Source organism: Atractosteus spatula, chromosome 10 (genome assembly GCF_055471065.1).
Source record: "Atractosteus spatula isolate fAtrSpa1 chromosome 10, fAtrSpa1.hap1, whole genome shotgun sequence".
Classification (NCBI taxonomy): Eukaryota; Metazoa; Chordata; class Actinopteri; order Semionotiformes; family Lepisosteidae; genus Atractosteus; species Atractosteus spatula.
The window spans coordinates 7,025,269-7,097,357 of record NC_142715.1 but is presented as its reverse complement, the minus strand read 5'-3'; the positions used below and the strand labels follow the sequence as shown (position 1 = coordinate 7,097,357).

The window sequence follows — 72,089 nt, the reverse complement described above, 5'->3', positions numbered from 1 at the left end:
TCCTAGTCTTCCTTTGTGACTACCTATAATTTGCACAAATCATGATGGCCCACTAACACTGTTAATTTTTAGCCCTACTGCAGTGCCCTATTAAAGTTTCAAGGATTTAGAATAAACTATTTTATATAATGGTTCCGAAGGTGGCTTCTCAAAGCACCTGACAGAATTACAATTAGAATACACAGGATAAAACAATTCCAATAGATTGAGGAGAAAAGTAGAAGCAGAGGGGTAAAGAATAGAACCAGTTCAGTAAAGGCTCTTCTACAGAACAAGGTGTTGAGTCTGAATTTGAAGGAGTTGAGGGAAGGTGACTCTGGTATCCTTGGGGAGAGAGTTCCAGAGCTTGGGGGCATAACAGCAGAAGGCCCTGTCACCCATACAGTGTAGACAGGCTTGGGGGACAGTTAGGAGACTAGAATTAGAAGAGCGAAGGTTATGATGTGGGGAGTAGGGTGATAATAGATCAAACTGCTACTGAGAAGCAACTGAAATGTGACGGCATGTTCTACAATTTATGCAAGACAAGTAATGTTAGGATTTTATGGAACAGTGGTAATGGCAGCACTTTTGAGGATCGTTGGTACAACGGCGATGCTCAAGGATTCATTTCTAATATTGAGGACAATGGGTTATATACCCATCGTTCTTACCAAAGGATCAGAGACCTTTTGCTATATAAAAAAACTCCTTTCCACCACTAATTTATACAGGTTTGGTTCATTTGGGTTTTATCAGTTAAACATTTAATATTGTATTTGTCAGTTTGCTGATGCCTATATATCACAGTGATCTGCACACACATCTTTGACTGAATATGGGCTGCCAAACCTCTCCACCAAACTTATGTATCATGGTAGGTACACAAGAAGTTTCTTTGTAATAACAGGGTCGGTGCCAGTAGTCAGATTGGGTCAATTGCAAGGTAAGAACAGCATCGCATTAACTGGAGATGATCCAGAGATTAGCATGCAGCTCTGTACGCCAGATTACTACCGATTTGCAACGCGCTCGTCTGCTGACTTTAGTCCCCTGCTCAGTAATCACAATGTTCCCAATTGCAATGAGCCCAAGGAAACAGCTGCTGTCCTCTAGAGGACAATACAGGACAGGACTAAGTATAATTCCTGCAATAGACTAAGCAGTTTAGTGCCAAACTAATGGAACACTGAATCCCATGGGACAGTTCCGAATGTAGTAACAGCTTAATACTGAAATAATATAAACACCTCGTGATCTTAAGAATCTGTCGCTGTTAAAAAGTATTGTAATAATAAGCTAAAACTGTACTGCAGCCACAACACAGTATACCTGCAGCTCCTGTCCTGATCATACAGAAAGATGTCATCACTATGTAGTGTGCTCTCTGAAGGCACCAGTTCTGTAGGGTTTGGGCATTTACTGGGACAATTATTAATTGTAGCAGTAAATCACAAAATGATTCTTTTAATGGCTTTAGAATCCAACCATGCGATATAACTCAAACAATGCACACACACAGGTACTAATACACAAGGATACATTTCTTAATATATAGAATATGCATATAAACCTAACAGATCTTATCGAGAGGGTTATCAGAATACAAAGGGTATATATTCAATCAGTTACCAAGAGTTACACATATCAAGAGGACATACGTTCAGTATATCATTCATTTAGACCATTTCGTAATTGAACTTGGTTACAACTTCTGCATTAGATACTGAAAACAAGTACATAACTCTTAGGAATTAAATTGATATCAACTGGTTGGGATAACAATTGAATTCTCGAGCTGCAATGCATTGAGGTTGAATACTCATCCAATCTCTAGGGATTCAGATCTCCTGCGGGCACAAAGAAACAGTTGCAGGCTGTTGCTGTCCAATCCGCGCTCTCTGGCTCGGTGCCAGGCTGTGCTGTGCGGCTTGCGACGGTGCGCTGCTGATGCTCACTGACCGGCTAGTTAGTGTTGGCTTTAACTAGCAAAGTTTGCACACAGGAGAAAAGATGACTGTGAGTCCCAGCAAGTCAGGAAGAGGACCGGTTCGTTCCTGATGAAGAGCTAGTTCTGAATAGTGATTCAGCTGTCCACAGTTCCGACCTGTTCACGAGGCCTGCTGCTGATGCTAACCTCAGGTGGATCCTCTGGTTACTCTCTGGCAACCTCCACTCTAGACTCTTAGAACAAAGGAAAGTTCTGGCACTCGGACACACTGGCCGTTCCGTGGTTGTCCGGGCTGAGCCTCAGGATGGTCAGGAGGCGCGCTGCGAGAATGTCCTGCCCTTGGGAGCCTTTTGCTCCTGGGCCGTCCTGCCCTGGAATTCTCCTTTGAATTCCCTTTAGAAAAATCCACAGAATTCTACACTACAGGCTCTCTGTGTTGCCTGTTTTTACCTGGAGGAACTTCAGCTCGTTGATTGGCTGAAAGTTCCATGGGCATCAGAGTCCCACGTGGGTTACTCGGCCCTACCAGTCCCTGATTGGTTGATCAAGGTGAGATATGAGTCACTTACTCCTGACACTTAGAAATGCAGTCCAGATGTCCATCTGGCACTCCCTAGACAGATAGGCACCAATGGATGACCATTGATCATGATAGCCAGGCTTAGCAAAGTGCATACCCCTTTGGGAGCTGTCCCTTATCAAAAGAAAACATCTTTAAATCAGCCTGCATGAATAGTTTCTCTGTGGCTGCACCACAGAGATGAACAGAGAGATGAGGCCTCATTTGGGAAAGCACTGAAACACTTAATTCTGTCTTATTAACAAGCATTGCCGCTACACTGGGATAGGACATTCCACACTGGAGTATTATTATTGAGAGACAGGATCACTGTCTGTTCCCCAGGCTGGGGCAGGAGATCCCACACTGTATCATTATTATTGAGAGACAGGCTCACTGTCTCTTCCTAAGGCTGGGAAAGGAGGTCACACGCTGTATTATTATTATTATTGAGAGACAGGTTCACTGTCTGTTCCTCAGGCTGGGACAGGAGATCATACACTGTATTATTATTACTGAGAGACAGGCTCACTGTCTGTTCTTCAGGCTGGGGCAGGAGATCACACTGTATTATTATTTTTGAGAGACAAGCTCAATGTTCCTCAGGCTGGAACAGGAGATGACACACTGTATTATTATTATTGAGATACAGCCTCAGTGCTCCCCAGGCTGGGTCAGGATATCACACACTGATCTATTATTATTGAGAGACAAGCACACTTTTTGTTCCTCAGACTGGGACAGGACATCCCACACTGTATTATTATTACTGAGATACAGGCTCACTGTCTGTTCCTCAGACTGGGACACGAGATCACACACTGTATTTTTATTATTGAGAGACAGGCTCACTGTTCCTGAGGCTGGGACAGTAGATCACACTGTATTATTATTGAGAGACAAGCTCACTTTTCCTCAGGCTGGGACTGGAGATCACACACTGTTCTATTATTATTGAGAGACATGCTCACTGTTTGTTCCCCAGACTGGGACAGGACATTCCACACTGGATTATTATTATTGAGAGATAGGTTTACTGTCTCTTCCTCAGGCTGGGACATGAGGTCACACACTGTATTATTATTATTATTGAGAGACAGGTTCACTGTCTGTTCCTCAGGCTGGGACAGGAGATCACACACTGTATTATTATTATTGAGAGACAAGCTCACTGTTCCTCAGGCTGGGACAGGAGATCACATTGTATTATTATTATTGACAGATAAACTCACTGTTCCTCAGGCTGGGACAGTAGATCACACCGTATTATTATTATTGAGAGTCTGGCTCCCTGTTCCCCAAGCTGGGACAGGAGGTCACACACTGTATTATTATTATTGAGAGACAGGCTCGCTGTCTGTTCCTCAGGCTGGGACAGGAGATCACACACTGAACTATTATTATTGAGAGACAGGCTCAGTGTTCCCCAGGCTGGGACAGGAGATCACACACTTAATTATTATTATTGAGAGACAGGCTCACTGTTTGTTCCTCAGGCTGGGACTGGAGATCACACACTGTTCTATTATTATTGAGAAACAGGCTCACTGTTTGTTCCTCAGACTGCGACAGGAGATCCCACAGTTGATTATTATTACTGAGAGACAGGCTCGCTGTCTGCTCCTCAGGCTGGGACAGGAGATCACACACTGTATTATTATTATTGAGAGACAGGGTCACTGTCTGTTCTTCAGGCTGGGATAGGAGATCACGCACTGTATTATTATTATTGAGAGACAGGCTCACTGTCTGTTCCTCAGGCTGAGACCGGAGATCACGCACTGTATTATTATAATTGAGAGACAGGCTCACTGTCTGTTCCTCATGCTGGGACAGGAGATCACACACTGTATTATTATTATTGAGAGACAGGCTCGGTGTCTGCTCCTCAGGCTGGGACAGGAGATCACACACTGTTGTAGTGTGCTCTCACGAGGCACCAGTTCTGTAGGGGTTTGGGCATTTACTGGGACAATTATTAATTGTGGCAGTTAATCACAAAATTGATTATTTTAATGGTCTCAGAATCCAACCATGCGATATAACTCAAACAACGCACACACAGGTACTAATACACGAGGATACATTAATTAATATATATAATATGCATGTAAACCTAACAGATCTTATCGTAAGGGTTATCAGAATACAAAAGATATATATTCATTCAGTTACAAAGAGTTACACATATCAAGAGGACATACGTTCGGTATATCATTCATTTAGACCGTTTCGTAATTGAACTTGTTTACAACTTCTATATTAGATACTCAAAACAAGTACATAACTCTTAGGAATTAAATTGATATCAACTGGTTGGGATAACAATTGAATTCTCAAGCAGTAATGCAGTGAAGTTGAATACTCATCCAATCTCTGGGGATTCAGATCTCCTGCGGGCACAAGCAGTTGCAGGCTTGTTGCTGTCCAATCCGCACTCTCTGGCTTCGTGCCAGGCTGTGCTGTGCGGCTTACGACGGTGCGCTGCTGATGCTCTCTGAATACTGGCTAGTTAGTTTTGGCTGAAACTAGCGAAGTTTGTGCACAGGAGAAAAGATGACTGTGGGTCCCAGCAGGTCAGGAAGAAGACCAGTTCGTTCCTGATGAAGCGCTAGTTCTGAATAGTGATTCAGCTGTCCACAGTTCTGACGTTTTCACGAGGCTTGCTGCTGATGCTAACCTCGGGTGGGTCCTTTGGTTACTCTCTGGCAACCTCCGCTCTCGACTCTTAGAACAAAGCAAAGTTCTGGCACTTGGACACACTGGCCGTTCCGTGGTGGTCCAGGCTGAGTCTCAGGATGGTCAGGAGGCGTGCTGCGAGAATGTCCTGCCCTTGGGAGCCTTTCTGCTCCTGGGCCGTCCCGCCCTGGAATTGTCTCACACTCCTGGAATTCTCCTTTGAATTCCCTTTAGAATAGTCTTGGAGCTCTGTGTTGCCTGTTTTTACCTGGAGGAACTTCAGCTCGTTCATTGGATGAAAGTTTCATGGGCATCAGAGACCCACGTGGGTTACTCGGCCCTACCAGTCCCTGATTGGTTGATCAAGGTGAGATATGAGTCACTTACTCCTGACACTTAGGAATGCAGTCCAGATGTCCATCTGGCACTCCCTAGACAGATAGGCGCCAATGGATGCCCATTGATCATTATAGCTAGGCTTAGCTAAATGCATCCCCATTTGGGAGCTGTCCCTTATCAAAAGAAAACATCTTTAAATCAGCCTGCTTGAATAGCTTGAAGGGAGAAATGGGGCCTCATTTGGAAAAACACAGCAACACTTAATTCTGTCTTATTAACAAGCATTGCCGCTACAATTAGTAGGAAGAAAGATACAATGTTTTGAAAATGTGATATGTTTTAAAGGATTAAAGGGAAAATAAATACTTTATATAAACTAATTCAACTGAGCTCCTCTAAACAATATAGCCTGAAGAATTGCCAAAGCACAATGTATCAATTTGGGTGACACTGGGGGAAAAGGATCACAACATTGAAAACCACAAGGCTTATTTTCAACAGCAAAATTTGTGCTTGATAATATTTGACAAAAAAATGAATAATACACGCACGGAAACCAATATTTACCACTAGGGTAGAATGCAGCATAGAACAGTTGGATAGAAGGTTAGTGTAACTCTATAGTGCATCACAGAGGTCAGTCTCTTCCCCCTCATTATGCAGGCTGACTTGTTCACAGTGAACTGTCCTCCAGCGATAGTCAGCTGTAATCACTGACGCAGACATGATGTTAATACTCTAACAGCATCTTGGCTGATTTGGTTAAAGTGTTTTCCTATTAAACAGGAGATTCTGCGTTCAAATCCCAGCAGTGTCTTTCTTCCTGTCTTGTCTTACAAAATGTATCACTATGGATGATTACATGCAGCTTGATTTTGTTTAATGCAAGTTTTCATTCCCTTTCTGATGGCTCTCTCTACAGTAATTTTTAAAACTACTAATCGGGATGGATTACTGTACATATCCTCAGTAAAGGGGAATATATAAGTAGTGACTATCCAAATTGCATTTTTGTGTGAAACACATTTCAGAAAATCAAAAACCAATTTTCAAAACTCACAATAACAAGACAAAGGCAAAACATAAGTTCACTTGCACTTTATGCATATTTACCACAACCTTGCCTTCTGATCATAAAAAGTCTTTTTTTTTCTAATATAGCAGTTTTAAATGGGACATTCAGAACATGGCATATGAGAATATATGGTTAACCGAGGATGAGCAAAGGATGATCGCACTTTCTGCTTATTGCTATGAACCTACCCCTGGTTATAAAAATGTCTCAAAATTCTGACACTGAGGTGTGAGACACAATGTAACAGGCTCTCATAATCCCGAAATACAAGAAATTTTACTGTAGCGTTTTATAAATTTGACCCTGTGAACATTGCATGTCCCTCCTTCCTCATTACCAAAACATCTCAATGTCCCGACACTATGTACATTTGTAATTACAACACTTCACTGTTTCATTTCTGAGTTGTGACATTGTGAACATGGCATGTTAAAGTATATAGAAAATCTAGATCAGAACAGGCTAAATGCAATTCCTAGTGATTTATCATTTTCTGACTTTCTAAATGAAAAAAATATTTTTTCAGTGATTATGACACTTCAGTATGACATAAAATATGCTTCAGTGACAGAATAAATAATAATAATAATAATAATACTCTTCCAGTTTCTCACTTCAGAGAAGGATAAAAAACTCAAAATCCTCTACAGAGAAAAACGATCAACACCCTTATCACCTCCACCAATCCTAACCTTGGTGTTACTACACTCTCTGACCTTTCCCTTTCACCCCTTTGCATCCTCAGCTAACATATTTTAATAGTACAACAAAATTACAATAGATTGTACAGTATTTATGTTTAAAATTGCTGCAGGAGTTGTGTGCGCTGCAGCGGTGCCGAGAGAACAGCACAGAAGGCAGCAGGCTGTGGAGAGCGGGTAAGAGAGGGAGCCTTGTGGGCAGGCGAGCAGGCCCGTTTTTTGGAAATTGCTGAAAAGGCTCCGGTGTTTGTTCGGTGTGTGGCAGGCGCACGACGCGAGCTTGCGTAGCGATCTGCCGGTCTGGTGTTATGCAAATGAGGCCGAATTGCGTCCCGGGACATGCTGCGAATGCGCATTGGCGACTGCAGATGTGTAGGAAACGGCGCGCTCGTTTTCTCGTTTTGCCCACCCTTTTGAGTGTTAGTGTGGCGTGTGAGTGTGCGAAAGAGTGGGCCCAGCAGGAGGCGGTGGTGTGCGGGGCGAGGAGCTGGCCTAGGCTGCGCGCTTTGTGCTGTGGGTGCGGGCCGCTTGCAGGGGCTTGTACAGCTCATACTTACCTGGCAGGGGTAGAATACCTTGATCAGCTTGTAGGTGGAGTAGTTGGATTGTTTTCTTGTTTTGTGGAAGCAGTGTTTGTTTTGCAGTTCACGAAATGGCAACTTTTAGATCCAGCAAGAATGCTGTGCGTTTTGAGCTTTTGGAGGACCTCTTCATGGATCGCATGCAGTTCAGCAGAAAAGTGTTGCAGAAGGAACTTGGCTTTGAACCTCGGCACTTGGATTTCATCTTCGCTCTCCCAGATCAGAAAGCATTTGAGGTTGTATTTGCTACCTATCCTCTGTTTGAACAATGTGTGGATGTGTTTGAGGCAAAAAGAGGGAAAGTTCCTGCTCTTGAGAAGATCAACGTGCAGCCTCTGACACAGAGAGAGAGGAAAACGGTGCATGTTGTTATGTTCTCGGAACTGGCAAAGACAGAGGACATTCATACATGGCTTAACCAGTACTGCACCGTCCACCATGGAACTGAGGTTAGAGATGTTGATGGTATAAAAACAGGAGCAAGGAAATTCGAGGTTTGCTTGCTACCGGACAGCGTAAATGGAGGCTTAAGGCACCTGCCCTCTACAATCCGGCTGGGCGCCTGCAATGGCTATGTGTTTTATGTGGGACAACCAAAGGTGTGTCGGCGCTGTGGTGCTGTGGGACACCTGGCATCGTCCTGCACTGTGAAATGCTGCAAGACCTGTGGCAAACAGGGACATTTAGCCTCTGACTGTTCAATGCTGCCAAAGTGCAATTTATGTGGCTCGGAAGGACATGTTTTTAAGAACTGCCCTCACGCCTACGCCAATAAACTCAAAATGAGAAAGGATGAGGCAGTGCTTGTTTCAGCCAAACCGGCCCGAAAATCCAAAGCAAACAACAAGTCAAACAAAGAACCCTTGTTGGACAAAGAGTCTCAGCCTCCAGCCAGGATCAGTCCTGCTGTGGCTCCGGGGCCGGTGGAAGAGAAATCCACTACGCCCCCACAACCGCAGACTGCACCAGACAAGCACGAGGGTTTGAAAACCCCCGAGAACAGCGAGGACCCCTCCCCCACTCCTGCTCCTCAGAACGAGGGCCAGTGTGGGGCCCCCCGGTGGAGCGGGTCCAGCGAGGATACCCAGGATTCAGCGGAGCTGCTTTTTTCAGACTCTGCAAGTGCTACAGATGCCCTCCTCTCCTCCATCCAGTCCATCACGGAGGATCTGCAGCAGCTGGTGGGTGAGGGGGAAGAGGAGACTGGTGCATCGGCTGCACCCCTTTCCCCTCAGTGCTCCCAGGAGCTGAACTTGAGGAAAAGGAAAAATGACTCTGTTTTCTCCCCGAGCGAGGAGGAAGGAGAGCATGGCGATGGGGACAGCTGGAACCCTCCCTGTACCCCCTTCCTTGAAATGGACTCCGTGAACGCTTTTACTGCTGCCACCCTGATGAAGGCTCATTCGGAGGATGGCTGGCAGGAAATTGGTAAGAAGAAAAAGAAGAAGGTAACAGGTGAGACAGAAGAGAAATGTGTTTTGTAAAGACTGGTTCCACTTTCTTATGTAATATGGCTCTAAACATAATTTCTCTTAACACCAGAGGTATCAATGACAGAGTTAAATGCCAGTCTGTCTTTGATTACCTCCAGCAGAGAGAGGGAGATGTGTTGATGTTGCAGGAGTGTGCTTTAGCCTATCAAGAGAGGTATAAAAGCTTTGAAGATAGGTGGGATAAAGGGCCTTCTGTTTGGTCAGGGGACAATAACAACAGAGCCTCTGGTGTGACCATTCTTTTCAAAGGATGGGCATTCAAATTGAAAAGTATTCAGAGGGTCATAGATGGCAGGTTGCTGTGTGTGGATGTGGAATGGGGGACCGTTAACCTGCGGCTAATCAATGTGTATTGTCCTACTGACGTGGGAGGAAGGGTGGAGCTACTCAAGGCACTCTCCCCCCTATTGTTATGTAGCACAGACGTGATAGTGGGAGGGGATTTTAATTGTATCTTAGAGCACACAGACAGGCAGTCTAGCTCTCCGATAAAATTGGATTCCAGCTCACTGGCCCTGCAAAACTTAGTTCAAGACTTTAAACTCTCAGACACATATAGATGTATATATCCCACAACAGCAGGATACACATGGTCAGGGAGGAATAGCAGCTCCAGAATTGACTATTGCTTTGTCTCAGAGAGAGTGAAAGTTGTTGGGGTCACTCTTCAGCCTGTCTTCTTCTCAGATCATCAGGCTTTAGGGTGTAGAGTTGAACTCCAGGGCGGGACTGTCTTTGGCCCAGGCCTCTGGAAACTCAACACAAAGCTGCTAGAGAACGAGGGGGTAGTATCCCGCTACAAGGAGAAACTATCACAGTGGCTGTCCTTGCAGTGTCTGTATGGGTCAGTAGGAGAGTGGTGGGAGGAGGTGAAGGTGAGGACAAAGGCCTTTTTCATGGCTGAGGGAAGGAAGGCTGCTGCCAGACGGAGAGGAGTGCTAGCCAGGAAACAGAGGCAGCTGCAGCGTCTCTACACGATGCTGCACAGTGGCTTCGATGTGCTCGAGGATATCACCCTTTTAAAAAAGGACATCCGGAGCATAGCCGAAGAAAGTAGTCGAGGAGTGCTGTTAAGAAGCAGAGTGCAGTTCTTGGAAGAAAATGAGAAGTGTACTCGCTTCTTTTTCAGGAAAGTGGTAGGCTCCAAGTCTGTCATGGAAAGTGTAGTTGATGAGGAGGGACGAGAGAGAACAGAGCCGAGTGCTATCCTCTCCTGCACCGAGGCCTTCTACTCAAGACTGTACAGCTCTACAGAGGTAAAGGATGAAGAAATTCATTTTTTTACCTCAAAGCTAGAAAACGTTTTGAGTGAAGAAGATAGGGAAGTACTTGAGAGGGATTTGACAGTAGAAGAGCTGAGACAGGCTATGGAGAGCTTACAGAAGGGGAAAACTCCGGGTGCTGACGGGCTCCCTAAAGAATTTTATTGCACCTTTTGGGATCTGCTTCAGGATCCGCTACTGCTCCTATTCGAGGAAAGCTATAAGACAGAATTTCTGCCTGACTCCTTAAGAGAAGGCACTATCTCTCTCTTGTTTAAGAAAGGAGCAAAGAATGACATAAAGAACTGGAGACCCCTCAGCCTGTTAGGCGTGGACACTAAGATCCTGTCCAAAGCCCTTTTCCTGCGCCTACAAAATGTAGTGGCCTCACTGGTAGGGAAAGAACAGACTTGTGGGATAGCAGGACGCCTGATGAGCGACAACCTGGCCTTGTTGAGGGATGTCTGTCTGTACTCAGAGGATCGCTCCCTCCCTCTGTGCATTTTAGGTGTAGACCTAGAAAAGGCCTTTGACCGCCTAAACCGGCAGTACTTAACGGCGGTACTTGAGCACATGAAGTTTGGCCCCATCATGAGAAAGTGGATTAACCTGCTGTACACAGGTAGCAACAGCAGAGTAATGGTTAATGGCAATAGATCACGCCCCTTTGAAGTCTGTTCAGGGGTGAGGCAGGGCTGCCCATTATCCCCCTTGTTATTCGTTTTGGCTATGGAGCCCTTAGCCTGTGCCTTGCGCCAGGATCAGGCCATTAATGGGATACCAGCGCCTGGAAGTGGGATAGGAGAGGTAAAGACATCTCTATACATGGATGACGTCACCCTGCTCCTCTCTGACAATGCCTCAATTAGCAGAGCTCTGCAGTGCTGTGATCGTTTCTCTTTGGCTTCCTCTGCAAAAATTAACAAATCTAAGAGTGAGATTTTTTATCAGAACTGGAGGGAGCCAAAAGAAGGACATGATCTCAGGCTGCAAGAGAAGAGAATTAAGGTCCTGGGGGTGTATTTTGGAGAAGAGATGGGAACAGTAAATTGGCAGAACAAATTGCCAATCTTAAACAAAAAACTGATGCAATGGAAGGACCGAGACCTCACCATGACAGGGAAGGTGCTGGTCATCAAAGCTGAGCTCTTGCCTGTCTTGAATTTTCTGGCTTCTACCTTCCCAATCCCACACCGTGTTGCGGCGGTGCTGAGGAGATTGATGTTTCAATTTCTATGGGGTGGGAAGCAGGAAAGACTCAGAAGGGAAATAATATACAGGCCGCTACCCTCAGGGGGGAAGTCTGTCCCAGATATTGCTACGAAGCTGCTGTGCATTTTCCTGGCCTCTGTGCTGAGAGGCTTTGCAACGGCACCTGCAGCGCGTACCTGGACTTATTTTTCCAGGCTCTGGGTAGGTAGGGAGGTGTTCAGAGTGTGGGGTGTCAGACCCAAGCTGGATGTCCCACTCTCTGACACATGCCCTGCAATTTATGGGACAGTTAAAAGTTTTCTAAGATCTCACCCAATTGGCCATATTCCCCTCCGAGATGTCAGCGTCCAAAAACTGGAAGATTTCGTTGCACCCCAGAACAATAGGCAGACCCCTGTGGGCATTTTAACATCAGCCCAAACAAGGAAGGTGTGGAAACATACATCCTCTAAGTTTCTGTGCAACATTCACAGAGATTTAGCCTGGAGTGTCGTCCACCAGTGCTTACCGGTACGAACTTTCTTGTACCGTAGGGGCCTCACCCCCAGCCCTCGCTGCGTTAGGGTGGGCTGTGGCGAGGAGGAGACTGTGACCCATCTCCTGTGGTCCTGCTTTTTTGCTAAGGCCTTCTGGGCACAGTTTGAAGATTGGTTGCAAGCTCTCTCGCCCCAATTTACCCTGACCGCTGCTTTCGTCATATACGGCATCTCTCCTGTCAAACTTCCTCCTGACGTGTTTGACAGGATCTGGGCCGTGGTGAACAGTGGGAAAGACGCCCTGTGGAGAGTGAGGAACATGGGGCTGTTCAAAGGCATCGAGGTCCCAGTCAAGGCAGCAGGTAGCCTGGCCCTGTTCATCACCCGAGAGAACTATTACCTCAGAGATCTGTGGAGAGAAGGGAGGGAGGAAGCAGAAAATCTGTGGGAAATAGAGAGCATAGGTCAATATCTCAAGAAACTGTGAAAAACATTATCATGTTTAAGTAAAGAATGTGATTTGCACCAGAAAAAAAGAAATTGTTGCTATGTAACTGGTACCGTGTCAAAATGTAATGAGATGTGATCATATATACTGTTTTAAGTATGTATATTAATGTAAAGCTTTCTAATTTGTGATGTCCTGTATTTTTTTGTGAAAAGAAAAAAAAGTTCTTAAAAATCGGTTCACCCAGGGCGAGGCTCGACCATTACTCTCCGGCTGTGCTGACCCCTGCGAATTTGCAGATGTCGAGGCAGCTTCGATATTCGTTTTACAAACAGCTTTTTTTATATGTATGAGTCACACACATGCCATAGCAACAAAACATCTCTAGAGATGAGGTTATAGATCATTTTTCTTGGAAGTGTTAAATATCCATTGAAATGGAAATCTAATTTCCAAAGCATCCAAAGTATGGGAGCCTCCTGGGAATCCTTATGAAGAATCTAACTTTTAAACATTTTAAGAATAAAAAGGAGGGAATAGAACTGGAAATCTAATAAGTAAATTGATTCTTAAAATGTAGAGAGCTTTAGGAAAATATATAACAAGAATGTAACTGCTGTGCTACGTGCAGATTTTTAGAAGACAGTACGTCAACAAAGTACGCACTGTCTAGGTTACTTTTAGAAGACAGTGTATCAAAACAGTATGTACTGTCTGGGTCATTAGATTAGCCGAAGGTAACTGATAAGCTTTGCAAAAAATATATTGGTGCTTCTTTTTTTCGTTTTTATGATGTAATCTGTTTTTGTCCTAAGTAAAGGGGAAGTATTAGAAATGACAAAATGCTGAACTTTCCCTTACACTGCAACATCTTAAAAAAATCCCGTACTGCTTGTAATGAGCTGAGTCTCTGATGTGCAGAGTGGCAACAGGGCTCCCAATATTGCAAAATTGAAATAAAGACCTTACTCAGGTGAGAACTCTCTCTTGTGGCTTCCTTGATAGTTATATTTCCATGACAATTTGGGGGCTCATCCGGGATCACAAACCTGAGCGCGGACGGCTGCTGAAACGTCATCCGGACCCGGACAATTTTAGCAAATTGGACGAACCTCGGGGGATAAACTTTTTATCCTTCTACAGACACGTCTGGAGAATTCACAGCAGTCTGACATCAGTAAGTGATCTTTTTGTTGCAGAGAAATGGGAGGCTGGTGAGGGTGTTCTCACACGGGTTTGATGAGTCTGGGACTCATATAAAGAACTTATCTTAACACAGATGTGTGGTTTTTGCTCTGCGGAGTAGTTAATGTGATAAGGTTCTAAGTAAGGCACCGATCGGTAAAAATGGGGAATGAAAATTCAAAGATGAAAATGGGACCGAGCAGTCCAGCAAAAGTACATGTATGACAAATTCAGAGAAGCAGGAACAGGTATAAACGATTATAGTCTGGGTTAGAGTCCCGGCAGAATAAAAAAATGTTTATGTTCATGAACTGGTAATAGGTGTAAGGGAACTTGCACATAATTTATATATGATAATTAGGGGCCCATAACTATGAAGGATCTTTGTAAGTGGTCAGAATAGACAGGGGAAAGTGGAATTAGGAAAAGAAGTTTCCTGAAGATGAGATGACAGGGATAAAATAGAAATGTTAAAGGAAAACTTAGAAGAGAATGAGAAGAAAGGAAAGAAAGTGAATTGGAAAACTTATGTCAGGGAAAGAGGAATCACAGAAATGATGGGAAGCTTCAAATAAGACTAGTCTTGAAACTAAAGAACAGCAAGCTGCAGCTAAAGTCATGGCCATGCGTACTAAAAAGAAAAACTCTCCACCAAAATTAGAAAGCGGTCCGGAGCCAAAGCCTTTTTACTTGTTCGTGAAATGTGCACTTTTACAGGTCCAGAAGGAACATATGTTATGTACAATATGTACATTGACCTTGGTCTCCTAGTGAATTATTTGCATTAGTCAAGTCTTTTCCTAAATTGCCTGATGATCGTAAAGAATTTAAAAGAAAGGTAAGCCTTGTTCTTGATTGTCTTAAGCCTAATTACAGTGACATAACCTTGTTGCTAGATCATATTGTTCCTAAAGGTTTACAACGTCCTCTAAAAAGGAGGAGGCAGATTGGCGGATACATGACCCAAATGATGAAGAAGTATCCATTTAAATTAAACCACAAGGACATGGAGAGGAAAAGTTAGGCGGCCGCTTCTAAAAAGAGGTAAGGACTCCTCTTTTCTAAAAAGTCGCTTGTCCTCTCCATGTTGCTATGGTGGGTTCAGGGTTTTTCTGAAGCTGAAGCGAGTCCAACAGAAAAATGAGTTTATGGTGTATGTGTTTGTAGATGCCTGTTTTGTGAAGGTGGGGTAGAAAAAGAGAGATCGCTGTAGGAATAGCTTCTCACACTGCCCGTGCAAAAAAATCCAAGTGTTGCATCCTGGTACACGACTGCAGTACGGCTGAAGGTAGTAACTAGAACTGTACTCAAGAAGAGCCGAAAATGGTAACTCGATTCAACTGTGTGTTTAAAGCCAGGATTTGAAACCTGGTCCGTGTTCCCGTATTGTGATAGTTCGTCAGTTTGTCTCGACTGGGGGATTCTGCGGGGCGCGTGGGAGACGTGAAAATGTTTTGGTGTGAAGGAAAAAAAATTAGATTAATGCAAAGTGAAACTTAAAAAGAAATATGGACTGTCAGATGGAATTTAGGCTGAACAGGAATGTAAAAAAGTGTATGAACATTGGGATAAAAATAAACAGATAAGGGTTTTATTTTAGAGGAATATTTGAGAATTCAACAGAATATCATAGATGAGATGCAAAAATCCCTGACGGAAAAGCTAAAAGCAATGGCTGAATGAAACGAAGTTATATATGTAGAAGAAGAAAAAGCAAAAGAAGAAATAGAATGCCTTAAGAGAGAATCTGGGAGAAGGGTGGGAATTAGTGTGGAGATTTTTGAAAGAGCATTACCCACCGAAAACTGATTGGAAGAAAGTAACAGCATGTTAGCAAAGGAAAGTGAGGATGTTTCAGATTTTACAGAAAGGTTTATAACTTTATGGATAATATACTTGGGGTTAGCTGATGAAAAGGAAGTGAATGAAGATACTTTCACAGTAATAAAACAAATTTACTTGAGTGGGCAACCTGATGTTGCCAAGAATGTACAACTGTGCTTTCCTGATATTACGGAGAGTGGAGACAGATGTGATTTAATAACTCGCGAAGCATGCATGCAGAAGTGCGAGTGCTGCAAATGGGAGGTAAAAAGACTCCCAAGGAGGAGAGAAAGGAGCCGCCAGTTTGTCACAATTATTGTGCGACTTTAATATTATACCAAGATATAAGACCCCTTCAAGAAAATAATGAGGACTGGGATAAATCTCCTGATTGGGCATATCCAGATGGGGGGTGAGTTAACTAGCCCTGGGGGAAAGGGGGGCAAGACCCCAAAGACAAAACTACTAATAAGCTGGTGTGCAGTTACTAAAAAAAAAGGGTGTTTTTTAGAGAATTTAGAAATTGTATGAAAGAGGCTTGATTTCACAATTAAAGAACATGTCAGAAGCTGAAACGAGAGCCGTGCTAGAACTAAAAGATTTAATCTAGTAAGCCCCTTTGTAGCCTTCATAAGTTTATCTCAGGATTAAAATAAAAGTGAAATAATCTTACAGTGTGCAGTAACTGGGGGACACAGGAGCACAGCTGTCCTGTTTTTAGACTAAAACAGCATAAAGATGCGATATAAAGTTTTCTAACGGGTAACAGTAGGCTACAGGAGAAGGGGGGCAAGGGTTGTGTTTAAAACAAATAAAAGCTGTCACAGCATGCTTGGGAAAAGATGTACAGTTTCAACTACTGATGTGGGTGGGGGACACCCCAGACCTATTGGGCTGGGATGCCCTGCAGCATTTATAAGGAATTACTGTAAGAAATAGCATTTATGTGAACTATTTCAATAGAGTTATGTGATATTGTGATTGTTTTACCTAATGAGGGAATCCATACGGCCAGGCTACTCCAAGTATTGTCAGGTGAGCAGTACTTGTAGAACAGGAGTCTGAGACCCCTGTGAAACCTCTGTTGGTGAAAAGGGGACAGCTACAGGATATCCAGGCTGAGGCCTCTAAAGCAGAGAAATGGACATGGTTAGAAAAGAATGTGGGGCTGCATGATGATTGGGTGTGATGCTGCCAGCACACTGGACGCCCTGCATGCCCTCACAGCCTAATGCCCTTTATAGCCCGACAAATGCACTCTGTCGGACACCCAGGTGGGAGTCAAATGGTGTGCCGGTTACCCAAAACTGGGTTTGAAGCAGTAACCACTTATGTGGTATCTTGATGTAATGTTTATCAACGGAACTCAACTACAGTTCAGGTGCGGGTGCAACAGCTCAAAAGGCCTGCTCCTGAGGAACCTTTCAAACCTGGCAAATTGAAAATTGTAAAGGGAAACCTGGGCTCTTATAATCTGTTTTCCCAGTGGGTTGCTGCCACTGCCTCTGTGTCTACCAAACACTTGATGACAGAGATAAGCCCTCGGTGGGCACTGCCCTGCCCCTTGTATTATGATCAAGGGACACACTTCACAGGGAAGGTGTGTCAGGCTGTGGCTGCATTGTTCGGAGTGAGATGGACTGAGATCACCCTCAGTCTGCTGGAACAGTGGAATGAAGGAACAGAACTCTGAAAGATCGACTAGACATCAGACTGAAGGAACGCCATGGGATGCGGGCTGGATCAAACAGAACTGTGTAACAGCCTGTTTGATATCATCACGGGCCAATCAATGAAACTTCCTGGAGGGACGAATTTGGCTAATGGATTGTTGAATTTGCTAATTCTCTATTGTAGTATTGTAGGTTGCTAGGACTTAGCAAAGCACATCTATTATGAAGAAAAATATATATCATAATTATAATCCAGATGATTTGGGCATTGGTGCATGGCTACAGTCTGTGCTAGGAACATGGAGAGGGTCTCTGGTTCAATATATATTTGTGGGTCTGGTATTATTCGTTATGCTCATATTGCTAATATCCTGCTTGAAAAACATGTGGACTAAAGCTGCTGCTTCTGTGCTAATTGTACGCCCTGAAGGGATCATGAAGGTCAAAAAATGATTTCATGGGAAAGGTTCTCTTATCTAGTGGCAGAACCTGATGGGTAGAACAATATAGTTTTAAGGGTGGTTACCCTTGGGAGTGATTCCCCTAGATGCAAATGATTATTGTGGTTTGTTTGTTCATAATAAGATGTTTTGCAGGAACGGAACAAAGATAAATTTTACAACTTCAGCTAGAATTGTTCTGCAAAACGTCACAGCTGAGGCAGGGGAACAATGTGTAGATTTTTCTAAGAGTTATTACCCAGTTGTTGACCAATCTGTTGACCAATGTTGACCAAAAAAGCCTAAGATTATGCTGGGCTCCAGCCCACAGGGATTTACCTGTGCTGTAAGAACTAATGAGTGAATAAGGAGACTGGATTCTGGTGAAAGACTTCAGGAAAAAGAAATGGTGTTCACTCAGGTGGAGAGGGCTGTACCAGGTGCTGCTGACCACTGCCACTGGTGTGAAGGTCACAGAAATGGTGCCCTGGATTCATGCTTCCCACTGTAAAAAGGTCACAAACGAACTGAGCAAAGCGCAGGAGTGATGTCTCCACAAGGACAGATGGGGATAACCTGCTTGGGACTGATGTGCACAGCCTTTTTCCTTTTTATGTAGAAGCCTGTCACCTCCCCAAAAGAGGAAGAATCTAAACACAAAGCCTCTTTGTATACAAACTGGCTGAATGAAACTGATAATGAGGGGGATATGAGTAATTTGTGGTATAAATTTATAAATCATACTGTAAAGTTAAAGAAATGTAATGCATCTTGTTATGTATGTGCTTTAATGCCTCATTCTACAGCCTCACCCATGCGACTTTTTATGAAATGTACTCTTTTAATAATATCACGTTAAAAGGCTTAGACGCTATCAAACAAGAATTAAGGGGAGTTAGATTAATGGCACTTCAGAACAGGTTCGTGCTGGACCTTCAAAATGCAGCATCTGGAGGAGTCTGTGCTTTAGTAGGAGACTCCTGTTGTACATATATTCCAGCTAATGACGATGATTACGGAAATCTTACGCTCGCTATTCAGCATTTGAAAGAACTAAAAGACAAGGTGAATAAAGAGAGAGGCATAAAAGATACACCGGCTTTTCTCTCCTGGTTAGAATCACTGTTTGGGCCAGGGGGAATGTTTTTCTTTTAAGTTACTAACACCGATTATAGGGGCTGTGATACTTGTCTTCCTGTTTTTATGTTGCTGTATGACATGTATTATTCCAATGCTTCGAAATATGGAAATATGGTACCTAGGGGGATAAACTGTTCATCCTTCCAGTCTGGAGAATTGGCAGCTGTCTGACGTCAGTAAGTGATCCTTAAAAAATTAATAGTTCCATGACAGTGTGCATCACCAGAAAATCAATTTCAATGCATTAAAAATCTTGTTATCCTTCTGATCATTGAAGTGTCATTGCCCCAGCACTGTATACTCTTACTTTTGACGCCTGTCTGAAGTTGGATCCATTTCTAAGAATGGTGACTCACATATCCTCATGCTCAACTTTGGCTCAACCACACAAACTATGAAGTTAATCATCTGCTTTTGCTCCAAGATTTATGTTACTAGGCTCTCTCCTGGGGATCCTCGTGTTCAAACATTGCCCTTATTGTGGATGATCCGTGACAGAATTCAGGGAATTCAGAATTCTGATACCTCAGCTCAGATTCTGACTGGGCAGACTGTCATTGCCTGGTGTGAATGTGTGCATATCTGTTTTTGTGCATGTTCTGTGGCCTGTTGTACAGTACATCACAAATGAAAGGGAAATGGAAAACTAAAATAAGACTCAAGTGCTTTATCTTTCATTAACAGTGTTTCATTGGTATCTGTGCTAGATCCTGTCATCCACTGCTTACCACGACAGGCTCTAGCACAGGATAGCAGCTAATACATTTAACAATCTCACTGCACAATGTTGTATATTCAAGGGCTGATCTTCTGTACTTTTTCTTTCACTTTTCATTTCCTAGAAACTCAGTGCTGCCAGGAAAAATCTGAGAACAAAATCAATCTGAGTGAAAATCTAAGCAGAGGAAGATTGTTTTACAGAGTCAACAAGGTCTAATTCAAGGTCATCAGCACTAACAACATTCTCCCTGGAGACAGGCGATAAGAAAATTGAAAGTGTGTATTGTTACACAACAGCAGAGACTATGAGTTATGCTATCATGAGAGTGGTGATGGATTTTTTTCATTGCTTAGTTTTGCAGGTTCTGTACATTTGAACATTCAAAGTGACTACAGTAAAGGAGTTTTCCCTTTTTACCACATAATTCCCAAAGATCAACACTAATAGAAAGCCTAATTCCAGCCAAGATTCAATTACTGTCTCTCAGGCATCCCAGCAGTGGATTTCATGACTTCAGACAGCCATCTTTATCAGTGGAGAACTCAATGCTCTGAGGTTTACTGGCAGAGTCTCACACTGGGTAATATGTTGGTAAATAATGTCCTATGGAATTCTACTATTGATAAATTCTACTATGGAACTGCGATGTGTCCTGAAAAAATCTTCTATGATAGTGGTACAGTCCATCACACCCCACCTACAGCCTTTAAAAGGGAAAAAAAAAACTGACAACAACAAAGTAAGTCTGTGTTGTAATCAACTAGGTCTTGCAAACATACTTAACCTCTTCCAGCTACCAACATTACAAATGCTGTTTACACATTAGATGGTTATTTTTTGGCTTCTGATATTATGGTGGAAAAAGAGCCCTGGAATCTTTGTAGAAGGACAAAAGACGGAAAGAACGGGCAGTGTAACCATGGCGAAGAGAAGGGAAATATTGGAGAGAGCTTTTTTCATACACTTTTTATCATTGTTTTTCCAGCCCAACAATGATCAACAAATATGAGCAGGCGTCCTGTGCCAAATCCAATATACCTTTCTTCCAAGCATACAGGAATGTCAGTGAATTAAATATTGACATATGAAAATACCCAAAAATATGCAATCACACATATGCAGTTTGAGCAAACATAAGACAATACCCAAGTACCACAAACTACCAGGCATCATTAGCAGTTCAGGTGGGGAGCTGTGTCAGCATGTGCAGGCTGCAAAGGAACAAGTAATAGGTCTATTCCATGCTTAAAAGAGAAGAAAGAAAACACAACATTTCAGCCGTGGAGCCCTCACACCTGAAGAAGGCTCCACAGCCGAAACGTTGTGTTTTCTTTCTTCTCTTTTCATCTAGTGTCATTAGCCAGTTCCTGTCAAAATAAAATAGAAATGGATAACATTCTAGAGAGAGTTTGAAATACCAAGGTACAATTTAAACCATATTTCTTCCACTAAAACCACAATATTTTGGAGAGATCGCTGAACCTAACTGTTCTGGCATGTCCGTTAGCCTCTGTCCTGCTTCAGCAATGAATGTGGCGGAGCACATTCTGAGGGAGATGTGGTCAATCAGGTTGCAGGAAAACCACGCTATGCTTTTTTTTGAGATCCTGAAAAGGACAGAGGGGCCATGTATATGTGTGCAGCTGGATATGTATTTGCAGGTGGCATAGCAAAATCTGCTGAAGCCCCTCTGCCTGGTGTGGACGGTAGCTGTGCATGTTGCAGCAGAATTGTGCATGTGAGATCAAGGGGGCATGTCATGTGTTTGAGCACTTTACTCCCTTCCGGAAGCATGTGATTCCCTGAGTCCAAAAGATTTGTAAGTTCTTTGGATGACCTGTGGACCGATCTTTCACGATGAAGAATTCCTTAAGAAGAATAGATCTCGGCCCACCATCCCAATGCCTCCGTCTCAAAACAGCAACCTCCCACTGCCCTTAGTCTGCAAGGCAGTCCTTTCAAGTGCGATGACGATGCCTGGACCTTCGTTGCCTATTGTACGAGCTGAACTTTTGTGCTCATCAATTCAACGCTCTTTCCATCAACTCATCTTGTCTTTTGACGCTTCGTGTTTTGTGCTCCTTTGACTATCGGCATATCGGGTGACTGCAAACACTGAAGTTCTTGCTTACGGAGTGTGGAACATTGATTTGAAGTGATCGCTGTACTGTCATGTTGACGCCGAGTGAATCTTTCTTTGGCAACATGGGCAGGCTGACAGCAGTGCGAGCGAAAGTAATGGCAAATTTCTTGACTTATTTCTGAATGTGAATGTTCTTTAGAAAAGGGATGCGGCGTTGCTTCTCGCCCATGTAAAGGTCACGCATTCCAGACGTGGTTATGAGCGAACAGTTGCCGCAAGTGTTTGAAAAGAGCAAGAGAGGAAGCAGCCCTGCCCCGTGTGAGGATCAAACTCAAGCCCTTCAGATGATAAGACTGACGTACTACCAATTACGCCAACGAGCCCAGCTGCAGTACACCCACCAGAAAGTTTGCCTCACATGGATTTCAGTCGCCCGTTCCCTAATCTTTAGACGCCCTCTGCTGAATGTTGCATTTGCCTTTTGATCTCACCGATACATTTTTGGTCTGTTTCTGTTGCGAGTCCGTCTTTCAGATCTCACCTAGCACAAGTCTCTCTGGCTGAAGTGGCCTCTCTGCTTCAGCATCGTGCCCTCACTCAGCCATTAAAAATGTCACTCGGACTTCTGACATGCTGACATGAAATGTCAAGAGAGAGTGGCGGAGACGCTTAAGACAGAGAGAAGATGAAAAGGGGGCGTGGCTGCAAAACGCTTGACAGCTGCACAACGCTCTCCACGCAAGGTGTGACCACAGGCTAAAGGACACCTTTCGGCACATCAAGCTCTAAGCACACACCTGGAGGATGCGTGAATTGATCCCGCTACCTCTCACATGCAAAGCAAGCGCTGTACCATACAAGCTAACCCCCCTCGCTGGGGCTTATGCCTCGGCGTCACCTAGTGCCGCTTGTTCCCCTCTTACCGGGCGCAGTTCACTGCCCTTCGTCTGCAAGGCAGTCGTGTAATTGCGGCTTTCTTGACTTATTGATGAAGGTCTGACTGGACGAGCGAATGACGCCTCTCCCCCGTCCTCAAGCTCGCTGACAGATTGAAATGGAAAGTGCTGCCGTGGCTCGTTGGTCTAGTGGTATGATTCTCGCTTAGGGTGCAAGAGGTCCCGTGTTCAACTCCCGGACGAGCCCTTGTGTGCTCTTTTCCTCCTCGTCCACAAGACTGGGAACTGATATCCACATCACTTCGCAGCGTCTGCTTATGGCAAACGATGGAATGTGACTAATGACTGAACGAGCCTGGTGAATTCTCATCACGTGGCACAATGAGAGCATGCAGTCAGCTGTCCAAGGCGGCAACCTCATTGCTCGTTCAAAAGAACACGTACTGAAAACTCATCACCACTATGTCGTAGATGAGCACCGCGATCGCTTGTTGTCATGCGTCCTTACTTGGGAAATGCAGAAGCAAAAACTGCCCTCTCTCAACCACCGAAACGTGTGCGGTTCGCCTTGCACTCTCAGCGCCTCACATATTTGTGGAGCTGTCTGCTCTTCTTTCTGTTGAAGTACTCAAGTTACGAGGCGTCCTGCAGACTATGATGTTCTCACTGAGAGCTTTCAAATTTGAAGGAAAACTACGAGCTTGATGGCTCAAGTCGAACGAATGTGATTGTTAAGCAATCGATGATCAAAAGCACGTCTTCTAACAATTCGTGAGAGTATTATCAGCACTGTTTTCACTCGGATATACTTTTCACTTGCTAAGCTGACAAATTGGACAAGAAAATGCCGGAGAAGCACTCAGTGCAGACTGAGGTTGGGAAGGAGGTGTGGCGCACAGCGACAAGAACACCTTGAACTTTTTCTATAAGTGAAGGAAAATTCAAAAGAGCATAAAAAGTATGGATCGTATAAAATATCCATGATACAACTCGAGAAAAAACTGAAGGACTAAACAATGACTTTTGATGATTACAAGAGATTCAAGAAGCACAACAGTCCGCACACGGGCTTGGATCCTGAACACTTAAGTTAAAAGACAAAGCGAAGGATACGAACTGTAAACTCTCTTCACGTCTTACGGTTTATGAAATAAAACAATTTCTTACTTTCTTCATAATTTCTTACTGCTGATAGATGATTTATTGCATTTTAACAAAATCACAATTACAAACATTTTGGGTTGAACTGTTATTCACATACTCTAACGGAGAGAAACGTTAGTGTCCTCAGGTGTGTGAGCCCATTTCTAAAAAAAAAGTTATATGAAATTAATTGTTCTACTTTTTAGGCTTGCATAGCCTTATGAATAGTTCGGTTAAATATTTTTTTTTCTGTAGTAATTTCGGTTGATATTAATATTAGTCATGATTTACAATTTTTGGACAAGGTTCATCTTAAATAATTTTGTAATTAGTTTCAGTTTTGGAAAATCGCACCCAGAAGCTACCAAAACTGGTAATGTTCATATAATGTGTAATGCAATAGCAGTATTTTGGGTGGGAAAACAAAGAGTTTTTCTTGGTATGAATCCCAACGCTTCATAAGCGGCGTTCGAGGACTTCTCACTTCAGATAAAGCTGTCAATACATCATAGATATTTAATCAATATCAGCAGTGTTATCGCTACCTAACGCTAAATATAGATCCTGGCAATACTTCGTGAGATCTTCGTAAGAAAATCCAAAATACAACAGAAGCAATCAAAGGTATATGTTTCTTTTGGATCGAGAAGAGGATAATTATGAGACTCAAAACATTCCTGTCTTTTCTTTTTTTGAGGACAAATGGATTAATGAGGTGGAAAGATGGGTTCATAACCAATCATCTGCTATTGCTGCTGTTTCTTTGATAGTTTCTTCAAATCCTTCAACTGATCATCGATATCGAGGAATAATATTATACAAATTGTGATTTTCTGTTAATTGCCAATTTTATTGTAGTTACATCTTCGTTTACAGATGTAAGACAAAAGTACAATATGCTTAACAACATTTATGGTTATATCTATATTAAAATGAAGGTAAATATACCAAGATATTATAATACAATTTTAAAGCCCTAACCTAATAATTCTTGTGAAGTTTTCCAATAAATCCGAACTGTAATTTTGAAATATTATTGCTGAGAATGCAAAGAGAGTACAAATATCTAATTCAATGAGTGAAAATACAAAAGTAGTTCACTAAACTGAGTTTCTTCCCTGAAATGATTTGCTTGCGAAACACTGAGCAGCTTTGAACGGATCGCGGGAATCAAATATACAGATGGGTTCAGAGTGTGCATTCCAACTTTTGAGTAACATTTTTCTTTGATAGGGCGGAGTTGTCTTCACAATCTGGGTTAAATAAAAAGGAGTGACGTCAATACAAAACAGCTTTCCTTCTTGGGGAACAATGGTTGTGTTCCATATTTCTAACTATTTTGGTTCCAAGATCTCAATTTAGTGAGATAAAAAAAAGCCAGCTGGCTAAATGGTCTTTCAACTAATCGCCCGTGCAGGGATCAAACCCCAGCTGCTGGTACGAGTAGCGTAAGGCTCTGCAACATGCAGATGAGGAACTAATCTCTGCTTCTTCATTATATACACAGTGAGCTATATTTGGGAGCCTACTGCCCCCTACGGGCTCTGTATTTCATTGCGGTACAAGACTGGTCGTGGAGACTTCTCTGTCTCGGTGAAAGTGATACACTCCGTAAAATTTCCGGACATTCATTTGTTTTTAAAGGAAAATCACCAACAGCGGCCGAGATCTATTGGAGTTTTTTTTCATTCTATACTGCGATTTCTGAAGGTTACCCTGTGAAAATACGAGTTTTGACGAGAAGGGATAGACATACTGTATATGGTCAGCAGGCTTGGGGAATTGGACCTTATGGTGAAGGGTGAGGGCTCAGCAGCAGCAGAACCTGATCAGTATCGGTTGACTCCGATATTTACCTAGTATCGGTATACTAAGATGTTTTGGTAACGAGGAAGGAGGGACAAAGCAAATTGGCAATTGTGAGACGATTTTGTAATCAGCAGAAATTGCATTCACCTTTTCCCAATGCATTCTCACATGCCATTTTCTCACATGCCATGTTCAGAGGGTCATATTTTTAAAATGGTACAGTAAAATGTCCTGAAGTTCAGGATTGTGACAGTCTGTTATATTGTTTCTCACACCTTGATGTCAGAAATATGAGACGATTTTAAAATCAGGAGGGAGGGCCCTAGCAATATAGCAAACATTGCATTTACCATTTGCCAATGTATTCTCTCATGCCATGTTCAGAAGGTCGTATTTAAAAAATGGTACAGTACAATGTCCTGAAGTTCAGGATTTTGATAGTCTTTTCCATTGTCTCTCACACATCTGTGTCAGACTTTTTAGACATTTTTATAACTAGGAGGTAGGTTCACAGCAATAAGCAGAAAGTGCGATCACCCTATGCTCATCCTCAGTTAACCATATATTCTCATATGCCATATTCTAAATGTCCCATTTAAAACTGCTATATTAAAATTTCTTGCAAAATGCAAGAGTTTGAGACTTTTTATGATCAGAAGGCAAGGTCGTGGAAAATATGCAGGAAGTGCCGGTGAACTTATGTTTTGCCTTGTCTTATTTACTCGTTGTATAACATGCCAGTTTGTTTTATTGTGAGTTGTGTTTCTGAAATGTGTTTCATACAAAAATGCAATTTGGACAGTCTCTACTTACATATTCCCCTTTACTGAGGACATGTACAGTAAAACATCCGGATAAGTGTTTTTAAAAATGACTGTAGAGAGCCATCTACAGGCGAAAGGCGGCATAACATCACAACAGCAGCATTTAAGATGGAACGAAAAACGCAAAGCAGCAGCTGGCGAATAAGAAGCCAACTTCAGCCTCGTTAATGCAATAGCATTAGGTGAGGTGGAAAAATATTTCTTGCTCTGAATCTTAACATTTTTATAGGAGGTGTTCTAGGACCTCTTGCCTAAGAAAAAAAAACTGCCAGTACATAACTTATTTCTACTCCATCAATAGCAGCAGTGTTATCAGTACTGAGCCCTAAATGTAGGTCCTATCATCATATAAAAAGTCGAAAGTATCGACTGCATTCAACTGATAAAATGTATCTTCTATGAGAGTTATATCTTTATCCAAAATACATCGGAAATAAATTTGCACGTTTTTTGGGGGGAATCCTGAAGACTGAGACTCAAAACTTTTTTTTTCCTTCTTTCCAGGAGGAAGGATTATTCAGATGCAAACATTGTCCCAAAATCAATGTACTCTCCATTGATGTTCAAATCCTCAAATTCTTCATCTGAACGTCGATATTGAAATATGATATCGTACAAATTGTGGTTTTCTTTTTAAAGCTAATTTTATGCTTTAAATTAAATAAATTTTATTGATTATGAATGTGCCGGAAATTTTTCAGTACTTTAGAGGGTTCTGCCATTTTAGATGTTATGCTGTTCCTGTCTGATTTATCAAATGTGTCATTTAAATCTCCAGTCATTTCTATATCAGTCTGAAGGCCTTGCAGTAAAGATTGCAATTCATCCAAAAATGCCAAGTTTTCCACTGATGATACATACAAGGAAATGAATGTATATTTTCCCCCCAAATCAACAAATTTAAAATCAAATACCTCCCTCATCTGCAGGTGGAGAGAATAATGTCAGAATAAATACAGGTTTAAAAGTCAGGAGCATTGATAGTCCTATTTTAAAATGACACTAAAATGCTCACAATATATTAAAAAGCTCTGTAAAATGCAAAAATAATAAAAAATATTAAAACAAGGTAAAAAGAAATAATACACAGTTATAAAGCTCAGGAATTATCAATGTGAAGTTACAATGGGTTGATTGTGTTTCATGTGATTTAAAAAATAAAATGTTTGCAAAAAATCCACTTACAATATGCTAAAAATGGCAAGAATACTTAACCTTTTACTACCAGTGACATATTTAGCCAATGTCCGCCTGGAATTTCCTCCCCCTTAAACATGTGTTATATCTCTGCAGCAGAACATAGCAGGAGCCTGGTTCAGGTCTTAAATTGAAGCTAACCCCCTTGGCTTTGAGTGTGAAAAGTCAAATTTCTTATATTTCTTAATGTGTCGACTCAGCAGACAAACATATGAAAAAAACCCAAAAAAACAGCTGGCGAACATTTTTTTGGGGTCTTCAGAGGTCAGAGTTTTCAACTATATGCATGTCAAGGGCCTGGGAATGATTTGAAAACCTTGTTCTAGGTGGCTACTAGCTTGGATAAAAATTTGGGACAAATTGATCAATTTGAAAAAATTCTACATCATGTTTTGTGAAGACTGGACCTGGAATAAAATTTCAAGCCTATAATAAAAAATCATAAAAATATTGAAAATAATAAGAATAAAAACCATTGCAATTGCTATAAAAACCTTAAGACACTGCTAGAGAGCCTTTATCTGCTGTTATGCAATGAAAAAAAACCTCAGAGTTGCCTTCTGGTGTGAAAAAAAGGAGCACTGATAAGAAACTGATAAAAAACTGATTGATTATCCCTTCTGAGTCAATGATTGACAGCTAAAAATGCAGCCTGAATCTTCTAGAGGAAGTCTCACCCCCTAAGGGCTCTGAATGGCTGAAAATACAAAGAATGACAGCGGTTTTTACCAATCAAATTTCTGGCGCTCGTTCTTCAAACATTTACTACGTAATCAGTAACGTTTACTAGTCTCTAGCTCTTGAGACAAATTAGTCTGGGTTATTTTGGATATATATCATGCTCCAGAATAAGGTAAAAACATGGGATATATATATATATTTTCTGGTTTTTGCTTTTGCGGTTTTGTTGGTAAAAATGTATGATATTGACATGCTGTGCTTGCCGGGTTGCCGTGTGTTTTTATTGGGATTCTGCTAGTTCATTAATTTATTGGTTTATTGCATAATAGTGTCATGTCTGTGGAAACAAACTTTATGGTTTTGTTGTGGTGATATTTGAGAATACGTGCATGTGAGAAAATTTGTGGAGCGGTTTCAAACAAACGTTGTTTATCTCGCGTTTATCTTAAAAATAAAAAGTGTCACCTGGGGAGACAGGAGTGGTCCTCGGTGACCGCGATCCGGACTAAGTTAACAGGTGTGTAATTTAAAAAAAAAACAAGTTAAAAATAAATGCTAAATGGGTTTAACATTATGGAATGTAATTGGTCAGATGCTTACGATAAGTGATGCTGGTGTTTCGTGTGATTTAGCGAATTCAAAAACATATTCATTTTAAAAACGGCAAGAGCTCGTAAGTATCTTTGTTACAACAGCCGTGCCAGAACTATTCAGATACTGTACATCAGAAAAGTACCTGAACTTGACTGGTTTATATTCAGTTATGTGCATTGGGAATGAAAGGGAGACTTAGATGGATTTTATTAGGTTTTAGGAATCAGAAAATTTATTTTTACACGTTTATGCCTACGAGCAGAAATAACTTCCTGCTTTCAGCGCTTTTTTTGTTTCTGCTTGTAACCTCGAACAGAGAAACCCAGTACTGACTCACAAAAACACCCCGGAGTTTCTGTGTTTCTGGGTTTTAAGAGGGATGTATGCAGCGGTGTTACTAGCCTGGAAGGAGGAGACGCGCATTCCGCACGAGGAGCGTAGAGCAATGAGCCGCACCTGCTGCGCGCTGAGTCCTGTCCTATATAACCGCTGAGCACGGACACACAGAGTCTCCAGCCAGTGTTGGAGATTTATGATTTCAATGTTTTTTTTCCTTTTGAGCAGAAGCTGGGTTTCTTCCTCTAGTTAAAGTTATTGGAGTTGTGGTTACCGTGCTAGACCGTCGGGAATAGCGCTTTTATTTATTGTTTTTTATCAAGCAGTCTGCTGTATACTGTACGTGAAATAAAGATAAGAGTGCTTTCTTGATACTTCACAAGAGTATACATAATTCACGAGCTGTATTAAAAAAAATGAACTGGAAGAAAAGCAATAGGGCTGGAGTTAATAGACTGTGATGCAAATACGAGAGTAGGAGAGGAGGGGACTAGTTCAGGAGCCCTCTCCTGCCCATTCTCCCACCAGGGTCTGTTGTAAGCCAGTGTGAAATTCAGCTCCTTGCAGTTCAGCTTTTGATCACTCAGCTGCTTTGCCCTGGGAATATGGGGCAAATAAAGGAGATAGCAACCAGACTAGAGGGAGAGTTTTTATTCCTAAGGGATGACTTGTTTTACAACAGCAGACAACTTAAAGAAACAAAAACCTCTGTTCTGCTGCTCCAGATTGGTTCCACTGGGAACAAGTGTGGCCAGGAGCTCATGAACAGTAATTAGGGGTTGTTTCCACAAGGGGGGCTGGAGTAAGTTAGATGTCAAGGGCAATAAAACTCATTAGACCTAATTGACCAGTTAAAGTGAGTTGTTCTGCTTTCTGCACAGAAACCAGTGCTCTCTTCTCAATGTGTGGGTGAGTCTGTCAGTGATATAACAGCTAGGCAGGACTGTCACTGTGGTCTATTTCATCACCTGTGACCCCATCTTCCAAAGACAACAGTCCAATCTAGCATAGAGTGTCCCGGACTGCTCCGTCAGTGACAGTGAGAGGTTTATCTTGTCTCTTGTTCCGCCAGAATGTAACAAATAGTGACCCCTTAATGGAGGACACTTTAGCTTTTGTAGGTAATTATACCACTTGACAATGTTACAGGTGTTGGGGGGGGGGGAACCCCTAGTGATCCCACAGTCTCACATAGACAATGGCCAGTCTACACAAACCTCCAGTCAACACAGCCCTGACCCCTGTTATGTCACCCAGGTCTACACTGTGAGACAATGATTATTTAGGAAAATTGTAAGGAATGCATTCCAAAGCAGTCAATGGAAGTATGGAATTAAAATAGTCAAGTCTTGATAAATAGAGTATATTATCTATTTATTATACCTTTACATTGTGACAAAAACAAATTTCAAGTCCATTATGAGCACACACAGCATATTAAAGATGGGTCTCTGCACTGTAAAGGAATCTCAGTTCACTTATAAAAACTTTAGCTAATAAACCTGAAATGGCATTTCTTTTACTGCTTGTTCTTTAAGGTACTTAGTCATTGACATTATGTAGATTAAAATAAGACTATTCACAAAGAAAAAGCATTTATCACAAATGTATCATGCCAAATAAACTCTAGTAATCAAGAGCAATTAAGAAAAGGAAACAAAACCATCTTTTGAGGATGCCAGATAGAAATGTAAACACACACTCACACGTGGGGCCAATCTTACCAGAAATCAATTAACCCACAAATGATCTTGGACTGATGTCTGAAAACCAGAGCAAACAGTACAATATTAAGGTACTAAAGCTATTAGTAGAACAGATCTAGCTTCTCAACATAATACTTATGTCTGAACTTCATTGAATAGTGACACTTCAATCTTTCATATTCAATATTTTTCACAAAATCAACAGCTGAGAACAGACCACCATATACCTTTATCCAGTGGTTTTCAGAGCAGAGACATCCATGTGGGCAAGAGTTCTTTCCCTGAGGTCCACTGCACGTCAGCTAGCCACATTCTGGCTGGGTCGTGTGTACTCCTGGGAACGTCGCCTGTAATGAATATTGGGGACTTTGTACAAATTAATAATGTGAGCATATTAATATGATTTGTGTTGAAGCCAAACATAGACAATCACTGTTAAAATTTGAATTCAACCTCCAGTGTCTGTTTTTGAAATGCTGATCATCACCCGTCTTCTGGCTTCTAGATGCACGTGTTAATGGATATTTCTTGTCTTCTTTTATTTCCCCCCATATGCTCTTCTCTGTATCATTAAGTACTTCTGGGTCATTTCATGTACCTCGTGGCATCTTGGCTGGTGGTGAATGGCAGGCAGCTGCTCTAAAAATAACATGCCTATTAATATGATGTTGAAGACAAAACCAAAACAATACAACTTTGTTTTGCACTTTAAAATTTATCACAAGCTTGTCATATTTACAGTCATCAACTGATTTAGGCTGCTGTTCCTGTGAAAAATGTCCTTTGTTTAAGAAAGATTAAATTTAAAATCTTTAGGTTTTAAATATAAACCACTGGCAATATGGTTAGCACTTTTACAACTTTTAAGAAGTTGCAAGATAGCTCTACAACTGTGTTGCCCTTAACCTATTCAGAAACTACCACTAATATTGTAAGAAATTGTTCTCTAGACTCTAGATCTTGTGGGCTCTGTTCTTGATGAATTGGAAAGGTGTCTTTCATGAAGTCCAGTACTCTGTCGATCTCTCTCTTACCAAGAGACTACCCATCTAACGCTGCAGGAAACTCCAGTGCCTGGTCTGGGAATGCTGTGCTGTTCAGATTCTGTCAATAAATTTCAAGAATGGTTCACTTTTTTGTTTACACTGTGGCATTTCTTTGCAGTAACAATTGAGTGGGATAGTTATCTGCCTTCTATACTCTTCTGAAAATCATGTATCTTTTCAGCAGTCCCATATCCCTTCCTTATATCCTTGCTGATGAGAATGAGAAATGCTATTTTCAAGACATTAACACAAATATAATTTTTACATTAATTCCAAGGTACAGGAAAATGAATATCTTCAAAATATGCACTTTAATATACTTACTTAGTTTCTTTTTTGGAAATGGTCAGTGAACCAACCACTCCAGAGCTTGTCCTTCACCTTGAAATTATTTCCTGGAAATGCTGTAATCACAGAGGAGCTCTTCTCCCCTCAACAATGTCCCTTTTTGTCACAGACAGAATTATGACAGACTGTTCGTTGATTATAAATGACTTTCTTACAGCCCTGACATTGTCTTTTCTCTTTGATTGATTTATCCATCTTCCGATTTGCCTCCTTATCCGGGAGGCAGGCTAAGTGTTTTTCACGAGCATCAATGCACAGTTTTTGTGCAGGTTCATCTGAAAAGAAAAGACATCTCATGTCTCCCTCTGTCATCTGTGAGCTTCAGCAGTTGTCTTTGTGATGACCTTGCCATTGCAATCACACACCACCTCTCCCTTCTGGAAACACCTGGAAGTCACAAACTTCTTCCCCTTCACAGTGTAGTTTGCTCTCACGAGGCACCAGTTCTGTAGGTTTTGGGCATTTACGGGGACAATTATTAATTGTAGCCATAAATTACAAAATTGATTCTTTTGATGGCTTTAGAATCCAACCATGCGATATAACTCAAACAACGCACACACGCAGGTACTAATACACGAGGATACATTTATTAATACATAGAATATGCATGTAAACCTAACAGATCTTATCGAGAGGGTTAACAGAATACAAAAGGTATATATTCAATCAGTTACGAAGAGTTACATATATCAAGAGGACATACGTTCAGTATATCATTCAATTAGACCGTTTCGTAAATGAACTTGGTTATAACTTCTACATTGGATACTCAAAACAAGTACATAACTCTTAGGAATTAAATTGATATCAACTGGTTGGGATAACAATTGAATTCTCAAGCTGTAATGCATTGAAGTTGAATACTCATCCAATCTCTGGGGATTCAGATCTCCTGCGGGCTCTCTGGCTCCGTGCCAGGCTGTGCTGTGCGGCTTGCGACGATGCACTGCTGATGCTCACTGACCGGCTAGTTAGTGTTGGCTTTAACTAGCAGAGTTTGTGCACAGGAGAAAAGATGAATGTGGGTCCCAGCAACTCATGAAGCGCTAGTTCTGAATAGTGATTCAGCTGTCCACAGTTCCGACCTGTTCACGAGGCTTGCTGCTGATGCTAACCTCGGGTGGATCCTTTGGTTACTCTCTGTCAACCTCCGCTCTCGACTCTTAGAACAGAGGAAAGTTCTGGCACTTGGACACACTGGCCATTCCGTGGTTGTCCAGGCTCAGGATGGTCAGGAGGCGCGCTGCGAGAATGTCCTGCCCTTGGGAGCCTTCTGCTCCTGGGCCGTCCTGCCCTGGAATTCTCCTTTAGAATTCTCCTTAGAAAAGTCTTTAGAATAGTCTTGGAGCTCTGTGTTGCCTGTTTTTACCTGGAGGAACTTCAGCTCATTCATTGGCTGAAAGTTCCATGGGCATCAGAATCCCATGTGGGTTACTCGGCCCTACCAGTCCCTGATTGGTTGATCAAGGTGAGATATGAGTCACTTACTCCTGACACTTAGGAATGTAGTCCAGATGTCCATCTGGCACTCCCTAGACAGATAGCCGCCAATGGATGACCATTGTAGCGGCAATGCTTGTTAATAAGACAGAGTTAAGCGTTGGTATGCTCCTAAAGGAGGCCCCATCTCACCCTCCATCTCTGTGGTGCAACCACAGAGAAAGAATTCATGCAAGCTGTTTTAAGATGTTTTTCTTTTGATAAGAAGCAAGCTCCCAGACGGGGATGCCATTAGCTAAGCCTGGCTATCATGATCAATGGTCATCCACTGGCGCCTATCAGTCTAGGGAGTGCCGAATGGACATCTGGACTGCATTTCTAAGTGTCAAGAGTAAGTGACTTATATCTCACCTTGACCAACCAATCAGGGACTGGTAATACCACGTGGGTCTCCAATGCCCGCCAAACTCTCAACCAATCAGCACACATCTGGGTCTTGATCAAAAAGGGAGCGCAAGCTCAGTTCTGGGCTCTCCTTGGCCATTTTCGCGCATCCTCAGAGACAATCACGTGACAACTGCTGTTGTCTGCAAAAGGACTTGGACTTTGTTCTAAGCGCGAGGCCGAGGATCCCGTACGTACTCAGAATTCTACCAACGTGAATGCTCCGCTTGATCAACGGCAGCCTACAGTTGGACCCTCGTCGACAACCTGAATAGCTTATTCAGAAGCAGCGCTGGACCGGGAACGAACCAGCTTCTTCCCAGGCAAAAGAGTGACTTGTGAGGACTCGCAGTCACACTCTGTGCATAGAGACTTTCTACTTTCCAGCCGGACTGCTGGTAGATCCCCTCGGAGCAACGACTGCCCTGCGCGCCGCAGTCAGATTCCTCCGCCCGTCCTACTCCGAGCTGCACCTCGACTGGTTGGCCATTAGCCAGAGGACGCCGACACAACGCCCACTGGACAACCGCTGCAACAGAGGCTGCAACAGAGCCTGTCAGCTGGTTTGGTGTTCGTGCCGGGAATTTCCAAATCCAAACACAGTGGATAAGTAAACCCCATGTTCTACATTGCGTCTCGAGAATTTAATTGTACCTCAACACAAGTTGTTATCAATTTAATTCATGAGTAATGTATTTACTTCCGAGTTTAGAGTAACAGTGGGTAATAACACTGATTAGCGATTTGGTAACCGAACGATATATATTGACATATATTCTCTGTTGTGTATCTCTTTGTGTTTGCATCTCTTCGAGATTATATACCTTGTATAGTGATAACCCTCACAGTAAGGTCTGCCGCTCGTATCCAGGCAGACTAGTATATGTTTGGTGCACAGTTTATATTAATAAATGTATCTCGTGTATTGAACCCGTGTGTGTGCGTTGTTAGTTGTTCTGACGATTGATTTTCTAAAAGCCCCAACGAACAACCTCGTGATTACTGCTACAATTGATAATTGTCTCAGTAAACCCATCAAACCACTACACCATTGATCATGATAGCCAGGCTTAGCTAAGTGCATCCCCCTTTGGGAGCTGTCCCTTATCAAAAGAAAACATCTTTAAATCAGCCTGCCTGAATAGCTTCTCTGTGGCTGCACCACAGAGATGAACAGAGAGAGATGGGGCCTCATTTGGGAAAGCACAGCAACACTTAATTCTGTCTTATTAATAAGCATTGCCGCTACATATCCCCCCTTTTTGAAGGTCACGAGGTCCTGAGGCGTTGTTGCCTTCAAAACAAAACAGAGTTAAGTGATGTCCCTTGTCATTAGAACATTAACCTTAAATGTCCACATTACTCCTCGAGAATTCATACCGGAACCAGCATTGGGAACAAACAGGATGAATAACATCTGGAGTATGTATAAACACGGTAGGAGACATCATCTCAGTCTAGGCATTACACATCAGGAAGTTCACTGTCAATATCTGATACCTCTGTAGGCAGAAATTTGGGAAGAAGTAACTTCCTTTCTTTTGACATGCTACCTTTGACTCATTCATGCTACCCGGAGTACATCTTGATGTAAGAGTACAGCATTCAGAGTACACTGTCAGTCATGACCCAGCTACCCGGCAGTAGTGTTACAATAACAACAGTTCCTGTTCCCAGCCCCCCTGATAAACCACGACACCTGTGTTGGGCACCTGCCAGGGTGGGTTGGAGGTTTGTTCCATTAAAGCAAACTAACTACCTGTACCTCTTCAGGGCGTACTGTTTCTTGGATTTCTATCCAATTCAATAGTGTGGCACCTGAAGGCATCCACGACCTCCAGTTTGGTATTATGTTGTCTGGTTCCAGACCGTACAGTGTTAAGTTACCATGCTGTACTATGGCCTCCTTGGGAACTTGCAGGAGACTGTTGGTTAGGTAGCTGCATTGTGGTAGCTGTATCATGCCTGTCACAAGTCATAGTGACAGTTAAGTGTGGTGTGCTGACCAGCCATTTACTTCCCACCTGCTCTTCATGGGGTTCATTAACCTCCCTCTGTTCGTTAGTAGCCTTACACCCTTCATTGGTGAATCATTTAGACACAGCCAATGGATAGCTTTGGTAGCCATACCCATCTCAAGATTTGGAACCAAATTCAATCTTGGATTGCCTTCTGGATGAGCTATGAGCGATGGGGTGGTTAATGTCACATACTCCTCTACTGAGAAGAGTGGAATCAAGTGGGTTGGGAATTGTGCCATGGCTAGACTGGCTACAGTGGCACTGAACTCCCTTAACAGGTCTTGTGTCAACATTCTGGCCTGTTGCACACAAGCATAAACCCACTGTATAACACCGGCAATCATGTCCACTGGTTGGGGGATAAGGTTTAACCCTGTTGCATAGGAAGTTGCCTGTAGGGTTTTCCCTAAGCTTTCCAACTTTTGCTGCTGTTGATACAGTCTGTCACTACCCTCTGGCATCTCTGACACCTGCCTTCTTGGGGCAGTCAGGGTGAGAGTGCCAGTAGCAAACAAACCTACCAAAAATAGCAAACGCACAACAGTGGCAGCAGCGATCAGTCCTCCTAAAAGTCTTTTAGGGTGGCTGATCTCAGTCATCTCCTTCTGAGTGACTGTCGCCTTTCTAAGCTGGCGCAGCATGTACATGGTGTCTTTCTCAGTATGCCATATGGCATCTTGGGCACCAACATCCTGGAAATCTGGGGAGATCTGACGCAGCTGTTGATGCTCCTCCTCCATTTCCAGGGCATCTGCTTTTTCGATTTGTTCATGCCTGTGCTCTAGGAACCCTGCAGGGGGTGGTGCAGTGGTGGAGCATGCCTGACCCTCGACTGAGTGATCATCTGGAGCACCTGAGTGATCTGGAATTGTTACCCCAGTCTCACTGTTCAGGTCTACCCTGCAAACTTCCTGATTGAGGAATCCCTCTATCGGCATGTTTACAATCGTTCGCTGGGCGTGGGTGTAGGGCACCTGCTCGCTCCCCCCTTCCCTCGCTAGGGGTTCAGGGAGCTGCCCCAGCAGTGGGATAGCTAGTTCACTGTCTTTGAACTCACTATCACCCACCAGGCCCATGTCAGTGCGGGCGGGGATTCTGACACCCCCTTTTGCCGTGTTCTGCACTAACAGGCGGGTGGCTTGACCATCCAGCTCCAGTCTGGCTGAACCACTGTTGGTCAGACTCAGACTGACAGACTGAGCTGGTGGCTGTAAGAAAACCGGCTCGGCTTTCATTCCCTGTCCCTTCCGGGGGACTGGGTGTGTTGGAAACCCTGCCGTTGAGGCAGGAACAATCAGGTCAGTCTCACTCACTATCTGGTAGTTGTGAGAAATAATGTTACCTGACTGCAGGTTCCCTGGGTCACAGCAGAGGGAATCGGCATCTGGGATCAGGTGTGTCCACAGCGCAGTAGTCTCAGCGTCCAGCTGGACCTCCTCTCTAACCTGTGAATGTTGCACCAGGGGCACCTGGCGGTGGCCCCGTGACAGCTGCTCAAGCAGATCCTCACTAATAGAGGACCTCTCAGGGCTAAGGGTGAGGGCTACATCACCAACCTGCTCTCCTGCCATCTGGATCCCTTCCACCACTGCAGGGTGGTGGTCCTGACCCCTCTTGGGTGCCAGGGTGCATAGGGAAAGCTCCTTTTCATCGCCAGGTGGGGAGATCTGCTCCTCTTTAGGGATGTAAAAGGGGTGTGCTTTACCTGGTGGATCAGGCGGCTGCTTGGAGCACCGCTCCTGTGGCATGGAGGCTGTTGTGACCTCAGCCGGGACATGACTTCCCTGTATATCCGGGGAACAAGAAAATATTTTTATTTCTTGTCCAGAGGGAACAGAAGGAATCTCCACATAGGCTTCTGTGTTCGGTGGGCACTGTGTGAGCACAGTCTGCCTCTTGGCCCCCCTTCCTTCTGTACAGAAGGCTTAGGAGCCTTGACCTGTTTCCACACCTTGCCTTTCTGGTGATCCACCAAAGGTTCCTCTCTGAGTCGCATGCCCTTTTCTTTTTCTACCCGTTTGAGCTTGCTGTATGACATCAAATACCTTTCAACCTCAGTGTCAATCAATGTCTCACTGTGTAAGACATCTCCCATGGCAGCCTTGAGGTAAAAGCTTCCTGCTTTTCCTCTCTGTTTTACTGCCTGCTCTGTGACTTCAGGGGTGGAGTCAGCACTCGCTTGGGAGTGGCTGACCTCATCCAGGCAGGAACCCTTCCATTCAATCAGATAGACTGAGGGAGGGAGAGGGGGCGGGTCTCCGCCTCCTCCAGTGGAGAGTATCAGCTCATTCACGCTTCCGGCAGCCTTGGGGAGCGGTTGTCTCTGTCCTAATAAAACTTGTTCAAGCCTGGCCAGGCGGGCGGCTACTGAATCCTTTTGTTCAGCTTTATCTAGCCCTTTCCCTTCCCTGGTGTTCTCATGGAACTTAGGACGCTGGGTGCGGTCCTGTGTGCCTGCTTTGGAACGGGGCTTAGCCAGCTCAGGAGCCTGTGCTCCTTCGAGCAGGGGGGAATTAACCCTGCTGGCTCTGACGGCGAACACAGTCGCTTTAACAGCTTTTTGCTCAGAGCGACTTTGGACATCATACTCCCAGGCTTTCTGCACGAATCTCTTAATATCAGTCATTTTCATGGTCTGTGCATCTGTATGCATTAAGATCATCTTTCTGACTGACGGGTGGAGATTCGCAATGAATAAACCCTTGAAATGTTTTTCTCTTCGCAACCCTCATCATTTCGCCCTGCAAAATAAGTTCATCTAAGTCTCTCGTAATATTCGCGAGGGGACTCTGCTCTCTCGTGCTTAATGTTAAGGGCGGCGGCTATCGCGGCAGTCGGGTCAATAAACGCACTGTATTCTGATAAGTGCTTGACACAGCTCTTCAAAGTCATCACAGACTTTCTTCATTTGCCTAGCCATCCACTCATGTACAGCTCTGCTGCTTGTTTTCCTGACCAGAAACACTTTCTCCTGTTCTGTAGCCTTTGGCAGGTACTGCAGGGTATACCTGAGGTCTTGAATATAACTCTCGATATTATTCTCTGACACTGCAGGGTCAAATCTCTCCATGTCCTTCGCTAGCTCTCTCAGAGAATGGAGGTTTATTCTCCTAGCTTCTCCGCTGACGGAGATATGACGGAGATCGTGGTCAGACCTGTCGCTGCTAGAGAGAGTGCTTAATAGCGACTCGAATTCAGACCTTTTAGCAACCATCGTTAAACTTAAAGAGTATTACTTTTAAGTACGAAATCACAGTTTTACCACAGAAAACCACAAGATCAAGTATGCAATCAACCCGGTAGATCGGAAAAAATCACAAAACAATCAAGCACTGCTTAAAGAGCAAGGGGAACTTTTTTCCTTTCGGCTTTCAGCACACTGTATTGTCGAGTATGAAACCCGCGGTGTTATATATTGAATTACTCCGCTTGGTTGACTCATTTCAGTCTTACCATAGCCCGTCCAGGGATGCCAATAAATGTAGTGTGCTCTCTGAAGGCACCACTTCTGTAGGGTTTGGGCATGTACGGGGACATTTATTAATTGTAGCTGTAAATCACAAAATGATTCTTTTGATGGCCTTAGAATCCAACCATGCGATATAACTCAAACAACGCACACACACACGGGTACTAATACACGAGGATACATTTATTAATACATAAAATATGCATATAAACCTAACAGATCTTATCGAGAGGGTTATCAGAATACAAAAGGTATATATACAATCAGTTACAAAGAGTTACATATATCATGAGGACATACGTTCAGTATATCATTCATTTAGATCGTTTCATAAAGTGAACTTGGTTACAACTTCTACATTAGATACTGAAAACAAGTACATAACTCTTAGGAATTAAATTGATATCAACTGGTTGGGATAACAATTGAATTCTCAAGCTGTAATGCATTGAAGTTGAATACTCATCCAATCTCTGGGGATTCAGATCTCCTGCGGGCTCTCTGGCTCCGTGCCAGGCTGTGCTGTGCTGCAGATGCTCACTGACCGGCTAGTTAGTGTTGGCTTTAACTAGCAAAGTTTGTGCACAGGAGAAAAGATGACTGTGGGTCCCAGCAAGTCAGGAAGAGGACCGGTTCATTCCTGATGAAGCGCTAGTTCTGAATAGTGATTCAGCTGTCCACAGTTCCGACCTGTTCACAAGGCTTGCTGCTGGTGCTAACCTCAGGTGGATCCTCTGGTTACTCTCTGGCAACCTCTGCTCTAGACTCTTAGAACAAAGGAAAGTTCTGGCACTCAGACACACTGGCCATTCCGTGGTTGTCCGGGCTGAGTCTTAGGATGGTCAGGAGGCGCGCTGCGAGAATGTCCTGCCCTTGGGAGCCTTTTGCTCCTGGGCCGTCCTGCCCTGGAATTCTCCTTTGAATTCCCTTTAGAAAAGTCCAGGAAATAGTCTCTCAGGCCCTCTGTGTTGCCTGTTTTTACCTGGAGGAACTTCAGCTCGTTCATTGGCTGAAAGTTCCATTGGCATCAGAGTCCCACGTGGGTTACTCGGCCCTACCAGTCCCTGATTGGTTGATCAAGGTGAGATGTGAGTCACTTACTCCTGACACTTAGGAATGCAGTCCAGATGTCCATCTGGCACACCCTAGACAGATAGGCGCCAATGGATGACCATTGATCATGATAGCTAGGCTTAACTAAGTGCATCCCCATTTGGGAGCTGTCCCTTATCAAAAGAAAACATCTTTAAATCAGCCTGCATGAATAGTTTCTCTGTGGCTGCATCACAGAGATGAACAGAGAGATGGGGCGTCATTAGAAAAAGCACAGCAACACTTAATTCTGTCTTATTAACAACCATTGCCGCTACAACTGAAAGGCTGAAGTGAAATAGAGCGGGGACGAAGGCAGTGAAGAGAGAGAACGTGGGAAGAAGAGAAAAACGCAAGGGAAAAAAAGCAGCGTCGTAAAAGAGGTGACGGAACTGTCCTCTCTATAAGAAGGGTGCCAGGGAGCCCTGTTCTTGCTTATGGCCGCACCCCCTTGAGCACGCCTGATTTCATCTGATCTCGGAAGCTAATCAGGGACGGGCCTGGTTAGTACTTGGATGGGAGACTGCCTGGGAATACCAGGTGCTGTAAGCTTTTAAGCGCAGGAGGCGCCCTATCCCCGCTCGCTCGCTCATTCCCCTGTTCACACGTGCAGTGCGGCTTTTCCGTCTGTTTATTTGTCAGCTTTGGCGAGACACGGGTGCTTGTGTATTAGCGTGAGCGTTTTTTATTCTGATCATGAACAGTTTTACAAGTCCGCAAAGGATCGAGGAAAGGTTTATTGCCAGCTGAAAAGAGACACAGCGCTTCGGCTGTGGACACTTGTTCGGGTGGCGTTCTGGGATTCGCGTTTTTCAGAATTGTATTGAGATCGTTTTCCACAGAGCTCAGATGTCAAAGCACAGCAGCAGCTCTCCACAGCGATCCTCTATAGCGCCCTTTCTCCCGTAGCTCCGTCCTCATTGGAAGGAAGCAAGAGTGAAAGGCTGAAGTGAAATAGAGTGGGGACGAAGGCAGTGAAGAGAGAACGTGGGAAGAAGAGAAAAACGCAAGGGAAAAAAAGCAGCGTCGTAAAAGAGGTGACGGAGCTGTCCTCTCTATAAGAAGGGTGCCAGCGAACTTGACTCTCGCTTACAGCCACACCCCCTTGAGCCCGCCTGATCTTGTCTGATCTCGGAAGCTAAACAGGGATGGGCCTGGTTAGTACTTGGATGGGAGACCGCCTGGGAATACCAGGTGCTTTAAGCTTTTAAGCGCAGGAGGCGCCCTATCCCCGCTCGCTCGCTTATTCCCCTGTTCACACGTGCAGTGCAGCTTGTCCGTCTGTTTATTTGTCATCTTTGGCGAGACACGGGTGCTTGTGTATTAGCGTGAGCGTTTTTTAGTCTGATCATGAACAGTTTTACAAGTCCGCAAAGGATCGAGGAAAGGTTTATCGCCAGCTGAAAAGAGACACAGCGCTTCGGCTGTGGAGACTTGTTCGGCTGGCGTTCGGGGAGTCGCGTTTTTCAGAATTGTATTGAGATCATTTTCCACAGAGCTCAGATGTCAAAGCACAGCAGCAGCTCTCCACAGCGATCCTCTATAGCGCCCTTTCTCCCGCAGCTCCGTCCTCATTGGAAGGAAGCAAGAGTGAAAGGCTGAAGTGAAATAGAGCGGGGACGAAGGCAGTGAAGAGAGAGAATGTGGGAAGAAGAGAAAAACGCAAGGGAAAAAAAGCAGCGTCGTAAAAGAGGTTACGGAGCTGTCCTCTCTATAAGAAGGGTGCCAGCGAGCCTTGCTCTCGCTTACGGCCACACCCCCTTGAGCACGCCTGATCTCGTCTGATCTCAGAAGCTAAACAGGGATGGGCCTGGTTAGTACTTGGATGGGAGACCGCCTGGGAATACCAGGTGCTGTAAGCCTTTAATTGCAGGAGGCACCCTATCTTCGCTCACTCGCTCATTCTCCTGTTCACACGTGCAGTGCGGCTTTTTGGCTTTTTATTTGTCGTTCCAATCTGCGTTTAGCGTATTTCGTTTTCAACACTTTGTCTTCTTTTTAGCAAAAGCTGACCCAGCACTCAGTGGTGTGTGACAGTGGCTGTCATGTGAACTCTGACGGTGATTCAGGTGTTGGGGGTCCGTCAACGACTGATGAAGAGTTGCTACAAATGGTAAATATTAAACCACAGCAAGTTCGAAGCAAACGAAAAACTCTAACACAAAAGAGGCATTACAATTGTAAATATTTTAGGTAAAAAGCATGCCTATTTATTTTGTTAAGCCTTCCTTTTCTTTTTTCCTTTAATAGAATAACGAAGAGGTCGACGCATCAATCTTCAAACTACCATCAAGCTTGAATGTTTCGTGTCTGTTCATGTGTGTTCGCCAAAATGTGATTAATGATGATGTTCAACCTAGTTTAGCTAACGATGGCTCTAATGAGCCCGATGCTATGGATCAGATTGTAAAGTCGGTGGTATGTTGCACCTTCAACCATTGTTTAAAGGGGGTTGTGGTTGATGAATGCGCGGCCCGTTTGATTAATCATCCAGGTCAACAGGGTCACACATGCCTAGTTGTCGGGTGCGCGGATGGGTACTGTGGTGTCTCCGGGGGAAAGTTTATGTACAGTGGTGTGAAAAAGTGTTTGCCAACTTCCTGATTTCTTATTTTTTTGCATGTTTGTCACACTGAAATGTTTCAGATCATCAAACAAATTGAAATATTAGACAAAGATAACACAAGTAAACACAAAATGCAGTTTTTAAATGAAGGTTTTTATTATTAAGGGAAAAATAAATCCAAACCTACATGGCCCTGTGTGAAAAAGTGATTGCCCCCCCTGTTAAAACATAAATCAACTGTGGTTTATCACATCTTTGGAAAGCTGAGTTCAATTTGTATAGCCACACCCAGGCCTGATTACTGCCACACCTGTTCTCAATCAAGAAATCACTTAAATAGGACCTGCCTGACAAAGTGAAGTAGACCAAAAGATCCTCAAAAGCTAGACATCATTCTGCGATCCAAACAAATTCAGGAACGAATGAGAAACAGAGTAATTGAGATTTATCAGTCTGGAAAAGGTTATAAAGCCAATTCTAAAGCTTTGGGACTCCAGCGAACCACAGTGAGAGCCATTAACCACAAATGGCGAAAACATGGAACAGTGGTGAACCTTCACAGGAGTGGCCGGCCGACCAAAATTACCCCAAGAGCGCAGCGACGACTCATCCAAGAGGTCAGAAAAAACCCCACAACAACATCCAAAGAACTGCAGGCTTCACTTGCCTCAGTTAAGGTCAGTGTTCATGACTCCACCATAAGAAAGAGACTGGGCAAAAATGGCCTGCATGGCAGAGTTCCAAGACGAAAACCACTGCTGAGCAAAAAGAACATAAAGGCTTGTCTCGGTTTTGCCAGAAAACATCTTGATGATCCCCAAGACTTTTGGGAAAATACTCTGTGGACTGACGAGACAAAAGTTGAACTTTTTGGAAGGTGTGTGTCCCATTACATCTGGCGTAAAAGTAACACAGCATTTCAGAAAAGTAACATCATACCAACAGTAAAATATGGTGGTGGTAGTGTGATGGTCTGGGGCCGTTTTGCTGCTTCAGGACCTGGAAGACTTGCTGTGGTAAATGGAAACATGAATTCTGCTGTCTACCAAAAAATCCTGAAGGAGAATGTCCGGCCATCTGTTCGTGATCTCAAGCTGAAGCGCACTTGGGTTCTGCAGCAGGACAATGATCCAAAACACACCAGCAAGTCCACCTCTGAATGGCTTAAGAAAAACAAAATGAAGACTTTGGAGTGGCCTAGTCAAAGTCCTGACCTGAATCCGATTGAGATGTTGTGGCATGACCTTAAAAAAGTGGTTAAGGCTCGAAAACCCTCCAATGTGGCTGAATTACAACAATTCTGCAAAGATGAGTGGGCCAAAATTCCTCCACAGCGCTGTAAAAGACTCATTGCCAGTTATCGCAAACGCTTGATTGCAGTTGTTGCTGCTAAGGGTGGCCCAACCAGTTATTAGGTTTAGGGGGCAATCACTTTTTCACACAGGGCCATGTAGGTTTGGATTTTATTTTTCCCTTAATAATAAAAACCTTCATTTAAAAACTGCATTTTGTGTTTACTTGTGTTATCTTTGTCTAATATTTCAATTTGTTTGATGATCTGAAACATTTCAGTGTGACAAACATGCAAAAAAATAAGAAATCAGGAAGGGGGCAAACACTTTTTCACACCACTGTAAATGAAAGTAGTACTCACACCACACTTTTCTTTCCTGAGTTTCGTGGCTTTTCTTCTTCCAACTATCTTCCAAATACAGTCCGTAATCCGTTCCCTTAATCCTGATCCGATCCGAGTTCCAAAAGTCCGTAATAAAGCCAATCCGCGATGTATCCTTATCCAGTGTCCGTAATCCAAAAACCATAAACCTTTTCTCCTTTCAGTAGTCCGTTATTCTTTAGCCCGATCTTTAACATACACCTCTTTCCTCTCTTTTCCTCCAAACCGCATTCACCTTATCGGCTTCCGCCCTGTTCACTGCCTCCGGGGCACTTATATTTCGGTTCCTGATGCGGCTCAGCTGTGTCTCATTGTTTCTCAGGGTAGACCCTTTCCATTTACCGGTCAGCTGATTCTTTTTGGCAGCCATTTTGCTAAGGTCCATATCTAGTATTTTAAGTAGGTCATTCCGAAAATACCTGTTATGAATGACCCTTCCCCTGGTCATGTTACAGTACAAAGATGTGTTGTTTTCCGCATTAGAAATTTATAAGTGTCTCAGTTTAGCCTGAATTTTATCGGCTGTCCTGTACATCGCCAGTGGCCTGGGTGCCTATACTTTTACAGATGATACTGAGCGGAGTATAAAGCACTTGCTGAGAAAAATAATTGACGACCGCTCGCCATATGAGTATGTACGCTCCTTATTGTAAAGGTAGATGGAAAAATACTACACGTGACTTTTGGTGCGTTGCAAAACTTATTTTATACTTATTTATACTTATTTTTACAGAAAAGAAAAAAGATCTATGTAAAACCAGGGCTGTGAAATACTCACAATGTGAATAGAGCTTTCACTCTGTTTTACAGACACAGGTGTGCCATTGTGAGAAGAACGAAAAATTTCGAATGTATACGTAAGAGTTCTTACAAAAAGTGCTTTACACTCTTCTTTCTGCAAAGCTTGAAATGAAAATCAATTAACTGAATGCTAATGTCCTTGAATTTGTTAAAGAGATAGATGTGCATGTAAAGAACATGAGTGAAATTACTGCGATTCTGATGTTTTCAGATCAGAAACTGAAGCCTGGCGGATTCAGCGGTGTGTATTCCAAAATACAACGTATTTTACATAGAACCTGTGGTAACACCGTCCCTCTGATCACTCAGGCTAATTTATTTGCTCTGTTAGGGTCGCCCAGTTCGGTGTTCATGGCTATAGAAATGGCAAGAGAAAGGGCGTTATGAATGCTTTTTCAGATGCTGCTGAGTTTCTGAGGGCGATAGCTACAACTAATTTTCTGCACCAACATTTAATTGGCGATTGCAAGCAGTAGTCTATAATGTGTGTGAAAAGTTTAAAAGTGTATACTGGGATGTTTCTGTAATTTAAAACCTACTGATGAAATAAAGTGGTTCACATTTCACATGCTATTTGTCCTGCGAGTTCTTTCTGTGACACTTTACTCAGTCAGTCAGTCAGTCAATGTGCGTGCGTGCGTGCGCTCACATCCTGGAAACTCGCGGCACTCACCAGACTTCCCACACCGCCAATTCCCTAGGGTTATAATAGATTGCATTCAAACCTGCAGCAGACATGATCACCTTCCATCCCTCGTTGCTAATACGCTCTTTCACACACTTATTTATAAATCGAAGGGGATGCGGTGGTGGGCATTTGGACCCTGAGGCCTGGGGCTACTAGGGGTGGAAGGCGGGACAACAACACTCATTATGACACACCATTGGCTCTCGAGGGGGCGGGACATCCGCCCATAACATTGCACCATTGGCCGATAAGGGGGCAGGACATCTGCCCATGGCGGCCTCCCATTGGCTGAAAAAGGGGGCGTGGTACCTGTCAAAATGTTTGATGAAAGGTGTCGCTTTATTCTACTCCCGGGCCAAAAACAGCCCTCGGATCATCAACTCAATCAGGAACTCCCAGTCTCACAACTGCATTCCCTCGGTGCTTCCCTACCACCCTAACCCAATTTCTATCCCCAGGACCATCATTAACAATGACTACATTTTACAGGACGATCCCTCCATTGGTACTCTTTTTTCCGACCGCCCAATCATCTCTTATCGCTGACCACCACATAAGCTTCTTGTTCACAGCTCCCTCGCACTCAGCACCTTCCCCTGCAATAGCACTCGCTGCATCACTTGCAAATACATATCTAACGACATTCAGGGCATCACAGGACAATTCCGGATAACCCTGACAACATCCTGTATCTCATTTACTGTATCTCTTGCAAAAAATGCCCAGCTATCTACATTTAGGAAACCGAAAGGAGACTAGGAGAATGCTTCAGAGAACATATTAGGGCTGGGAAGGTTAAAGATTTCTCCAAGCCCATAGTTTTTCTTTTCACCTCAAATAGCCAGGATCTCTCAATGACTGACTTATTTTAATGTAATCTTCTCTATTCTCTTGCAGGTTTTGACTTCACACCTTTCTTCACCTCTCTCCATTTTGCACTTCCTGAGTGGCCTCTCTGCTGCTCCTGCCTCCTCCCCTCTCCCAGCTTTTGTTCTTCTGTACTATTTAATCTTTGTAATCTGCCCTGTCTTTCTCACACCTGAAGAAGGCTTCACAGCCGAAACATTGAGTTTTCTCTCTTCTCTTTTCAGTATGGAATAAACCTATTACTTGTTCCTTTGCAGACTACACATGCTGACATAGTTTAGTTCAGGTGGGTAGCTGCTTCAATATACATTTGTAAATGTCAATTTAAAACTGTAAAAATAGTAAGATTGTAACTCCACTTTAAAACGTGGCAAGAAATAGACACATGGCAGGCTACACGCTGGAAAGGACACCAGTCCATCCCAGGGCAAAGATATAAAAAATAAACATATAGGCAGCACATATCAAGCCTTACAAGAAATCATTAACAGCCTCAACACACACCACAGGTCCATTAAACTCAAATACACCAAGCATGGTAGCCTGATAGACTTCCTAGACACCACCACATACAAGGTTTCTTCCTTCAACAACACAGACAAACTGGACATCAAGGTATTTTTCAAAGACACATTCACACGGCTTACTGCACAAGGATAGCTTCCACCCAAAACATACTTTAAAAGGACTGGTAAAATCACAACTCCTACACTTCCACAAAATCTGTACACAACAAGACGTTGAGGAAGCCAAATACACACTCTTCCAAGCTTTATGCCAGAGAAGATACACACAAAGTTTCCTCAAAAATGTGGCACAAACATTTCTAAATAGAAAAACTCCAGATGACAGAAAAATACCCCTCAACACATCATATTCTCAACTCAGCATAAAAACCAACAAAAACCATGATATTAGAAAACACAAACATACTGAGGGAGCACAAAATCATATCTGCACACAGAAAAAAACAAAAACCTTCAGCATTAATTAGTCCAAAGCAAGCTAAAACCTGTACACAACAGATCATATACACCAATAGCCAAACATTTCATAACAGAAAACAACGATACAAAACAAAGAAACTAAAGAAATCTTACAGTTGCAAAGGGCACTCTCAGAAAACATCAATAACGCCATCTACAGCATCCAGTGCAAAAAGTGCGGGGTGACCTATGTGGGGGGGAACGGGTAACTCCATCCGAACCCAGCTGACACAACACAGGTACATCAGGAACCACGGGACTGGAAAGAAACCCCAACTGGACAGAGATAGAAAGAAAGAAAAAGGAAAGGGAGTGGATCAAAAGACTTAATACTATCTTTACACAAGACCTGAACATCAGAAAAACCAGGAGGGTTTTAGTCGTTGGAAGGAGAGTGCTCTCCTTGTCCCAGATGGTCCCCTCTCGGATAAAATCTGGGAGAAGGAGCTTTGTTCCCGTCTCCTAACTAGCCAGATCCTACAGGGACTGGAACTCTTCACCATACTAACACGCAACAACAGAAGAATAACTGAAACCAATCAGCTATGGAAACTCGCACAGCTTGCACAGTCCTACTAGGGAGGAAAACGAAAGACCCTGATTGCCTATTGAGATGTTAATGGTCCATGCATAATCCGCCCCAAGGAAAACAGAAACCCATTCACCAACTGAAACTGCACCTACTCATACAGAAACGTACAGAAGGAACACAGACCATAGGATACAAACTAGCCCCTTAGGAGGAACTACAACACACTGCCCCTTACAAAACAGGATAAAAACAGGCCAGCATGGACACAGTGTTCCAGAACAATGCCTGAAGAAGACCCAGGCAAAAACATAGCGACACACAGAAAGGCAAGATTGTCTTCCTATGGAGCCACAGATTCTACAGAGGTAAAGCTGCCTAACAGTGGAAACCTAACAGTGTCAACGAAGCTTTAGGCATTTAAATGGTAAGTATGGATCAATCCAGAGTTGACAACGCACGCAACTGTACGGTCACCCTCCACACTGCCTACACAACAAACATGTCAAACAGACAGGATACCTTCCAACAAGGAACCAGGATCATCTACAAAATGATCCAAACAGTCCACAATTTACAAAACACAGCAGTTTTATTGGACGGGAGAACCGAGCACCCGCCAGCCTACGACGGAAGACCGAGGAACTCATAAAACCTGCCAAGCCACCCAAACTCACATATTTGAAGCTGGTAAGCAATGCCAAAAATTGGCTTCACACCACACTGCAGATCCTCGAAGAGCAAAATCTGTCATACAACTAGAGGATCTTGAGCTTCCCCACTGGGAGGAAGCTTTCACACTTGCTTCCAACTGATCAAAGAAACATTATGGGAGGAAATTGCAGAACACAACCTTTGGACCCTACAGTACACAAGCTATCAATACTGGGTTAGGGAAGGACACTCGGGCAGATCAAATTATCACAGCAGTTTTTAAATTCTACGACTTCTACTGGAAAGACTGCGAACAAGACCAAGTAAGAGTTAAGTTGTTTTATAAAGTCATTATTTTAGAGCAAGGTATAATTCTGATAAAAATACAATAAACAATATGGTGAAGCTATTGGAGAGAAAATTAAGGCTCGGTTAAGAAACTGAAACAGTCTTGACTTGTTCCTTTACACAAAAGTTATTTATTTTCAAAAGAGACCCATGAGGATTCCTCTGGTGTGCAAGACCTGCCTGAAGACATTTGACCAGTTTCCTCTTCACCTAAAGAGGGTGTGTATGAAATGAGCCTCAGCAGAGGAGATCAGCAAGGTCCTTCTCCAGGCCAGGAAGGACTTGTTGAATCACCTGAGGAATGGGCAGGTCGGGGATTACAAGAGCATAGGGCTCATGTGTGGTGAGAATGTGAGACTGGCGGAGTCCATGGACTGTTTTATGTGGAATCCTGAAGACACATCAGCAAGGTAAGATATTTATAATTTATAAGGGTTCTTCTGTTTCATTTCTAACCTTTACCTTTATGTAAGGGTATGTTAAAATGATATACCAGTGGTCCAGATGCCCTGAGCAAGAGGCTGCTGTCCAGGAGGAAGAGATGGAAGAGACTGAAGTGGAAGAGGAAGGGGAAGATGTGAGTTCTGGAGAACTTTCTATTTTTTCCAAATGTATCTTTTGTTTTATACTTGTATTCTAGTTTGTCTTAGAAGTAAAAATGTTAAATGTGTATTTTGTATTCCTACTGTCCCCCAGTTCTTAAAAGCCATCAGCAGGCTCTCAGGAAGACAGTGACCCAGGCTGGACTGGACAGAACGCACTCCCTGGATGCTCCTCACCTGGCTGGGTTTAAACAGGACCTTACCAAGGATCTTGAAGTGGCAGATTGATCTCAGGACGTATTTATTTTTTAAAGGCATTTAAAATTGAGCAGTGATATTTCCATAGCACATGTTTTTACTCCTTAGCTTAAAATTCACCCATGTGAAATCTCAGCCATAAACATAGTGACTCTACATTTGTCAGGTAGAAAATGTTTCCAGATTCCTGTTTTTATGGATCCATCTGCATCTTCCTTAAACTTTGTAAAGGGCCTATCCAAAACAACAATTATTGTAACCAAATGAAGACCACTGGACTGTCTCACCAAATCATTGCTAATTATATTAAGAACATAAACCATTTTCCGGGCTACATCCTAAATGATATCAGTGTGAAAGTAGAGGATCCCAGCCTGGCTAACCTCATCATCAACTTCCAAAGTATCCTAAAGGATATTCAGAAGAAGAACAGTAAGAATGTTGCCAAGAGATTACTAAAAATAGGTCATTTTCATTTTAAAACTTCTTTCAGTTGTACTTTTAATTTGAATACAAAAAAAGTTGATGAGTATTAATTTCTCCCACAGATATAGACAGTTGCAGAGTCCAGAACCAAGTACGAAGGATTGCTGGAAGGTGTTGATGGTTGCAAAGAGAGATGTGTTGCACAGACTAGGCAAGACATCACCTTGCCTGAGCAGCTTCTTGTACTGTATTACCTGCAGGCCTTTCTCCAGCTGAAGCACCTGTAGCACCCCAGGGTGGTAAAGAACATGACAGTAAGAATACTTTCATACAACAAAAGTAAGAAATTACATATATGGGATTTTTACAGTTTGGTGTATTCATTTTTATTTTCTCACTATTACAGGTTGAGGAATGGGTGCAAAGAAAGTGTTGTTTCAACAAGTGGGCACAAAAATGGTCATAATTCCTGTTAAAGAGCACAAAACCTCAAACAACAGCTGGCTTCCTTTGCATTGAGTGAAGAAGAGAAACATGCAAGTTGATGGCTACATTGATATACCCATCCACTCAATTCAGGGTTGTGGTAGAACTGGAACCATCCTGGCAAGCAGTGGATGCAAAGTACTGTATCACCCATAATGTGACACCACTCCATCACAGGACTCACTCACACCATGGCCAATTTTCATAGAAGCCAATTAAAATCCATGTTAATACCGAACAAAAGACCTCCACCTGCATAGCTCCAATCATGTACAGTATTTAAGAAAATCTGGAATGTACCTTAATTGCATTTTATTTGTGTTTTATCAGCCGTTTCATCTTTACTTCACTAAACTGCGCTGTAATGCCCAGGTCAGCAGCTTTGAAAGGAGACGGAGAAGATGGACTGGTCAGCCAATGTATCAACAGTGTCTGAAGTGCTGGAGAAGTGGAAGCCCAACACAGGACTGCCACCAAATGACATGCAAATTAAAAAGTTGATAAAGTATCAAATCTGGGAAGGCCTGAGCATCACTGACGATCCTGTGAAGGGGAAGAAGTTTGTGACTTCCAGGTGTTTCCAGAAGGGAGAGGTGGTGTGTGATTACAACGGCAAGGTCATCACAAAGACAACTGCTGAAGCTCACAGATGACAGAGGGAGACATGAGATGTCTTTTCTTTTCAGATGAACCTGCACAAAAACTGTGCATTGATGCTCGTGAAAAACACTGAGCCTGCCTCCCGGATAAGGAGGCAAATCGGAAGATGGATAAATCAATCAAAGAGAAAAGACAATGTCAGGGCTGTAAGAAAGTCATTTATAATCAACGAACAGCCTGTCGTAAATCTGTCTGTGACAAAAAGGGACATTGTTGAGGGGAGAAGAGCTCCTCTGTGATTACAGCATTTCCAGGAAATAATTTCAAGGTGAAGGACAAGCTCTGGAGTGGTTGGTTCACTGACCATTTCCAAAAAAGAAACTAAGTAAGTATATTAAAGTGCATATTTTGAAGATATTCATTTTCCTGTACCTTGGAATTAATGTAAAAATTATATTTGTGTTAATGTCTTGAAAATAGCATTTCTCATTCTCATCAGCAAGGATATAAGGAAGGGATATGGGACTGCTGAAAAGATACATGATTTTCAGAAGAGTATAGAAGGCAGATAACTATCCCACTCAATTGTTACTGCAAAGAAATGCCACAGTGTAAACAAAAAGGTGAACCATTCTTGAAATTTATTGACAGAATCTGAACAGCACAGCATTCCCAGACCAGGCACTGGAGTTTCCTGCAGCGTTAGATGGGTAGTCTCTTGGTAAGAGAGAGATCGACAGAGTACTGGACTTCATGAAAGACACCTTTCCAATTCATCAAGAACAGAGCCCACAAGATCTAGAGTCTAGAGAACAATTTCTAACAATATTAGTGGTAGTTTCTGAATAGGTTAAGGGCAACACAGTTGTAGAGCTATCTTGCAACTTCTTAAAAGTTGTAAAAGTGCTAACCATATTGCCAGTGGTTTATATTTAAAACCTAAAGATTTTAAATTTAATCTTTCTTAAACAAAGGACATTTTTCACAGGAACAGCAGCCTAAATCAGTTGATGACTGTAAATATGACAAGCTTGTGATAAATTGTAAATTGCAAAACAAAGTTGTATTGTTTTGGTTTTGTCTTCAACATCATATTAATAGGCATGTTATTTTTAGAGCAGCTGCCTGCCATTCACCACCAGCAGCCAAGATGCCACGAGGTACATGAAATGACCCAGAAGTACAGTACTTAATGATACAGAGAAGAGCATATGGGGGAAAAAAAAAGAAGACAAGAAATATCCATTAACACGTGCATCTAGAAGCCAGAAGACGGGTGATGATCAGCATTTCAAAAGCAGACACTGGAGGTTGAATTCAAGTTTTAACAGTGATTGTCTATGTTTGGCTTCAACACAAATCATATTAATATGCTCACATTATTAATTTGTACAAAGTCCCCAATATTCATTACAGGCGACGTTCCCAGGAGTACACACGACCCAGCCAGAACGTGGCTAGCTGACGTGCAGTGGACCTCAGGGAAAGAACTCTTGCCCACACGGATGTCTCTGCTCTGAAAACCACTGGATAAAGGTATATGGCGGTCTGTTCTCAGCTGTTGATTTTGTGAAAAATATTGAATATGAAAGATTGAAGTGTCACTATTCAATGAAGTTCAGACATAAGTATTATGTTGAGAAGCTAGATCTGTTCTACTAATAGCTTTAGTACCTTAATATTGTACTGTTTGCTCTGGTTTTCAGACATCAGTCCAAGATCACTGGTGGGTTAATTGATTTCTGGTAAGATTGGCCCCACGTGTGAGTGTGTGTTTACATTTCTATCTGGCATCCTCAAAAGATGGTTTTGTTTCCTTTTCTTAATTGCTCTTGATTACTAGAGTTTATTTGGCATGATACATTTGTGATAAATGCTTTTTCTTTGTGAATAGTCTTATTTTAATCTACATAATGTCATAATGTCAATGAGTTAGTACCTTAAACAAGCAGTAAAAGAAATGACATTTCAGGTTTATTAGCTAAAGTTTTTATAAGTGAACTGAGATTCCTTTACAGTGCAGAGACCCATCTTTAATATGCTGTGTGTGCTCATAATGGACTTGAAATTTGTTTTTGTCACAATGTAAAGGTATAATAAATAGATAATATACTCTATTTATCAAGACTTGACTATTTTAATTCTATACTTCCATTGACTGCTTTGGAATGCATTCCTTACAATTTTCCTGAATAATCATTGTCTCACAGTGTAGACCTGGGTGACATAACAGGGGTCAGGGCTGTGTTGACTGGAGGTTTGTGTAGACTGGCCATTGTCTATGTGAGACTGTGGGATCACTAGGGCCCCCCCCCCCCCTAACACCTGTAACATTGTCAAGTGGTATAATTACCTACAAAAGCTAAAGTTTCCTCCATTAAGGGGTCACTATTTGTTACATTCTGGCGGAACAAGAGACAAGATAAACCTCTCACTGTCATTGACGGACCAGTCCGGGACACTCTATGCTAGATTGGACTGTTGTCTTTGGAAGATGGGGTCACAGGTGATGAAATAGACCACAGTGGCAGTCCTGCCTAGCTGTTATATCACTGACAGACTCACCCACACATTGAGAAGAGAGCACTGGTTTCTGTGCAGAAAGCAGAACAACTCACTTTAACTGGTCAATTAGGTCTAATGAGTTTTATTGCCCTTGACATCTAACTTACTCCAGCCCCCCTTGTGGAAACAACCCCTAATTACTGTTCATGAGCTCCTGGCCACACTTGTTCCCAGTGGAACCAACCTGGAGCAGCAGAACAGAGGTTTTTGTTTCTTTAAGTTGTCTGCTGTTGTAAAACAAGTCATCCCTTGGGAATAAAAACTCTCCCTCTAGTCTGGTTGCTATCTCCTTTATTTGCCCCATATTCCCAGGGCAAAGCAGCTGAGTGATCAAAAGCTGAACTGCAAGGAGCTGAATTTCACACTGGCTTACAACAGACCCTGGTGGGAGAATGGGCAGGAGAGGGCCGGTTGTGCTCCTGAACTAGTCCCCTCCTCTCCTACTCTCGTATTTGCATCACAGTCTATAAACTCCAGCCCTATTGCTTTTCTTCCAGTTCATTTTTTTTAATACAGCTCGTGAATTATGTATACTCTTGTGAAGTATCAAGAAAGCACTCTTATCTTTATTTCACGTACAGTATACAGCAGACTGCTTGATAAAAAAAAAATAAATAAAAGCGCTATTCCTGACGGTCTAGCACAGTAACCACAACTCCAATAACTTTAACTAGAGGAAGAAATCCATCTTCTGCTCCAAAGGAAAAAAAACATTGAAATCATAAATCTCCAACGCTGGCTGGAGACTCTGTGTGTCCGTGCTCAGCGGTTATATGGGACAGGACTCAGCGCGCAGCAGGTGCGGCTCATTGCTCTACGCTCCCCGTGCGGAATGCGCGTCTCCTCCTTCCAGACTCGTAACACCGCTGCATACATCCCTTTTAAATCACAGAAACACAGAAACTCCGGGGTGTTTCTGTGAGTCAGTACTGGGTTTCTCTGTTCGAGGTTACAAGCAGAAACAAAAAAGCGCTGAAAGCAGGAAGTTATTTCTGCTCGTAGGCATAAACGTGTAAAAATACATTTTCTGATTCCTAAAACCCTAATAAAATCCATCTAAGTCTCCCTTTCGTTCCCAATGCACATAACTGAATATAAACCAGTCAAGTTCAGGTACTTTTCTGATGTACAGTATCTGAATAGTTCTGGCGCGGCTGTTGTAACAAAGATACTTACGAACTTTTTTTTTCATACGAGCTCTTGCCGTTTTTAAAATGAATATTTTTTTGAATTCGCTAAATCACACGAAACACCAGCATCACTTATCGTAAGCATCTGACCAATTACATTCCTGAATGTTAAACCCATTTAGTATTTATTTTTAACTTGTTTTATTTTTTTTTAATTACACACCTGTTAACTTAGTCCGGATCGCGGTCACCGAGGACCACTCCTGTCTCCCCAGATGACACTTTTTATTTTTAAGATAAACGCGAGATAAACAACGTTTGTTTGAAACCGCTCCACAAATTTTCTCACATGCACGTATTCTCAAATATCACCACAACAAAACCATAAAGTTTGTTTCCACAGACATGACACTATTATGCAATAAACCAATAAATTAATGAACTAGCAGAATCCCAATAAAAACACACGGCAACCCGGCAAGCACAGCATGTCAATATTATACATTTTTACCAACAAAACCGCAAAAGCAAAAACCAGCAAATATATATATATATATCCCATGTTTTTACCTTATTCTGGAGCATGATATTGTAACGCTTACGGCCGTCAGGTACTGTGTAAGAGCCGGCGTACCAGAGCAGGTGACGTCACCGCCCTTCCCTATGATAGCAGGACTACAGCTACTGGGCTGTAGAGAGATCTCTCTTTAGCTCACGGTGCTGGGTCGCTGCAGAGAGACGCGGAAGTCCCGGGTTCGAGCCTCAGTCGGGATGGGGCCGACCAGATGCGGCAAGGGCGCCCGCCTGAGCCCCCGTTGCGTTACATTGGTGTCAGAAGCGGGGTGGGATAGCCCTTCGCCGGGGACGGCGATTTAAGCGGGGGAGAGTGTAACGCTTACGGCCGTCAGGTACTGTGTAAGAGCCGGCGTACCAGAGCAGGTGACGTCACCGCCCTTCCCTATGATAGCAGGACTACAGCTACTGGGCTGGAAAGAGATCTCTCTTTAGCTCACGGGGCTAGGTCGCTGCAGAGAGACGCGGAAGTCCCGGGTTCGAGCCTCAGTCGGGATGGGGCCGACCAGATGCGGCAAGGGCGCCCGCCGGAGCCCCCGTTGCGTTACAATATATATCCAAAATAACCCAGACTAGTTTATCTCAAGAGCTAGAGACTAGTAAACGTTACTGATTACGTAATAAATGTTTAAAGAACGAGCGCCAGCAATAAGGCGATTTGATTGGTAAAAACCGCTGTCATTCTTTGTATTTTCAGCCATTCAGAGCCCTTAGGGGGTGAGACTTCCTCTAGAAGCTTTAGGCTGCATTTTTAGCTGTCAATCATTGTCACTCAGAAGGGATAATCAATCAGTTTTTTATCAGTTTCTTATCAGTGCTCCTTTTTTTTCACACCAGAAGGCAACTCTGAGGTTTTTTTTCATTGCATAACAGCAGATAAAGGCTCTCTAGCAGTGTCTTAAGGTTTTTATAGCAATTGCAATGGTTTTTATTCTTATTATTTTCAATATTTTTATGATTTTTTATTATAGGCGTGAAATTTCATTCCAGGTCCAGTCTTCACAAAACATGATGTAGAATTTTTTCTAATTGATCAATTTGTCCCAAATTTTTATCCAAGCTAGTAGCCACCTAGTACAAGGTTTTCAAATCATTCCCAGGCCCTTGACATGCATATAGCTGAAAAATCTGACCTCTGAAGACCAAAAAAAATGTTCACCAGCTGTTTTTTTTTCATATGTTTGTCTGCTGAGTGGACACATTAAGAAATATAAGAAATTTGACTATTCACACTCAAAGCCAAGGGGGTTAGCTTCAATTTAAGACCTGAACCAGGCTCCTGCTATGTTCTGCTGCAGAGATATAACAAATGTTTAAGGGGGAGGAAATTCCAGGCGGACATTGGCTAAATATGTCACTGGTAGTAAAAGGTTAAGTATTCTTGCCATTTTTAACATATTGTAAGTGGATTTTTTGCAAACATTTTATTTTTTAAATCACATGAAACACAATCAACCCATTGTAACTTCACATTGATAATTCCTGAGCTTTATAACTGTGTATTATTTCTTTTTACCTTGTTTTAATATTTTTTTATTATTTTTTGCATTTTACAGAGCTTTTTAATATATTGTGAGCATTTTAGTGTCATTTTAAAATAGGACTATCAATGCTCCTGACTTTTAAACCTGTATTTATTCTGACATTATTCTCTCCACCTGCAGATGAGGGAGGTATTTGATTTTAAATTTGTTGATTTGGGGGGAAAATATACATTCATTTCCTTGTATGTATCACCAGTGGGAAACTTGGCATTTTTGGATGAATTGCAATCTTTACTGCAAGGCCTTCAGACTGATATAGAAATGACTGGAGATTTAAATGACACATTTGATAAATCAGACAGGAACAGCATAACATCTAAAATGGCAGAACCCTCTAAAGTACTGAAAAATTTCCGGCACATTCATAATAAATAAAATTTATTTAATTTAAAGCATAAAATTTGTTTTAAAAAGAAAACCACAATTTGTACGATATCATATTTCAATATCGACGTTCAGATGAAGAATTTGAGGATTTGAATATCAATGGAGAGTACATTGATTTTGGGACAATGTTTGCATCTGAATAATCCTTCCTCCTGGAAAGAAGGAAAAAAAAGTTTTGAGTCTCAGTCTTCAGGATCCCCCCCCCAAAAAACGTGCAAATTTGTTTCCGATGTATTTTGGATAAAGATATAACTCTCATAGAAGATACATTTTATCAGTTGAATGCAGTCGATACTTTCGACTTTTTATATGATGATAGGACCTACATTTAGGGCTCAGTACTGATAACACTGCTGCTATTGATGGAGTAGAAATAACTGATGTACTGGCAGTTTTTTTTTTCTGAGGCAAGAAGTCCTAGAACACCTCCTATAAAAATGTTAAGATTCAGAGCAAGAAATATTTTTCCACCTCACCTAATGCTATTGCATTAACGAGGCTGAAGTTGGCTTCTTATTCGCCAGCTGCTGCTTTGCGTTTTTCGTTCCATCTTAAATGCTGCTGCTGTGATGTTATGTCGTCTTTCGCCTGTAGATGGCTCTCTACAGTCATTTTTAAAAATACTTATCCGGATGTATTACTGTACATTTCCTCAGTAAAGGGGAATATGTAAGTAGAGACTGTTCAAATTGCATTTTTGTATGAAACACATTTCAGAAACACAATTCACAATAAAACAAACTGGCATGTTATACCACGAGTAAATAAGACAAAGGCAAAACGTAAATTCACTGGCACTTTCTGCATATTTTCCAGGACCTTGCCTTCTGATCATAAAAAGTCTCAAACTCTTGCATTTTACAAGAAATTTTAATATAGCAGTTTTAAATGGGACATTTAGAACATGGCATATGAGACTATATGGTTAACTGAGGATGAGCAGAGGGTGATCGAACCTACCTCCTGGTTATAAAAATGTCTAAAAATTCTGACACAGATGTGTGAGAGACAATGGAAAAGACTATCAAAATCCTGAACTTCAGGACATTGTACTGTACCGTTTTTTAAATACGACCCTCTGAACATGGCATGAGAGAATACATTGTCAAATGGTTAATGCAATGTTTGCTATATTGCTAGGGCCCTCCCTCCTGATTTTAAAATCGTCTCATATTTCTGACATCAAGGTGTGAGACACAATATAACAGACTGTCAAAATCCTGAACTTCAGGACATTTTATGGTACCATTTTAAAAATATGACCCTCTGAGCATTGCATGTGAGAAAATGGCATGTGAGAATGCATTGGGAAAAGGTGAATGCAATTTCTGCTGAATTGCTATGGCCCACCCTCCTCATTACAAACTCGTCTCACAATTCTGACACTGAGGTGTGAGATACAATGTGACAGACACCATTAAATCGTGAAGTACAAGAGATTATACTGTTACGTTTTTTTTTAATATTGACCCTCTGGCATGTGAGGACTTGTAGTCAACAAAATAGCACACATTCTGCCAATTTGCTTTGTCCCTCCTTCCTCGTTACCAAAACATCTTAGTATACCGACACTAAGGTAAATGTCTCTAAATCCAGAAGTTAAGTTGTCAAAGTATATCGGAGTCAACCGATATTGATCAGGTTCTGCTGATGCCGAGCCAGCAGCCTTCACCATAAGGTCCAATTCCCCAAGCCAACTGACCTTATATGTCCATCCCTTCTCGTCACAATTCGTATTTTCACAGGGTACCCTTCAGAAATTGCAGTATAGAATGAAAAAACTCCAATAGATCTCGGCCGCTGTTGGCGATTTTCCTTTAAAAACAAATGATTCTCCAGAAATTTTACGGAGTGTATCACTTTCACCGAGACCGAGAAATGTTAAGCTGTACATGAGTCTTTGTGGCTCGGTTGTTAACCAAAAGGGTGGTGGTTTGAGACCATCCAGGGATGCTATGAGCCTTTTAATGAACACACCCTCTTCACTTCATTTCTCCACGGCCGGTCTTGTACCGCAATCCAATACAGAGCCCATAGGGGGCAGTAAGCCCGCATATATAGCTCACTGTGTATATAATGAAGAAGCAGAGGTTAGTTTCTCATCTGCATGTTGCAGAGCCTTACGCAACTCGTACCAACAGCTGGGGTTTGATCCCTGCACGGGCTATTAGTTGAAAGACCATTGTAAATGACGTGTAACAGCTTTATCCAGCTGGCTTTTATGTTTCATACTAAATTGCTATCTTGAAACCAAAATAATTAGAAATATGGAACACAACCGTTGTTCCCCAAGAAGGAAAGCTGTTTTACACTGACGTCACTCCTTTTTATTTAATCCAGATTTTAAAGACAACTCCGCCCTCAAAGGAAATCAAAGGAAAATGTTGTATTAGCACGAGCTGCACAGGCTCTGAATCAGACCATTTCAATTCAGTTAATGTAGAATTATTGCTTTGTCTGTCTCTTGTTTGTATATAAATGAATGTCTCTGACAACTTAATGTTAGTTTTTAATTTAGTTTTAGTTTTACGATGTAGGTCATGCGTTGATATATGACATGTCTCATTCCTGATTCAGCTCATGCTCCATAGGAGAGAAGAGATCCCTCCTGTTTCTCGTACAACCATATCAGAACAGAAGCCCATGTCACCCAGCTCTGATTCAAGATCGAGTTGCATCTTCAACATTTTGTTTTTGTTTCTGATCATAATTTTCTTTAGTTATGATCAATATTGAACTTTTTCTAAATAAAACAAAAATAATCAAACATGCAGGCAGATTTTTGAAAAGTATTAGGAGTTGACAGGGCGCTCCTTCGGAATAGTCGTCAGAAAATATGAGAAAAGGAAAGTTACGTAAACTCTCACACACAGCATTAAAGATTGGAATCTGATCGTAAAAAAACTAGCTGTCTCCCCGTCGGTAATCAAAACCCGGTTTCCCGCGTGACAGGCAGGGACACAAACAACTTTACTAACTAGGAGCGCTTGCTAGCTATTAGGAGGCATTTACTCTTAAGTATGTTACTGTTCTGGGTTTCGACTTTAATTTTACAAAAGTAAAGGCACACGGCACATGTGTGGCACATCACGTCCGAGTTTAGTGACAACTACCTCAGAGATTGTAAGCTGGGAGAACACGGGGGAGAGTGGTGGTCCTGGACCAAGACCGCCTGGCACCCTACCAGGTCTGGGAAGAGCAGCCGGTGCCGGAGCCGGCCGACAATGGGGCATCCGCGGGCCGCCAGCCGCCACCACGCCGCAGTGGCCGCTCACGCAGAGTTCGGCAGCCTTAAGCAGAGTATGAGTACAGCCTAAGGGGGGTGTTCGACATTGGCGGGACGCCAGACGCTTCAGGTGCGGGCAGTGTAACGCCCTCGCTCTGTGGTGAGGAGGACGCGCACCTTGGCGCTCATAGTACCGTGGAGCAGGCTGGGAGTTGTAGCCGGGAAGAGTCTGAGGGTCAGCACGATGACCAGCGGCTGACCCTGCATATGTAAATAGTGCTATAGTAGTTTTAGTGTCCTGTATAGCTTTATAAGTGTATAGCCTGTAGTTAACGGGTTACCACCCTATCCATGTGTACGTGTTCTGTCGGTCTCCTCATGTGTGTGTATAGCCTCTGTTTGGTTTTTGTGTGGTTTTGATAGGAGAATAAAGCAGTTGCTTGGTTTACTATCACGTTTCCACTTGTCTTTTGTCCCGAGGGAACCTGAAAATGCTACATTATCAAATTATTAAAATAATAATTATTAAAATATCAGATTATGTTTGTGCAACATTTCGTGCACAGTATGCCGTATTTAACAATAAAACAACAGTCACAACGAGGGCTTTACACGCAGTCTGGGGTATTTTCCCCTTTTATATTTTGGCTGCTTTATATCAAACCTGTTAAACTCCTAAAAGTGCACAGTAGCTTGTACTTAATAAAAATATACAATTTTTTGTATAAACCGCTGGTATAAACAGATGTGTGCCGTGTTTGCCTTTGTAAGCATTTGTTTTAAAAAATAAGTTCACAATACGTTAAAAACACAAAAAGCACAAACTTAATAATACAACGATACAAAATCAATACCAAATCATAAAACCAATTAAGTGCCTATCCTTTGAAAACAGAAAACACCTTTATATCTACAATAAAAAACGTGACATTTGTATCTCCTTTTGAATAACAAAGCAGACAGAGTAGTCCCTGAATTCAAAGATCAGATCTTGGCCAAAACAAGACAATCAGACAGGAGCTGAATTTGGAACAAGAGCCTCTGCTTCGTCGTTTATTGAGCTTTTGATCAACGTCTGAGTGAAAAAGATTCGCTATTTTAACTCTTTGATTAAAGTACACAAAAAGCACCTTTTTTCAAGCCAGAATAAAACCAGCAACCTAAGGATTCCTCACTGTTCCCACTACAGTCTTCTGGTCTACCAACTGAGCTATCGAAGGAATGTCAGGCACTTCTCTCTGGCACATACTGTCCAATATAGTGAAATGTTCTGGGTGATTTAAATCCCAGTTCGACATCAGGTTTCCAGCTCGTTTCCATAGTCTTGTTTACCTTGAGTTTAAGCCGCGAACCAGGACTCTACTGTATAAACTTCCAGGGATATTAAAAAAGGTTTGATGGGGCATCAATCATTCCAGGCAGAATTGACTCCTTTTCTTTCTCGAGGGATCATTTTAAACATTTCATTTGGATCAAGAAGAGGATCACCATGAGACATATAACAAACAGTTTCATTCTGTCTTTTTTAGAATCTGTATCACAGCTAATGCATATAAAGGCACAAGTAATAGGTTTATGCCATGCTGAATAGAGAAGAGAGAAAACACAATGTTTCTGAAGAAGGCTTCACAGCTGAAACATTATCTTTTCACTCTTCTCTTTTCAGCATGGAATAAACCTATTACTTGTTCCTTTGCAAACTACGCATGCTGACGCAACTACCCACCTGAACTAATGCATGTAAAGCCTTTGGTATGCAATAGTGAGAGTTCAGTTATCCCGGGGAGTGAAGAGAACTGAAAGTGAGTAAATTCATATTTAAATAGAGTGTAAATCTTCAAAGTGTTCTGTCACTGCAAAATTGTTACAGGAGTCTAACAGAAGTGGGGACTGTACCCACATGGACCTTTGTCCATTGGATAATAAATCTAATGTCTAGACCACTCAGCCATCCTAGTCTACAGTGAAGTCCTTTTACACAGGTTCATTTCTGAACAGATTGTCAGTTGTTTAACATTTCAATATGAATTGGATTCAAACTTTTGCAATTATTCACCTATAAAAAGATCACTCCAACTCACCAATTGCCCAGCCATTCTGGGTTCACCTTTCCAGCTCTGTGTTACACAGTTCATTAAATATATTTGTTATATTTTTGAAGGGGATGGGACTGTACACTGGTGGACCCCAGGGGAAAATAGGGTTATTGAGCCATTGGGCATTCAGAGAATAAACTGTGTAGGTGAATGTAACCGTGCTCTAAAGTAAAAACATCCTCTTAGATGAAGCGCTACAGATGCAGCCCCTGAAAGTATATAAGACTCACATTTATAGCACTGCTGACACAAATGTAGCCTCTAAATCAGACTGAAATAGTAATGTGTTCATTTAATCGCGTGAAGGATCTCCTCGTGAATCTGTGTCATTCATCAATGGAAATAGAAGCCATTAGAATACGATACATGTTCACCTTCAACCCTGTAGCTGCCGGACGTGCTTATTCCAGCTCTGTGAAGTCGCCCCCCCCTACAGACAGCATAAACAATGAAACCCACCTCATTCTTTAGTGCTGGGTTTGTGCCGTTGAAAGTAGCGTTTGTGCTATATTAATAATATTTTCTTGGAAATATAGAAGTTGTCAATTTTAAAACATATTTGAATCTAAATGTGGTTTTGAGTTAAATATAAGCATATTCATGAAATTAGTTTGTGTTTGTCATTGCTATATATATATTGCCATGTTACTAGAATTTGTAGCTAATGTTTACTAGTTGAGTTTTTTATGATGATTAGCCATATGTTGATAACAATATTGTATATAGTGTATAATTTGAACTACATATTTTTTAGGTGTGAATGATTGTATATTTTCAGAATTAATTTCTAAACAAAACCATTGGCTTGATTTACTAGTTTCTACACCTATAACATCTATCTTTGATGTATAATAGACCTTTAACCATATATGTATAATAGTCCTCTACAGTTATCCGTATAATAAAGCTCCAACCATATATGTATAATGAACATATAATCATAGATCTAATTGACGTCTAACGATATACGTATATTAGAATTTCATTCTAGACGAGTTACGGAGCACATCTATATGTCTAATATATGAGTTTAATAGTCGTATATTCTACATCTGTTGCCCACTGGGATGTCCCGATTTTAATTGAACAAAGCTAGATACACATTTTCTAATGCAGCCTTATTTACAAGACAGTTTATTTCTCGAAAGCGTGCTATGTAAAAAAGAGAAAAATGAAAATATATGAATGACAATCCTTCAAAGCTGAAGATTTTACTTTTGAAAATTTGACACTTTATGTATGCAGTTGCATTCACTGGTTTTAGAACTTTGCTGTGCTTCCTGCATCATTGTCAGCGTTATAAACTGGGTGTAGAGGTAGCGATCACTGTAGAGCAGTTGATAGGCTGGAGCTGTTCAGACTACTCTTATTTCTCAAATGCTTCCATTGTTTTTCTTTCACGCTAGGACGCGAGTCTGTACATGTGTTTGGTTTTCGTTTCACTGATTCTCATTGAAGATTTGGGAATTAACGATGAAAGAATCAGTTGCCTCGGAAAGCAGAAGCTTTGGTTTTCAACGATCTTGAAGACACGCCCATGTAGAGCAGCGTGTGATGATTCGTACTACAAAACACCAAGTACTCAAAGTGACGTCTGCGTTTACCGTTTAGACTTTTCATCTCGGGCGCACTTTTAGAAAGCAAAGATAGAGCAGTTGTGTTGAATCAATGTCCAACAGCTGTCAGCAGAGTGTCTCAGTGGAAGCATGCTGGGCCCATCACCCAGAGGTTGATGGATCGAAACCATCCTCTGCTATGTACATTTTATGCATGATTGATAAGCACACCATCAGTTTAATGAAGTGCATTAAAACTGATTTTTTCTCTCGTGTGTATGCAAGCTTCACACTTACGGTACTCTTTCATCTTTACCAATCGCAGATGCCTAAATGTATCTTTGGTTGTTCTGCAATCCTTGATAGTTTCCTCAAATCCTTCAAATGAATATCCATATCAAAGCAATTATGTATATATATATATTACAATTAAGGTACATATTAAAAATATCAACGCACATTTGTATAATGCTCATTTAATAATGATTGTCAAGAATTGTCAAGTTCTCCAACAAATCTGTGTTCTAATTTTAAAATATTTTTGCTAAGGATACAACGGGTGTATAAATGAATTCTCCCAACAGCCAGTTAAAGAAAAATTCCACACGTGAAGATGGTTTTCTTGGACATTGACTTAGGTACTTAATTGTTTACTTGTTGTAGTTCCACACGAGTAAAACACGAACATTTCCTGCAACATTCAAGAGGGTTTGCAAAGAAATCCCTTCAATTTTTACCAGAGATTATGTTTACATCATCACAATCTGAAGCACGTCCCTGAGTGCATTTGACCCAGCAGCCCTTTGTTTAACAGCTGCACAGGGACACATTCCTGTTGCTTTTCACAACTCACATGTTTGTAGTTAAAGAAAATAAAATACTGTTATTTTCCTGCCAGCTGGCAGTACTTCATCTGCACTGACCAAGAGTAACCAAGAACTTCATTTCATCTTTCGCAGGCTGTAATCTACAGAAAAGGAAGTGAATACTTGTATTAAGCTAAATCAAGCCGACGGAGATGCACTGCTGTTGTTTTTCTCCACTTTTCTTTAAAAGGAGAAAAAATCACTGGCATTTTTTTGCAGCTGTCCATCTCTCTCTCCTCTTCTCTCACTTTGGCAGTCTGTGCAGAGTATCTGAAGGGGATGTAACACCACTTGGAAAAGAAGAAAAATTCTCAGGAAAATTCTCAGGCAGAATAAAAAATCATTATTCTCTTCTCAGTCAGATTCACAGCTCAGACTCACACTCAGACAGGATCTCAACTCCGTACTGCTCTCTATCCTCACAATCCAGAACCAGAAGATATTCAGACAATCAGTGCTGCTACATGAACAATATCAGACAGAACAGCCTGGACTCATGTCACATTTCCCCCTTTTATCCTTCCTCCCAGCCCTCTTAGAGACATAGAAGAGCTCCTGGTTCTCCTCTTTGTGAACTGGGCTCAGGGGTCACTGATCTGGCAGTTGTGGGCTCTGTTCCAGGTCGAAAGCAAGAAGGTTCTATTAACGCTTTCCAGGACTCCAAGCCCTTCAGTATTACTTTCTTTACTGTATGTCAGCCTCCCAAAATGTTTATAAATGTTTTATAACACACATGAGTGTGGAATTATCTTATTATTTATATATAGTATTTATGTAATAAACACCAGAAGGGACACTATGATCAGTATATTGATTATTTGTAGCCGATGGCCCGATGGTCGAGTCTACAATAGTGACCATTTGACCAGTCTGTAGCTCTGAGCAGTGGGACTCTGATCACACAGAAGACCTAAGCACCGACACTAAGAGAAAGGATGAGAAATGGCATTTATCAAGCGATTGCAGTGTTTGTTTGACTGAGGATCCTTGTGTGCTGAACTGGCCTCTGGAGAAGTGTAGTGCAGTAAAACAGAAGGTTTGTGTCACTCAAGATTGTTACAGAACAGAACAATACAATTACAATACATTTATGAGAGTAAATTTTACTGGTGCATCACAGTTCTTATAATGGTGAAAACAGGAGCACCTTCTCTACATTTTTGACTGAAGTATTTAAACGGCAAGAAATACTATCACTATGCAATTCATAAATGCAATTGAGCTCCTCTAAATGTTCTAGTCTGATGAAACAATGTATGGAATTAGGTGACAATATCGGAATTCATTCAAATGCACAAAATTAATTTTCAGCAACAAAAAAAGTGCTCGGAAATATTTTACAAGAATGAAACCTTACATTCACCTAAATAAACATTCACCCTCTACATTAGCAGAGAACAGTAGGACAGAAGGTTAGTGTCACTAACTGCGTCAGAGAGGCCGATCTCTTCTCCCTCATTATGCAGGCTTACCCACTCATGATGAACTGTCCTCCAGCGATACTCAGCTGCCATCATCGACTCAGACATGACGTTCATGTACATATTATATCCTAATATGGCACTGCGTTACAATAATTTGATCAAAACAACTGGTGAAAAAATAATAATCAAATATTTCTTTCCTTCTTTTAGTAAAGATAAAGACTTTGTCCAAAAAAGAAGCATTTATACCTTTCCTCTCCTACCAGCCCTTACAAGTCACCCAGTTTTTAATTTAGAGCTGGATTAAATCTCTAGTCTCTTTGGGGTTGTGAGTTGGAATCCCACTGCTGCCAAATATCTCCAACTATCTCAGTGTTAAGAAGCAAAAAACACACATTTGCTGCAGAAGTAACAGGAGAATTTGTGCCATTCAGCCTTATAGCGTGATGTCATTTTCTCATGCTCATTTTTAGATGCTTGTGATCGAATCTATGATTCTTATGAGTGTGCCCTCCATAAAGGTAGCAGATATAACGTGCCAAGTTTTCAGAGAATAGCATTAAATACAGGTCTGAAGAAGGCGACAAAGTGTCCGCTAGGCAGTTCAGTGATTTCAACGGTGTTCTCTGTTGTTTAGGTCCAGAATGACACCCGTTACAACCAGGAAACACACAGTGTCAGGCATCAAAAAGACTTCCCAAAACCCTGATCCTCTCCTCGATCCGGTGATGGCATCCAGACATTTCCTGCAACAAAGCCAGGATACGGTCTTCAACAACACGAGTGAAAGGCTAATTCCCAACCTTTGCAATCCTTTGCAAAGAAGGACCGCATGTGCTCAGTGTTAAATGCACTGTTCATTATTATTAATCATAATAATAATAATAATCTTTACATTATATAGTGCCTTTAAAGGTGGCTTTCCAAAGCGCTTTACAGAATGAAACCAATAAAGTTAAAAAAATACACAAGATAAGCAGGATGAGAATACACAGTTAGAGGAGACAATAGATGGTGGTATTAAATACAGTAGGAACAGAGGGGTAAAGAATAGTTCATTAAAGGCTCTTCTAAAGAAGAGGGTTTTGAGTCTGGATTTGAAGGAGTTTAGAGAAGGTGACTCTCTGATATCCTTGGGAATAAAGATCCAGAGCTTTGGGGCAAAACAGGAGAAGGCCCTGTCACCCATAGAGTGTAGATGGACTGGGGGACAGATAGGAGACCAGAATTAGAAGAGCGAAGGTTGTGAGGTGGGGAGTAGGGCGATAACCCAGACAGGTACTCTGGTGTCAAGCCATGGAGAGCCTTATAGGTGAGCATGAGGATTTTGAAGTTGACAGGAAGCCAGTGCAAGGAGTCCAGGACAGGAGTAATGTGATCACAGTCCAGTGCTAATTTCTTTCTTGTGGCTGCTGGTTCATTTTCAACTGTGGACTCTTAAGAAGTCCTTTATTTGACTTGATCAACACTAATCCCTAGAGGATTTTGAAAGGTTGAATCAAAATGATACATGACTCTGGTGGGACTCGAACCCACAACCTTTGAATGACTTCATTCTATCAAAGTCTAGAAGTCCAATGCGCTCTCCATTGCGCCACAGAGCCAACCAATACATAATTCTATAAAACAGCTACAGAAAGCTGTAACTCATGCTTCTCCCGTTGTCTTTAAATTAAGCTCCATAAATATTGACAATGAGTGGCCTGTTGTCTACGAATAGATACCGCTGGGATTCGCACCCAGGGTCTCCTGGTTTTTAGTGAGGCGTCTTAACCAGCTAAGCCACGGTGCCAAACCTGCTAAATGTTATCCACAACTTCAAACACCTGTGAGAAACGGGCAACTGCAGTGTTACGCCTGCTGGCTCAACAGATAATCCTTTTCGAACTTTAAGGAGAGGATTTCCTTGTCAATTCAATTAAACATTTTAGAAATGCTGAACGATTGATGTGTTTCACGCGCAGAAATATTTTATCGTTACGTACTTTTTCTGTGCAGTTAGTTCTCCTTCAACTCCGCCCAACAACAGAGGTCATTTTTAATACAGGAGTAAAGGCACATTGCACATCAGCAAAACATCACGTACAGGTTTAGGGAGAGCGACATCAGTGATTGGAAGGTTGGAAGTTTCGGGTCACTTTTTTATTATAGATTCAAGCAGCCCTGAATACCTTTTCAAGAAACATTTCAGAATCCCAGTCACGTCCAGTATGATTGCTACACAGGTCTACAGTATACAATCAGAATACTGTTTGTGCATTATATAAAACACACTGCCCAAAGCATTTCTAAAACAGGAATTACATGTTCCTGAATGCGCCCTCCTTTATAAATAAAATAAAAGGTCTGAAGCCTGCTCCAAAGAAGCACTATATTCAGAGCTGACAAAGATGTGATAGGAAACATCTTGGAAAACGAAGATGCAGTCATTTCCACGCGTCGCACAACAAGAGCTGAACCCACCCGACGTTCTTCTAAACAGTAAGGTGTTGGGAGGGTGGCTGGGTGGTCTAAGTGCTGGGTTTGTGCTCCATTTTCTTCGCTGGGTTAGGTTTGAATCTTGCCGCTGCTAAGTGTTGGTGGGTTAAGACCTTCCTTCTATTGCGACTTCAATGGGTAAAAGCTTTGCTTGACAGTCTATCGAGAGACTGAACTAGGTGTTTCAAGATAGTCTTTGTCAGCTTAACATCAAGGCATAAAAAAGCCTCATTTTGTGTTCCCAACAGCAATGATCTTTGGTCCCTTCAGCATTATGCAGGGAACAACATCTGCCGTGATCACTTTTGAGTCAGTGTGAATCGTAGTGTGCCGCAATTGTTTTTAAAATTGGTTCTGTAGGCATGGTGCATTTGTCTGTGAAACTTGAATGCTGTGCTTTTTCACGCAGAATCATCGGCAGGAGCAAAGCTTATTCAATCTTTGCGCACAGCACTCCATCAGAAATACTTTGTCCAAGTTTTGAAGAGATTGTGGGATTCTCTGCACACGTTCACATCTCGTACCTCAGACAACACCACCATTCGATGGGAAATTGATTCTGCTTCTTGCAGTTGTTCCTGTGGTTGCAATAGTTACAAAGTTGCACTTTCCTCCACCTTCTGCTATAGTATTCACTGGGTGAGCTTCATCATTTGGCTCAGAAAGGTCAACTGTGCTTCGGAAAAAATCAGCTACAGTGTCGTTATTTTGTCGGTGAGTATGGCTGTCTTTTAAAGCACATTAAAAACACGAGTTTGTGGATTTCTCCAAATAGCAACAAATTCAGTTGTGCAGTGCTTTACTGCTTTCAGAGGGTCTTTTATCGACGCTGCTATAGTAGAGAAGTGACATAATCACAAACGCAACCATTTGTGCTGGCTGTTTCACTAAGTATTAAGCTTTTTCAACTATCACATGATTTTAACTAATTTAACATCATCTCCAGGAGAACACCTCACACTGCTCACTGAGCTGATGTACAGTATGTGCCCATTTCTCAAAAATTAAATATCATCTGAACTGATTTTTTCTATTTTAAATGCTTTCCTATTCTTTTAATATTTCAGTTAAATCTTGAAGTACTTTCCATTGATATTAATCCTAGTCCCGATGAACGATTCTGGGACATGGTGTACCTTGAATAATGTTCTTATAGGTTTCAGTTTGGAAAAGTGCGCTCTCCAGAAGCTACCAAAACCTCTAATGGTCGCACAAAGCTTAATGCAATAGCAACGTTTGGGGTTGAAAAAGAATATTACTTGCTATGAATACGAACACTGTTACAGGAGGCGCGTAAGGACTATTTTAGCTCAGATCATCAATTTATCTTACATTTCTACTCCATTAATATCGCTATTGAGTGCTAAAGGTAGGTCCTGGCAATACTTCATGAGATCTTCTTAAGAAAACTTAAAACAATATATTTCCAGTGCTGAACAAAAAGTAAAAAATACCGATTATGTGCAACTGATAAAATCTCTCTTCCAGGGATGTTGTAGCCACATGCAAATTACTTTATCAGCTTTAAAAGTTTCTTTTGCATTTATAAGACGATCAGCATGAGTAGTATAAAGCGACACCTTTCGTCAAACTTTTGACAGGTACCACGCCCCCTTTTCCAGCCAATGGTCGTCCGCGGTGGTTGGCTGTCCCGCCCCCTTGCCAGCCAATGGCGTGTTGTTATTTGTGCATGTCCCGCCCCCTCAGGAGCCAATGGTGTGGGTCGGAACTCCCACCTCCCCCTGGCCGGTCGGTCCGGAGCCTCAGGGTCCCAAAGCCCCAAACACCATGTGAAATGTGAACCGCTTTATTTCAACAGGGGGTTTTCAAACACAGAAACAGCGCAGCAGCACTTTTTACACAAGTTACAGACTCCAGTTTGCAAGTATGTGAAATGTGAACCGCTTTATTTCAACAGGGGGTTTTCAAACACAGAAACAGCGCAGCA

General features: G+C 42.2%; 3 non-coding genes and 2 pseudogenes across 3 annotated transcripts; 4 read left to right on the top strand and 1 right to left on the bottom strand.

The window, feature by feature from the left end:
• Positions 1 to 22,892: 22,892 nt before the first annotated feature.
• Positions 22,893 to 22,964, top strand: trnap-agg (transfer RNA proline (anticodon AGG)). Its single transcript has one exon. It is a non-coding gene; the product is annotated as a tRNA-Pro (tRNA).
• An 18,339-nt stretch (positions 22,965 to 41,303) lies between these two features.
• On the top strand, positions 41,304 to 41,422 carry LOC148824662 (5S ribosomal RNA; annotated as a pseudogene).
• A 535-nt stretch (positions 41,423 to 41,957) lies between these two features.
• On the top strand, positions 41,958 to 42,076 carry LOC148824661 (5S ribosomal RNA; annotated as a pseudogene).
• A 537-nt stretch (positions 42,077 to 42,613) lies between these two features.
• LOC148824660 (5S ribosomal RNA) lies at positions 42,614 to 42,732 on the top strand. The gene has a single exon (XR_016093085.1). It is a non-coding gene; the product is annotated as a 5S ribosomal RNA (ribosomal RNA).
• A 26,442-nt stretch (positions 42,733 to 69,174) lies between these two features.
• Positions 69,175 to 69,267, bottom strand: trnar-ucu (transfer RNA arginine (anticodon UCU)). The gene is made up of 2 exons: positions 69,231 to 69,267; positions 69,175 to 69,210 (listed from the first exon to the last, which is right to left on the bottom strand). It is a non-coding gene; the product is annotated as a tRNA-Arg (tRNA).
• Positions 69,268 to 72,089: the final 2,822 nt, after the last annotated feature.